At 54.5% G+C, this 69,830-nt stretch overlaps 1 protein-coding gene across 1 annotated transcript; it reads left to right on the top strand.

Moving 5' to 3' along the window:
* Positions 1-20,533: 20,533 nt before the first annotated feature.
* LOC309684062 (electroneutral sodium bicarbonate exchanger 1-like) lies at positions 20,534-32,121 on the top strand (the record flags this gene model as incomplete). Its single annotated transcript, XM_082500023.1, has 13 exons — positions 20,534-20,669; positions 20,861-21,014; positions 23,984-24,003; positions 24,493-24,667; positions 24,802-24,935; positions 25,820-26,018; positions 27,175-27,318; positions 28,021-28,134; positions 28,488-28,649; positions 29,246-29,497; positions 30,313-30,381; positions 31,665-31,838; positions 31,939-32,121. Coding segments are annotated over 13 exons (1,916 nt in total), but the record flags the coding sequence as incomplete, so codon positions are not given.
* Positions 32,122-69,830: the final 37,709 nt, after the last annotated feature.

The following is a 69,830-nucleotide window of genomic DNA, read 5'->3' as shown; positions in this document are numbered from 1 at the left end:
CTGAGAAAGAGTGGGTTCCCAGGTAGGGAACGGAACTGAGTGTGGAAGCATACGCTGTGGGGCTCTGAGCTGCTGCGTGGTGCCAGGTCTATCCAACGTCAGGCAGTACATTCCCAGGAGACGTCACTGCTAACAACTCTTCCGAGGAAGTGGGGCCGTTTCTGTAGTCGTAGCCTGCCTGGAGAAACAGCCCCACGGAGCTAATAGTCTGCTGAGCAGCAAGGGAGCAGAGTCGCTGACTCTCAACCAAGGACTGAAATACAGCAACTCACTCTATTGCCTTCCCCCTTCGCCCGCTGCCTCCCACAGTTTAGAAGAAACCAACCAGGGAGCTCCAAGTGAGGGGACCCCTCCCCCACTCCCCCAAATCTGCCCAACATCCACAAAGCTCCCCAAAGACACGAGACTCCTCCCACACACCTCCACTCCCCACACCGACAACCCTCCCCCTCCCCCAACGCTCCAAAAAGCAGCAGTCCTTAGGGCAGACTCCTTAAGCTGACTCCACAGCTACAGCTCCCCGTCGGCTCCGGGGGAGACAAGGGGGCCCCGGGGGTCTCCGTGAGCTTTAAGGGGGTCCCAGGGCTGCCCACGGGCTCCCAGCAATGCCCGTGCCCACCACCCACCCCCGCTTCAGGGGGCCCAGCGCTGACACCCCCCGACCCATCTCGGGGGTACCTGGGGGGGCTCGGCCGTGGGCTGGAGGCGGGCGAAGGGGGCACGGCCGGGCTGACCTGCCGGGGGGGGCCGAGAGCGGAGCCCAGAGCGGAGCCAAGCGCCCGGCCAGGCCGGCCCCGGGCACCCTGCGCTGCGGCCGGGGCTGCCGCCACCTGCGGGGAGCGAGCGGGGGGTGAGGGGGGGGCAGCGGGGGCCTGAATCGGCCCTGTTTCCCCCGGGGACCCCCCACTCGGCTCTGCCCCCCCCCCCAAAAAGGCCCAGACCGCCCCCCGCGCCCCCCAGCCCGGTCCCGCCACCCCACAAATCCCCCGAACTGGCCCTGGACACCGCCGCCGCCGCCGCCGCCGCCCCGCCCGCGCACGGTCCCGCTTGCGCTTCCGGTCCCCTCGGCCCCGGTCCTCCCGTCTCCCCCGGTACCGACCATCGCAGCTCCCGACCGCCGCCGCACACCGGAAATGCTCCCCCTCTCCTCCGCCCACCCGCGCATGCGCCGAAGGGAAACCCGGGCCACGCCCCCCAGCGCTTCTCTCCGCCCCGGGCAGTGCGAGGCCGAAACCAGCCCAGCCCTCTCCCAAATGCGCCGGGACCCCCGAAACCAGCCCAGCCTTCCCCAAAATGAGCCGGACAGCCGTCTGCAGAGCTCCGCCAGTCCCCCCGACGGACATCACGGGGATGGGGGGAAAGAAAACAACCAGAAAGGTACTGAAAATAACGTGGAGACGGTGCTTAGAGATCCTTCCGAGAGGCAAAACCCGGCCTTTGTTCTCATTTTTGAACACGGGGTTTCGCAGTGCTTCGCGGTCAGTGGTTATCCACGGGCATCAGCTATCCCGGGAAGCGAACGTTCCCATCCCGTGTGGCAAAAATCCACTCGCATGAATAATTTAGACAGAACCAGCCCACAAAAGGACAAGAGGCACCTTTGGTCACCCTTTGCTTGAAGCTTTGTGAAAACTGTATAGTCAGATTGGCCCTGTCCTGCAGTTTCTTTCCCAGAGTTTTGCCCCAAACCCACGCTTCTAGCCCCGCTCCCCAAGCCCTCCCTCAGGGCCCACCACCTTTCCCCAGCCCAGCCTGTCCTTAAAGCTTTTCTTTCCACACACAGCCCTTTCCACTCACCTCCCTCCGGGGCCTCCTCTCTCACAGGCACCTCACAGCCCTGCAAACCTCCCTCTCACGAAAAGCCATTTCCCCCCTCGCTTCCCCCCTCACGCAACACCTATTCCCCTCACACACTCGCTCCCACCCCCCCCCCCACCATCCTCTCTTCCTCTCTCCTCCCCCTCCCCCATCTTTCGCCCCCCCTTCCCCTCTCCTCCCATTCAAAATGGCCCTTCCCTCCCCCTCTCGCCTTTTCCTGCCTCAGCCCCCGCCCCCCGCTCAGGTGACACCGCACACAGCCGCCATGAGGCGCGGCGGGGAGGGCCGGGGCTGTGAGAGGCGATGGCGGGGAGGGAATTTTCCTCTTTTTTCCTCTTCTTTTCATCTCCTCAGGCTTCGGGCAGCCCCGCGTGGGCGGCTGGAGATCCCCCCCTCCCCTTCCAGGAGTGGCCCCGGCCCTGGGGCGGCCCCCGCCTCCCTCCTCCCCACAGGCTCTCCTCAGGGGGAGCCCCCAAATCTGTCCCCTGGGTGGCCCCACAGCCTCCTGTGTGTCCGGGAATGGGGTTTCCCTCAGGGAGAGCCCCCAAATCCATCCCCAGGGTGGTCCCACAGCTGCCTGTGTGGCCAGGAACAGCGTTTCCCCTATGGATGGAGCCCTCTCCTTCCCCCAACCCCACTCCTGGGCAGCCTTTTCCTCCCTCCCACCTTCTCCCCACAGCTCTTCCAGGGCTGGGAAAACACTCCTGCCCTTTCTCTTCCTGCGGGTTTTGAGAAGAAGAGCCCCCCATCTCCCCAGCCCACACGTGGGGTCTGGGCAGCTCCACGCCTTGTGTGTGAACTGGGAATTGGGATATTTCAGTTTTCTTCTGCGATCAGGCCTGGTTGTGAAAGGGCCAGTTGTAGTGGTTAGGCTTTGGTGGGTGTGAGAAACGCGCTCACTGTATTGAATTTTAGTCCGGGGCAAATTCGGTGGAGCAAAGAATATTTATTGCAGCGCTGGGAGTTACACAGGGGATTTCTCCTCCTGTGTCTCATTTTTCCCTTTACAACCGCTTGTTTTTATTTCATATTCCTTATAATTATTCATGTTTCTTCTTGGAACATAGTTTGCATAGTCAATGAGTTTTTGGAACGCGACCCACCCCCAAATACATAATCGATGAGTTCTGGGAATGCAACATGCCCCCAAATACATAGTCAATGAGTTCTGGGAATGCAACATGCCCCCTTCCCAGGCGGCATGCTTCCTCTGGGGTCTTCCTGATAGTCCATGGAGGGAGGGCCAAAGTCTTTATCACCATGTCCTTCTTGTGGCTTCTTCACTCCTTACACTTCTGTGGTTGTCTTAGCTAGAGACACCACCCTTTGTTTTGCAATGGTTCGGTGCCTCCAACTGTTGGTTTCGTCTGATACCCTATCTAACACTATCCCCTTTCCCAAGCGCATAGCAAGCACATAACTATCTTTAGCTGAAGCCATAGCGAGCACACATCTATCAAACGCATAGCAAGCATATACCCATCTTTAGCTGAAGCCATAGCGAACACACATCCATTTTAGCTGAAGCAAAATTCTTTTGCTAAATTACTTATTACAGTGGGTGAGTAAGAGCAAATCTTATTGAACTTTTCCTTTTTTCAGATTTTGTGTAGGGGGCTCGTTGTCCTCACGCCCTCGAGTTCTGCTCCAGGTCAAGCGAAGCCCCATGGAACTGGCCCTAAGGGCGGCAGCGGCCATGGACCAGCGCCCATGCGGCATCAAGAAAGTGGTTTATTTCAAGGTGAATCTCCCTGTTTTTCTTGAGAAGCAGGGGGCTGGTTTGTAGCGAGGCTTAAAACCCCGCATTGTGCCTAAACATGGGGCTGATTTCAACCTCAGGGGCTGCGACTATGTCCAGCTCTGACTCACAGCCCTGGCAGCACCGTCAGCGTGCCGGGCTCGGCGTTCTCTTTTATTTTGAAGGGTTTCTTACGGATCGGCAGCAGCTGGGGATATTTAGCAGCTGTGTATTGGTGGTGGAATCCGTGTGGTGAAAAGATCTTTGGGGTAAAGAGGTGACTAGTTGTATTTTTTTTTTGCACCTTGAGAATGTTTCTTGTTGCCTTGTACCTGTAAAAAGACGTTCAAATCGTTAAGGCTGAAGAAGATGGTAACAATCATAACCCCTCTGTTTCACAGGAATTTCACTTCTGTCCTATTTTCATAAAATTACCTCCTAGACAGGAATATGTTTTGTGGATGGTTTGTTTTTTTTTCTTTTATGAGAGTCCTTTCAGCCTGCTCTCCAGGTGGAAATGGGCAATGCAAAGGCATTACAATGATAGATTTGCTAAATATGTTGCCAAGGTCTCTATTACTGGCTTTCCCGGAAGCGGGGAAAAGATGTCCTGTTCAATTCTATTTTGCATTTGAAAGTCTCTGTGAAATGGATTAAGCAGAGAGGGCTTCTTTTTGTGGGTCTGCCCTTGGAAGGAGAGCGCCTTTAGGAAAAGGCTTTTCTGGAGGGGACAGAGAACTTAATTGCTGATGGCTATAAAAGCGCGCGCTCTTTGGGTGGCCTGAAAACAAAACACATGAAAATCCATGACTGAAACATGAGACTTTCTCCTCATGATTGGGGCTGGTGTTTTTACTGATTCGCCAATTAGTAACGGCTCGTTCCTTACGCGTGGTCCTTACTTGTAGTTGGGACCCTTGAATTGTTTCCCAAAGCCTAATCCAGCGGGAAGTGCTGGGGTTGTCAGGTTGCTGCAGATCAAATACCAGGTCAAATCGCTGCAGATCAAATAAAAGAGAGCGGTTTGTAGTTGTCTCATTCCCTCTGTCTTTTCCCAAGAAAGAGGGGTGGAAAAATGGTAAAATTTGTTACGTTGAAGGTCGGTGATAATCCAAAACTGCAGAGCGAGCTGGGTGCCCATGGAAGGGGAACCACACTCTCAAGTGGAAATACTTGGGGTCTTGTTGCCTGTGGGAGGGAAAGGGACGTCAAGAGTCAACCTAAAGGAACTTCTCACCTTCACAGATCGGGCTCTGGAGGTGACGGTTAATTGAGGGGAGTTGTGGAAGCGTGCTTTACTGAGCAACATGCTGCTGCTGGCCCGAGACTAAATGTCTCCAAAGTTTGGGGTTGGTTTAAGTGCTTTTTGGTTATTAGCTGGATGTCACTCTTAGAAGCACCTCTTGTCCTGTCTGGAGGGGTTTGCTGCTGCCTCCTGCATTGGGCCAAGGGGACCGGCAGCCCTCAGGGCAGGGTATTTCTCAAGTGCAGAGGTTAAACCCGGTGCGTGCTGCTTAAAAACTGCTCTGGGTGTTAGTGCAGCAGTCACGGTGAGAAATGTGTTGGCTTAGGGGAGCCTGAGATTTGCATTCCTCTTACCTGCGTGGGATTTTGGGGAGCCTGGGTGGTACAATCCCCTTCCTGCTCCCAGATTCCTGTCGCTGGCCCGTCAGCGGGGTGTTAGCAGAGCTGATGCCCGCAGCGGCTGAGTGTCGGCATGATCCCGGCATTGCCGGAGCTCTGGAGCCAAGGAATGGGAGCGTGGCCCATTTCCATCACAGCTTGTGAGGGAAATAGTGCGGTTTGATATAGCCGGGGTGCGTAAATGGGGATTCCTCTTCGCATGTGTGTTACTGGGAGTGTTTCTTAATGCCTTCGAAGCTTTATGAGATTGGTTAATGAGCGTTGCTTTGCCGTGCAAGTGCAAAGTGTTATTTTCATGGAGAAACCAGCTCAGATGTTCCGTTTATTTTTCTTTTTTTAAAGGCAGAATGCCTATTTTAAAGCTTTCCTTGCAGGCAGAATAACATCTGTTTTTGAGGATTGTTTCTTTCCCTGCAGGGTGGAAAAATCTACAGCCTCACTAAGGCCGCAGAGGAAGAAAACTTGTCAGTTTCCTAGAGCAAACTGCAGTTTGGAGAGGGGGGTGGTTTGCCAGAGTGCCTTTTAGCCCCTCGTCGGGCACATTTCTTTTCCCTGGGGGCTGAGGTTTAACATTGGAGGACAAACCTTATGAGGAACGACTGAGGGATCTGGGGTTGTTTAGCCTGGAGAAGAGGAGGCTGAGGGGAGACCTTATCACCCTCTACAACTACCTGAAAGGAGGTTTTAGAGAGATGGGAGCCGACCTCTTCTCCCTGGCGACAAGTGATAGGACAAGAGGAAATGGGTTCAAGTTATGTCAGGGCCGGTTTAGATTAGATGTTAGGAAGCATTTTTTCACTGAAAGGGTTATTAAACATTGGAATAAGCTGCCCAGAGAGGTGGTGGATTCACCATCCCTGGAGGTGTTTAAGAAAAGGGTAGATGAGCTGCTTAGGGACATGGTTTAGGAGTGGTGGTGTTTTTATCAGGGTAGGTTAATGGTTGGACTTGATGATCTTAAAGGTCCCTTCCAACCTCACTGATTCTATGGCCTTTTCATTTGCCTAGCTTTTGGTTGTATGAATTAATGCGTGTTTCAATGAGAACCAGAAGACCTAATTTCTGAGTCGCCATCTTAAAAATTGTGCAGGGACGGAAGTGGGACAGGGAGGTGACCGGAGTGAAACGCTGAAGGCTGTTAAGGCTGGAATAAGGAATGGCGGGGCTTGTTCTGGTCACCCAATATGACAATAAAAGGCCACAAGTTCCTCGTGGAGGTAAAGAACCGACAATCTGGGAGGGCGTTCAGGGTCTTGCCTGGCCGAAGGGTTTCCAGGGGAATATGGGGGTCACTCTCCATCTCATTCCTGGTGAGCTGCCTGCCTGTTAAGACCATTATTGTATTATAATCATGGAGACAGGGCCTGAGTTTAGGTTTAGGAAACCATTAGCTAATTTTGTGGTTAATTCTTTTTTTTTTAGAGTGACTCTGTGACTCGGTTCTCTCTGCTGAAGATGAGACACGTCCTGCCCTCTGCTTTGGCAATGGCCGCTTTCCTTGGGCGCAGGGACCGCACACCCCTCTGGTCCTTTCTCTGTAAGTAAATCGTGGCTGTGCCGCCTTCCTGCCCGGCCTGGGGAGCTTGTCCTTTACTGAGTGAGAAAGCAAGTTTTTCCCTGGAAGAAATAAAGAGATTTAAAAATCTCTGTCCTTCTGTGTAGCAGTGCCATGCCAATGCAGCCTCGGGAGAGGCACCTTTCCTCCAGCGCTGGAACCATGGCAGGGAAGGGACCTGCTGTCTTGTTCAGATGGATGAATTTCATCGTTCTTTGGCAAGAAACGAATGTGGTGACAATCATTACGTGGTCCAGCCGGCCTTGGTGGTCAGCCCCCTCCTCCCTTTCCCTGTGGGAAGTCTCCAAGGATCTCCCGGGCTATAGGAACAGGCAGGCAGTAAGGATGCTGCGCTGGGAAGCTTTGACTGCCTTTGCTATCTTCCTCCTGCAAATGGAGAGATGAATCCTCAGCACTTTGGAGCTCACCTTCCCCAAACGCTGAGTTCGCTATTTCTTATCCACAAACGATGTGTTATTCTGTGCAGGAAACGGGATTTTTCAGAAATTCCAGCACGGTATGGGAAGAAAACACTCCTGGCATTTTTAATGCAGGTTATTCCTTTTTGGTGTCGCAATTAAAAAGCGACATCTGTAACTTTGAAACAAATATTTATACGTATTTGTCAATGGGTGCAATTCACGTAGTCACTGGAAGGAGAATGGATCTTAACCGCATCTCTTATTTCAGGCTGTATCGTGATAACGCCAGGGATTGATGTCCCGCTGGGGATTTTTCTTCAGTTCCCATCTTTTGCCGCTAATTGAGCAGCAGAGATTTCCCAGCTAGACAGGCAGTGAGCTCTACTGAGTGAATGCAAGCGCGGATCTAATGTTGACGGTGATTAAACTATATTGTTAAAAGACTCGTGCCTTGCAAAGAAAGTCTGGAAAAGTGAAAAAGGATGTGCCTTTCTCCTTTGGGATTGCTTTTGTGGCAGAGGGGATGGAAACAGCCCACCGGGCTTTTGCTCCGCTCCTGGCTTTGGATTGGAAAAAGCCCTGAATGGCTCAATCCCTGCGGGGCCGACTGTAACCCAGGTGAGGGGCAGCTGTGCCAGGAGATCCGGAGGGTCCATCTCCACACCTTCCGTGTCCAGTGAGAGATTTCCCCGAAAGGAGGGACATTCTGGGAGAATGGGGAGCGGTGTTCAATGATGAGGGTGGCGAAGAAGGCTAAAGGATGGTCTCAATGATTTTTACCGTGAGCGGGTTTTTTCATATATCTTTCGGGCAGAATGGACGGGGACTTTGTGTTTTGGCCAATGAAGGTTAACTCTAAAATCCGCATTGGGCCGTGAGTTCCGGCCCAGCGATCAGAATAACCGCAAACCCTGGGGAAAGGGGGCTGAGGAGTGGGTGTGTGGTTGGTTCGGCGCCGGGGCTCTGCCAGCCCTCACTGTTGCCGTTGACCTTCTCCCTGTGGCTCGGCCACTTCTCCCACTGCCCCACAGCACTGCGGAGGGTAATGGAGGGTTATTTTTGGCTGGAGTATACCCCTGTGCTGGCCAGAAATGGCCAGTGCTAGCCCAGGCTGGGCTTGCCACTCAGGCTGACCTCATGATGCCGGTTGCCGGCCTCCTGCCTTCTACACAACATTCCGACGGTGGTCTTGGCCCACCGTCGCAGCTCTTCTGCTGCTGGCTGTGGCTCTTGGAGTGAACTTTGCGAGTTTGCTCAGGCTTTTGAGGAAGGAAGCGGCAATTTTCTTGCCCGATGGGGCGCAAAAGGGCTCACGTGGTGGAACGGTAATGCTGTTGGTGGCGAGAAGGGGCTGTGGGAGTTGTTAGAGGGCAGTTGGTGACGCTGTGCTGGGAAATAACTGCCGTACCTGACACATCCCCTCCTTTGAAGCGGGTGCGTGCTATCGTGCTGTTCCCAGCTCTGCTTTCTCACCTCCTCTGCCTTAACGATTTCAGACACGTCAACATTGGCAGCGACTTTCAGGCAGAGATCCCAGACCTGCAGGAGAGATCCCGTTTGGAAGAGGAGGAGGAGGGAGCGTCGCTAGTGTGGAAGCCCTGGGGAGACATCGCAACAAACCCGGAAACACAGGACAGAGGTTTCTCTTAACGTTTTTCTTGTCAGTTCCCCCCCGAGATACTAAGGGTCGAAAACTGCACATTTTCACAGCAGCTGTTTGTCTGTTGGGACCCTCTCCCTCCTTTCATTGACTGCCTTCATGGCTGGTAGCACCCGAGGGTGCTCAGATCTGATGGGACAGTGAACAGATAACCGGTGGTGCTCTGAGTCGCGTCCTCTGGGAGAGACGGTCAGGGGTGTTTGTAGCTGTCCCACCTCAACTGCAGCGACCTTGGTAGAGGGGAGATCTGTCTCTGGAGCTTCTGGTCCCAAAGCTGCTCTGAAGGGAGAGAGAGCGATAGCGGATAACCTGCCTTTTTTTCAGTGCCTTTTCTGGGTCTCCAGTCTGTCTGCTCTGTTTGCCCTCGGCCTTGTATCGTATCTTTTCCTCTTTCTTGATGGGAACTGACTTTCTGTTGGTTTTTGTTGCATTTCTAGTGACAAATCTGCTCAATTTCGCCTGCTCCAATATGGTGCCGGGGGGAAGAGGCAACCTGGAGCACGCCTTGCACTGCCTGCATGAAGCTCTGGTAAGAAGCAGCTATTTTCGAATTCCTACCGGACTAGGACAGCCTTTGTTACTGGGGTGAGCTGGGAGTCGCTCCTGAGTTTTCTGTTCCACAGGCTCCAGTCCCTTTGCTAAAGGGGCAGAGTTCTTGCGTGCTGCCTGTTGGCCGCCCTCTGCATTAAGGTCTTGTGGGATGACAGACCCTGTGTATCAATGAGAGCTTGTTGTGTCTCTTGTCAATTCTGTGCCAATTTGGAGAATAGAAGTCCTCCTACTCCTGCAGGCAGCTCTGCCTGCAGCAGGGACGAGCCCAGAAGGACTCCAGCAGCAAGCAATGGCTGTTGGGGTGCCACAGCTTGGTCCCCGGAGATCTGCGCGGGTTCTGGTTTCTTAAAACACATCAGTGTGGATTGAGGAAATATTCCCATCAACTCCCGTGGGCGGAGGTGACCCCGACGCGCTGTTTCTGAGCATCGACTGAGCACCGTCTTCCCACAGTGGGCTGAAGAGTTGAGGTCCCTCCTGAGGGGGAATCTAAGTCTTGTTCTCTGAACTCCCGCAGGAGGGTCTGGAGATGCTGCAGTCTGGGGCACCCCAGCGACCTGAATCCCATCCCCTGGCTGATTATCACTACGCAGGTAAAGCGGAAGCAGAGCTTGTTGCTTCTCTGGGAATGCGAGCGGGTACTGCCGTTCCCTTTGTTCTGATTGAAAGAAGTGATTTTTAGAAACATGCGAGCAGCGGTTCGTGTTCTTCGGGGCAGGGAAAATAGTCGTTTTAATCTGTTCCGGGGGCCTTTTGGCGCGGGGAGTGCCTTGTCCCTGTGTTCCAGCCCACTGCTGTCCTGTGCAGTGATGCCCCACGCTGCCGTACGCTCCTCCTTTTGCACGCCGGCTTCACGGCAGCTCTGCTGGCAGCCATAACTGCTCGTGCTAACGAACTCCCTGCGGCATTGGCTAATCACTTTCCAAAGGAGGAGAGATGTGGATGTGTGATGAATAACTTGTGCGGATTTCAGGTAGGCTGCGAGTGGTCTAATCATTTGCACGTGGCTGTTTCTTCCCAGGCTCAGACACTTGGACGCCCCTGGAGGAGCAGTTGTTTAAAGAGGCTTTTTATGTGCATAAGAAGAATTTCCACCTGATACAGAAGAAGGTAAAGCAGTTAGTCCGAGGCGGGTCACGGGTTGGTTGCGTGGAGGGGAGTTTTAACCCAGAAAAGTCTTTTGATCGGCGTGTCAGAATCCTGTCCTTGGGATGCAGCTTCATGCTAAAAAGACACTGGTACGAAACATAATTTTCCCTAATGTGTAATTACCAAACAATATTTAATCTCTCTGGTACAAAATATGGGAAATATTAAAAGAATAATGACACGTTCCGCTGACCATCGGCGTGTAATGTACAGTTCTGCTCTCCCAAGGCTTCTTTATGGCCCTTTCAGAAGAAGGGGGCTCGTTTTCAGCCTGATCTCACCTGTGGGAACTGCAGACGCAGGGGGGGACAGACAAAGAGCACTGGATAGATCCGTCCTGGGTCTGTGCCTTCGGTGTTTTGCTGCGCTATTTCCCTCATCGATCGCTTCTGGTTTTCTCCCGACAGATTCAGACGAAGACCGTGGCCCAGTGTGTGGAATATTACTATACCTGGAAAAAACACGTCAGGTTTGGCGCCACCCGACCTGGACGGATAGCCAAAAGGCTCCAGGGAGGCACGGATGAGGTGGAGGAGGCTGAAGAGAAGGTAGGAAAACCGCTGGGGGTGGGTGCGAGATGCCGCTCCTCCATGATCGCCTTCTCCCGGGCTCTGGGAAACGATACCCTTCGCATTAAACTTGCTGCTGATGATGATTTTCGGGGATGTTTTGTAATGTCCCAGTGCTCTGGAAGAGGAACTGCCGGGGACCCGCCTCTGCGCGGGTGTTGCCAAAACGTTCCTTGCCAGGAAGCAGAAATGTGGCTCACAGAAATATATATTATTTAGGGTTTTTTTTGGTGGCAGCCACTGGGTAAGCATGTCACTTCAGTTCTCAGAAATTCTACTGTTCTGCTGAGGACAGTGGAAATAATACGGTTTTTCTTTCACCATCTGTCTTTGCACCCCATCCTCCCTTTCGAATTTCGGCATTGTTTTGGCTGTTTTAACGTTCAGAGGAGCTCAGCGGGGCAGGCTGGGGCTGATAGAACGCGTTCCACCCAGCACACAAATAAACCCCTCAGTGTCTGGGCCGTTTGGGGATGTTTCCAGCCAGTTTTTCGCTTTAGCTGTCCCCCTTGCTGAGGAGATGGAGAAATGAGCACAGGCTGTCTGCTTTACAGGCTGGTTGCAGCCCGAAGAAGAGGCGCCGGCTCGGGCCGAAGGAGAATGCCAAAAGAAAGCCGAAGAGCAGCGAAAAGATGCCCCGTGGCACAGGCAGTCCCTCCCGCCATCCCGGGGACGCTCCGCGTGGGGCTGGGGGCGCAGGCGATGCAGCTGGGTTTCCCTGCGGGCAGTGTGGAAGGTGAGCTGCTCGCTTTTTCTTCTTGAAACTCACTGCTTTGGGCTCAAACAGATGGAAACTCTCCGAGATGGCCGGGGGGGAGCAGAACTAAGGGCAGCTGGAGGATTCCCCCTGTCCCGCTGCCACCTGCTGCTTTTGTTGGACTTTTAGCCGAAACTGCTGTGTTTTCCTGTGCCTTTGAAGGCCTCACGGTCTCTTCCCTGAGGTGTTGGGGCACCTGTCCCATGCCGCACGCTGCCACGTGTTGTCACCACCATTTGTTTAACAGCTGCTTTTCCTCTGTGCCCGTTGGAGCAACGAACCTGTTGGGATTGTTCCTGCTCAGTTCCATCCTCCTCCCGTCTCCCTGCACTCGGGGCTCCTCCGTCTCCCGCTGACTGCAGCCACAACGGTTTCTCTCTCTCTCTTTGAAGGCCCTTTCCTCCCATTACAGGCTCAGGGCGGTTCATCTCCTTGGGCGAGAAACCCAGCGTTTCTCCTTTGTTTGGCTGAGAAAAAGGTTCCACTGAAGTTTCTTCTTGCGGTTTGCGGCCCGAGGGCTCCCGCGCTGCAGTCGCTCGTGCCAAGCGACATCGCTCGTGCCACGCAGAGCCACTCGAGTTTCAGTCCGACCCGATTTTAATCCATCGTGATGTTAATTCTCCTATTTTAATCCCCAATGATCTGCCGTGTTTAACCACCTAGGTCCCACCCAGCCGGGGGTACCGGCAGAGACTGTATGGCACCACGCAGCAAAACGCACAAGAAACTCACAAAATTAGAAGTAATGAAACGTCGTCTAACGAATTTTTTTTTCTTAGAAAAGGAGTTAAAAATCCCCGTTTGTTTTTTCCCTTCCAGGGTGTTTGGGACAGTCAACGGGAGGAACGCGCATGTGAAATACCATCGCCCACGGGAGGATCAGAAGGCCCTGGAGATGTCTTCAAAGGGCAGCGAAGCTGGCAGAAGCCCAGAGGGTGACCTCCTCCCTTTGGCAACTGGGCAACTGCCGGTTCAGCCCAGCAACCAGGTCCCTTTCCTCCACTAAGAAAACCCCACCCACCATCTCTCGCCTTCGGCAGCGCCTGAGCTCTGCGGAGGGTCCACCACCACGAGGTCACCCCCGCTCCAGAAAGACCCAGAAGATAAGAACAGCAGAGAATAAGGTATTGTATTTAATAGTGTTTCCCCCTTAGGTGATAGTGACGTGTAGATTTTCGGTCTTAGTTAGGCATCTTTTAGCTCTTAGTTTTAGGCTTTAGTGTTGTTCTGATAGGAGTAAGGTTTGTTGTTCTTCTGAGAGGAGTAAGTTGTTTTTTTTTTTATGTGTTCTCCTCAATTTATTAAAATGAGCTGTTGAACGTTCAAGTCCTGGGGCTGCTCTTGCTGGGTTTGAGCCAGAAATAATCGAAGCCGTCAAAACCCGTTCTGTGTGCGGTTGGTGGTGCGAAGCAAAGGAGAACCTGGGCCTGCGCCACACAGTGCTGTTCCCGGGTTGGTTTTCCCACTGGAGAGCGCAGCGGCACTGCCATGACAAAGCCGGCAGCAGGATTGGGGCGGGTGAAGGCATTGGATGTCTGCGAGGCCTCTTGGTTATTTGCCAGAGTCGGCGTTGGCCTTTCGTGCTGTGCTGTAGCACCCATCGGTGTTTGTTTGCACAAATAACGCAGCGTTTGGCAGTGACAATGGTGGTTGGGTTAGTTCAGGGAATGACATCTAAAGAAGGGGGCTGGTCTCTGCTGGCGGTGTACTGGGAGGGAGAAAAGGTTTACTTTTCGTTGCCAGGCCACCTGATTTTCATGGCTTTGTTTTTTTTTTGTTTTTTTTTTTTTGTTTTGTTTTGGTTTGGTTTGGTTTTTTTTTTGTGTGGCTGAATATTCCCGCCCGGTTGAAGCAAATCTGTATTTTGGTTCTGTTTTGTCTTTAAAGTATTGATCTTCAGGTCTGGGCCATGGTAAACTTCTTTCCCCGAAGCGCCCGCTTTGCAGAGCGGGTACGAACATTCTCCTTTTGTTTCCCATCACTTGTATTTATAAAAAAACTACCCTAGAAGTCAGAAGAGGCATTGGCGTGTTCACACCTCTTCCCTAAGCCTGCTCCTCACTGCCAGTGCTGCCAAAGCGATGCCAAAAAGGCGGGAGCTTGGGAAAAATACCCGGCACTGTATCTAACTGTGGCGTCCAAAACCCCACGGGTCGATTTAAACCTCCGCTGACCCAGGGAAGGGCTCCGCGTGCCAGTTCCTGTTCCAAGTCTTGTTGCTGTTTCACATTGATTCTAAAAAATCAGAATGGCGGATACAAGAACAGAATTTGGACCAGATTCTCCGGCACAAGGACAGTGCACCAATGCTCAGGGCGCTTTCCCCGGCAGCGAAGGCCTGGTCTGGCAGGAGGGCGGTGGCGGGGATGGCGAGGTACTGCCTGCTCAGCTGCCCCATGGCCGGGAAGCGATGCTCGTTCTTCTTCCACCAGCGCAGCAGCTGGTGCTGCGCTTGCAGAGGGGCTCCAGGATGTAGTTTTCCAGTTGCTGGTGGATCTCGGGCATGCTCTCCATCGGGTCCTACCCCAGAAGGATGTCGTAGCTGCTCTGAGACGGGGCGCTGGCGCATGGGTCCTTGCGAGCAGGCAGCTGGCTGCCGGCATCTGCGCCTGTGGCTTTGGAATCCGAGTTTGGCACCCCAGACTGGGTGGCAGATGGGGACTGGTGGTTGCAAACCCGCAATAGCGTGGTTCTCACTGGCTGGTGCAGCTCGCTTCTCAGGCTGGGGCTGAGAAACTGCATCTCCTTTAAGTGCAGGTCCAAAACAGATAACTGCTGGGCTTTCGAGCACTTTCTCGAATGCAGTTCCCTTCAGTTTGGAAGACGGCAGAACATGGAGAATGGCATTACATGCGATCTACTCCTTGGTGTATTGATTGGACAGGGAATCAGTCAAAAGAGAAAATAAGAAAAATTAATTTGCCTTCTACTTGGATGGCAGAAATCTACGAGAGGCAATAGAAGGGGGGTGGCGCTGTGAGGGCCATGGAAAGGGGAGTGAAGGGCATCTGCAAGGTTGGAGGGGGTAAGGAGGGGGGTAGGTGTCTAAAATGGGGTGCTGGGGGTGTGCAAGGAGGGGGGGCAGCAGGCCCCTGAAGGTGGGTGTAAGGCATCTGCAAGGCGGAGGGGTGGGGGCGCAAAGGGGGAGGTGAGGGGTACCCAAGGTGGGTGTGGGAGGGAGGCACCTGGGCGATGCCTGTTGGGGGTCTCCCCACCAGACCCCCCCCTCCTTGTCCGCTCCTCCGCATCTCGATGTGACCCCCTGGTGATGCTGCGGCCCTTCAGAGCAGGGGGACAAAGGCCACTGTCCCCGCAGAGCCCCATGCCACCCGGTCACCTCAGCTATTGTCCCACCGGGCGCTCGCGCGGATGTGCCCGGTGTCGGGGTGCAGGCAGGAGGTGGCTGGGTGGTCCCCCCATCTTTCTGCATCTCCTTGGCCTGGGGGAGGGCCTGTCCGCCCCCCTGCTGCACCCATGGGACCCGGCTGCAGGAGGTGCTCTCGGGTGCAAACGAGAGGTGGGCAATTAATTAATCTGCCCTGAAATTACAGCTCACGGGAAAGACTGAGAGGAATTTGCGTCTCCGCCAGCAAGGGATGACGGTCACGTCCTGGTGATGCTCAGCTGTGACCTGCGTGTGTGTCCCCCCTCACAGCCCCACTTTGGGGCTCTGGAGATGTGTCCTCTCCCAGGTCCAGTCCCCGTCACAGCCCAAATCCTGGCTCAGGAGCCAGAGGGGTCCCTGCAGGGGACGGTGCTGATCCCCACGATAGCAAAGGAGGGAGCCACAGGACCGGTGGCTTCGTCTGGGTAGGATGGAGATGGAGAGGGGCGAGGAGGGGGGTCTCCTGCTCCGCCACCAAAGCAGCTCCCCCAGTTTGGCCCCTCATCCCCTTATAACACTGGGATCAGTGTTATTAATTACATTTTGTGCGAGATTAATTACATCAATCCTCCCTCCGGCTGCTAGTGGCCAGTCCAGCTTGCGTGTGACGGGATGAGAGGGCCGAGGTGGGAGGTTTGCCTGCTTGTGTGATGCTTTTGGCCTCCCCCGGCACCGGGAGGACTCAAAGCCGGACCTGAACCTCTGCTTTGTGCTTTTCCTCATCCTCAATTACACCGAAGCTTCCCCAGGGAAAGATTTTTCTTTCTAACCGGAGGAGTTGCACTGAGACAGGTAAACTGAGGCAGGACAGTCAAAAGTCCCTCTCCCTCCTGCTGGGACAAAAAAAACCCTGCAGCAAAATAATAATTTGGAGAAGTTTTCTTGAGAGGGAACAACACCCTCTGCTCCGAAACTCAAAAGTGAGCTCGCCATCCCCTTTCCCAGCCCAGTTTCGATGATTTGATGTTTTCCAAGCGCCTGGCAGCGGCGGCAAAGGACAAAGAGGGAAGGCGAAGCGTCTGTGAGTGCTGGTACCCATCCTGGGATGGGATAATTTGCTTTCTGGAGGCATCTCTCCGTCCTGCTCTGTCCCATCCCAAGCCCACACATCTACAGATCCCATAGACTTATTAAATTCTTAAATCCTCCAGCGATTTCCTCAATGAAATAACCTTTCTGAGTCCATTTGAGTGGCTTAATCGGGGAAAAAGAGGGTTTTGAGTGGCACCGTTTCCTTCGGTGGCATCTCTGTGCGAGGTTTGCCACGATTTCGGGGATGCTGCAACAACTGGGGAAGGGCGATGGGATGCTCGGAGCATCTTGCCACGGACCCACTTGGCTTCTTTCCTCCTGTCTTTGTGCCTGAAGCTTTAATACTAAATAATAAAAAAGCAGCAGAGATCTGAGCTTGGATCCCGATGGGATTTTAACGGATTAGCCCTCGGTGTCACCCTCCTTCGCTGTGTTATTTTACATCCCATGTAACCTTTCAGGGCGAGCCGGGGCCGTTAACCTTTGTGCTGAGCAGCGCCGGGGAGGAAGTTCATGACAACAAATGAATCTGTAGGCTGGAAATGAGGGATTAGCTCCGCTCGGAACATAAAGTAGGGCTGGAGATAGCTGGCGGAAGCGAGGAGAGTAAAACATGGGGCTTCTCTGGCCATTTCCGTACGGCGTAGGACTTGGTCTGGCTAACGAGGGTTTATGGAAGCCGAGAAGGGACGGAGGCCGTGCCAAAGGGAGACCTCCCTGAAACACCCTGATTTGATGCAGGAAATGTTGATGAAAATCAGGGCTGCCCCATAACGGGCATTTCCCCAACGGTTTGTGCCTCACATGGTCTTTTGGCAGTTTGGGCTTTCAAGTACACTCAAACACTGTGTGACACCTTTTGCCCTGCCGAGATGCAGCGTTTCCACCCCTTTTCTCTATTCTGGATAGTTTTTCCTCAAAACAGAGCAGGTTTCTCCCCATCCGCTAAGTTTTCCAAGCAGGATCAGTATTGGGGTGTATGGCTTTAAATAACTGCCGGGGTCACCCTGAACATTCCGATCCCAGCAACAGTCGCTGTTTATGTGCTGGAGATGGTGCAGACTGGGAGTCACTGGTCTGCAGTCGGAGGGTTTGGTCCTCTGATTGATCTGGAGGCTCAGTTATCCCCCAAAACCGGTGACCGACTTGAGGATGAAGCAGGAGGAGGGTCCCAAAATGACACTTCTGGAAGAGTTACAGGTGGGAGGGGTGTGCCGAGGGGCTGCGCATCCCCCAAAAAGGGGGGGAGACTTCCCAAAATCCCACTGGCATGTCGCCAGAGCAGGGAAGGATGCGGGGGGGACGATGCTTTGTGCCCTGCCGGGGGCAGGTTTAGCATCGTGGGTGGGAGCACGGAGCCAAAATGGTTTCTGAGAGAGAAGCAGACATTCCCCATGTCGCTCGGGGGGATTTGGGGAGCTGTGATGCCCAAATCGCTCCGTTTATTCCCACTCTGACACCCCTGTAACACACTCAAGCTCGCCGTTGTATTTAAATTGCGATTTTATTTCAATTGTGATTGTATCTAAGTTGCGATTTAATTTAAATAGCGATTTAATTCAAATTGGGGTTTTATTTCGGTGGCGATTTTACTTAAATTGTGATTTAATTCAAATTGGTGTTTTACTTAAGTAACGATTTTACTAAAATTGCCATTTAAAGCGATTTGATTAAGCCCCTTTTGTCCCATGCCTTTTCTGAGGTTGGGGTTTGGGGTTTTGAGGTTTTTTTTCCGGTAAATCTGGAGGGGAGTAGACGCATTGCTAAGAAGGGACAGAGGGTGGTGGAGATCGTCGTGGGAGAGAGGACGAGAAAGCCACAGGCGCGTCATAATCCGGCTGCCGGGTGACGTGGGCGAGTGCCGGGAGCTGGTGGGGAGGTCGCAGCAAGTCAGCTTTGAAATTAGTACTCGGGGGCCAGAAAAAACTCATTTCCAGATGGGAACGTTTGTTCCTTTTGCTCATTAAATTAACTGGTGAGCGGGGGAGGTGTGAGCTTCCCGAGCGTTGCTGCTGCGCAGCGGCAGGTGATGCCATTCAGTCAAAGCAGGGATTTGGGGGATAAAAAGCAGATTTCCGGTATGTTGCTCTTCTCTAAAGCGAAGTGTTTCCTGGAGGCCCTTTCAAAGTTGCAGTTGCGACTCGAGTGTGAGATGTGGTTGGGTTTTTATTTCTTTGAGCGTGGTAATCCCGGTGATGCCCTTCCCCAGCCCAGGGACAAGGGGAGAAGAGAACGCCTGTAGTTCTCCTTTGGCTTTTAAGGCACAGATGCTCTTTGTGCAGCGCTGGCAGTGGTATTTCAGCCAAGGAGGGCATTAGCTGTTAGCCTTTGGCTTTTCTTTTGAGGAGAAAAACGCAGTCTTGCTTGCAGCAAGAGAAGCCCGAGCCTGGTTGGGCTGAAGTCGAAGCTTCACCCTTGCAGGTTCTTGAGGGCCTTTGGAGGTTGGTGGTGGCCATGTCCTGTGGCCAAGTGCCATCTAGTGAGTTCTGCAGGTATCACGTTTGGAGAATGAAACTGGCTGTGATCAAAAGTGTGGAGTTGGGTTCCCCCACCCCACCCCACTCCACCCCCAGTTTGGAAATCCCTTTTTTAATTTTATTGTTTCGAAAGGAACCACAAGAACAAAGCAGGAGGTTTGGTTTTGGTTTGAAACACTCAACTCTCTCCCCTTTTAGTAAATCCTTCCAGACTCACAGTATATACAATACAGGTGACATTACAGGTGGTTTTATTTGGGTATGGGAATAAAAACCTCCAAGTCCGTGTTTTTAGGGCTGTGCCTGGAGGAGGAGACACACGGAGGTGTGATGCTCTTGGGCTCGCGTGGCGCAGGGATGGGTGATGACTGGGAGGACGTAAGGGAGCTCTCCTCACCTGGCCCCAACTTATATCTTCTTCTCCTCACTAAACAGAGACAAGACGAGGAGGCGGTGATTGACCAGGGAAGAACAAGCACCATTGTCAATATTCACTATGAGAAGGAGGAGCTGGAAGGTGAGTCGGGAGAGGTGCCACCAGTCCCACGCGTTTTCCCGTCGCGCAAAGTCCCTGCTGCGTCCCGTGCTCAGCATACGCATCACCTGCAGCGAAACGTGGCGTGCTTCTAAATAAACAAGCACATTTATTTTCACATTGTTTTAATATTATGGCTTTTAGACAGAGGGGAAAAAGCCCCCGTGGCATCTGCGGTGTGAGCGTTGGCCACAGAGCTTGGTAGTTCCCAGCTTGTTTTCTCAGAGGCTGCTCTTGGCTTGGAGAGGTCAGGAGAATAAGTTGATGGCTGCAGACACAGGGCTGTGATTTTCTTTTTTTTTTGTTCCAGACTTCATTATCACAGGACTGATTGGATATCCTCTTGTTGCCTTGTGCCATACAAAGATTTTAAAAATAATTACCTTCTGTCGCTGCTTAATGAGCAGGCCTGAGTGTTGTCCAGCCGAAGCTGGAATTTTAGACAAGGGTTGATACTTTCAGGGCACTTTTAGGTGACCTGGAGCCATCGCTTGTTGTTGCTCTGTTGTTGCAAAGTTAGAGTAAAACAGGCTTGGAAAAAGGGAGGGGTCTCTGACATTCGGGGATGCAGTGAAACTAAAACGAAGAGAAGTTGGTGTTTCCTCCTGGGATGGATGTGCTGGTTTAATCGTGGCAGCGGCGTCAACCGTCTCCGCAATATCGAGAGTGATGCGAACACTGCTTTTTTCGCAGGCCACCGCACCCTGTCCGTGGGCGTGCGGATGCCTCTGGTGAGGCAAAGCCACCGGTGCCACCGGCACCACCGACCCCACCGCCAGAAGCATCAGAAGAAGGAAAGGGAGAAGGACTGTGCCCCGACGGAGCAGGGCTACCACTGTAAGTCCCGCCGCAGCGTTCACGAGCCTTCTCGGGGCTGCGTGGGTGCCGGGGTCCTCTGCAAGCCGGTCTGTGTGGCTGATTTGTGTGGTTTGCTGTTCTTCTGAGGGAAAGTGGCGTTATTTGGGAGGCAGTTGAAGGCATAATGGATTGAGGCTGGTCTTCCTTAGAGGGATCCTGCCATTAAAAATGGAAACGTGGGGAAGGAAAGTGGCCCGTCCTTATGCAGAGGTGGAACAGATGCTTCTCCTTCTCCGTGGCTCTGTGCAAGCCCGGCCAGACCCGGGGGAGAGGGGCTAGCCCAATATTTAGGGCTGAACTGGTGCTGATCGATGGCCACTTTGTGTGTGAGCGTGATGGGTCGAATGCAGGTGTGGTAACGGGATTTATCTTCTGCCCCCAGACACCCCATCCCAGCGGGTGCAGTTCATCCTCAGCACCGAGGAGGACGAGCAGCACGTTCCCCACCACTTGTTCACTGAGCTGGATGAGATCTTCCTGAAGGAGGGTGAAGATGCCGAGTGGAAGGAAACGGCAAGGTAAATCCCTGCTGCCGGCTGCGGTGGCAGCTGTGGGCTCTGCCTTCCGCTCTCCGGGACGCGAAGCTTTTGCAGCTGCAGGTGCCGATGCGCGGAGCCTTCTCCTCTTGCCGCCCCGTAGCTGCACCAAAGGGGTTGCAGAGCTGAGGCTATTTTCTTGCAACGGGGCTGATCGTGCCCGATGTCCGCAGGTGGCTGAAGTTTGAGGAGGACGTGGAAGATGGTGGTGAGCGCTGGAGCAAGCCCTACGTGGCCACGCTGTCCTTGCACAGCCTCTTTGAGCTGCGGAGCTGCATCATGAACGGGACAGTGCTGCTGGATGTTTGTGCCAACAGCATCGAAGAGATCGCAGGTACTGAGCGCACTGCGTCCCGCCGGGAACGGCCGAGCTCAATTTGCCGCGGTGCCCTTCACTCCCATATCAAGCCCTGCCCCAATGGCACGTCCTTTTCCAGAACCTCCGCTGTGTTTTTAAGTGGTGGGTTGCTTTTTGGATGTAGACTGGGTGTACAACAGTCACATCAGCTTTTTCTCCCAGTATGGGAGCCTTTTGAAAGCAATTTGTGGGGTCAGAGAGGCGATTAGAGAATATTCTCCGGCCAGAAAGGAGTGTCAGGGCTTGGCAGGCTGCTCTCAGGAACACGGAGTCTGCGTAAGAGCTGAACCTCCTTAAATAAACTACTTACTACAAGCTGTTTCCTCCCGTTCTTTGTTTTGGTTTTTTTTCCTATTGCCTTAACATCCAGGATTTAAGAGCTTTAAAGGCAGAGTTTATCTGGCAGGTGACCAAGCAGCATATTTCTGTGGGGAAGATAATTGAAGTTAATTGAAAAAGCGGCTTTGGAGAAATTATCTTTGACTGGCAGGTCTCCATTCAGCCCTTGCAAGAGCTGGAGAAATCGGAGCCGTTATTAGCACGTTTCTCCCCGGGCTTGCCAAATTGCAGTCGATGGGCAAAGGAAACTCTGGGAAAGTCTGTGCTAGAGATTGCTTATAATTTGTTGAAATGTGTCGAGTCTAGAGAGTCTGTCTAGAAACGCCAGATCGGGCAAAAAAATGGCATTATCTAGGATGGGGAATAATTATCTGAGCGGAGTGATGAATAAGCACTTTGATGATGGCTTTTAGCAAAAGAGAATTCTTCCTTTCGCTGCAAAGGCTGAACTGCATTAAAACGTCTTGCTAAGCAAGGCTGAGCCCACGTTAGGGTATCCTGCGTGGCGCAGCCTTCGCCGGGGGCTTGAGGGGTCGGGGCTTGGGGACTTTCTGCTCTGACGGCTTCGTTTCCCGTTGCCATCTCCAGATATGATCCTGGGCCAGCAAGAGCAGTCCGCAGAGTTTGATGAGTGCACGCGGGCGAAAGTTCGAGAAGTGCTTTTGAAGAAGCATCACCATCAGAACGAGAAGAAAAGAAACAACCTTCTCCCCATCGTCTGCTCATTTGCTGACATGAGCAAGAAGCAGTTAGACGTGCATCCCCTTGGCAAGCCAGGTGAGGGTTCCTGCAGGGTTTGGTACCCAGTGAGGGTTTCTGCCAGGCTTTGGCACCAGGTGAAGGTTTCTGCAGGGCTTTGGCCCCATTAGACTTCTCCCGGCAAAGGAGAAGTGTCCCGATTGCTCCTTGCCTGTCTTTCTCAGTGTCTTTCTTTCTCCTCCCAACCCAAACACTCACTCCTCATCCATCTCCCACCACTGCAGAAGCTAAAAATGGGGTGAACCATGACAGCCATCCGATGGATCTAAGCAAGGTGAGACACTCGTAGCTTTCTTACGCTTTTAGGCCAGATTTGCTCTTGCAAACTTGGCTGCAGAGTGTTCTGCAGAGTGCTGTGGGCTTTGCTTTTGGGGTAATGGCTGAAAATCCCTTGTCGTGCCCAGGCGGAGCTGCGCTTCATGAAGAAAATTCCCACCGGGGCTGAAGCGTGCAGCGTGCTCGTAGGAGAGCTGGATTTCCTTCGCCAGCCCATCGTGGCATTTGTCCGCCTGAGCCCAGCTGTCCTCCTCTCGGGCATGATGGAAGTTCCCATCCCAACGAGGTCTGAATGAGAAGCGCAAAGTTTTTATTTAAAAAAAAAACACCACAACAAAACACCAAATTCATGCATCAGTTGGGCGTCCCAGGGGAACACAGCCAGTGGGAGCAAGCACGTTTCTCCCACCCACATCTCCCTGCTTTCATTCCTCCCTTCCCTGCTGGAGCTTTTAAACCCATTGGCCAATTTTAATGAAAGTTGGTCCAAACCTCAAATTTGTGTTTGGTTTTGATGCGTTTCAAATTCATCACCGGAGTCGGTGAGCCTACACGTCCCCCCTGGAGCCACGCTCTGGGCTGGGAGCTCCCAGGGATTTCCTTGGGTGCCCTTTGAGTGAGGCCATGTTCTTCTCTCTCATTTTGGTTTTCTTGCCTAGGTTCCTGTTTGTTTTGCTTGGACCAGGAGGAAAAGCCCATCAGTACCATGAGATCGGCAGGTCCATGGCTACTATCATGACGGATGAGGTGTGACGAGATAAGAGATATCTCTGGGTCATTTTTTTGGGGCTTCACCTCTCCCTGTCTCTGTAGTAGTGAGGAAGAGGGTTTGTTGTCTCTCTTAGCTGCCTGCAGGAGGCTAAAATCCCACCTGGGCTGCAGCCCGCGCCTCATCCTTCTCCCCAGGGTCCCCAGCATGCTGTCCCCAGTGGTGGCATTGCCAGGGCCAGTGAAACTTCTCCGCTTGAAGCAGAAGGCTGTGGTGTGCCATGGGGGACGGGAGCCTGGTGGAGATGGTTACAAATACTGTGATGCACAGATTTTTGCTTTGGGGGGAATATTTCCTGGCACTTCCAACAGGCGATTTGGGGGAAATGACCTTGCATTTAGCCAAGAGCTTATTACACTGGTTAGGACATCCGAGATGGGTCATGCTCTCACCAGGTTGTCTCCTACGGCAGGTTTTCCACGACGTTGCCTATAAAGCCAAGAACCGGGCTGACCTGGTGGCTGGCATCGATGAGTTTCTGGATCAGGTCATGGTTTTGCCGCCAGGAGAGTGGGATCCCTCCATCCGAATTGAGCCCCCGAAAAACGTCCCTTCGCAGGTGGGTGCTGCGGCAGAAGGAGGCACGAGGGGGATGGGCAGGAGGGCAGCACAGCTGGGGGTGCTGCTCAGGGGCCCAAATTCACAGGTCACGTACCCAGCCCAAAAAGCAAAACAAGCCAGTGGCTGCAAAGACATATCTTTATCTTATTTGCATTTTAACAGGAAAAAAGGAAGGTGCCAGAAGCTCTCGATGACAACGCTTCTCACAGCAAGCTGGAGAAACACAGCGGTCCTGAACTGGAGCGGACAGGAAGGTGTGAACTGAAATAGTTTGGTGGGGTCTTTTTCTGTTTGCCCCTAAAATCTGAGTGTGCACCTCCCTTCTAGCAGAGTTTTGGGGTTAACTGGGTCAGTGAAGGGGCTCCAGGTTCCCAGCTTGGTCCCCTGGGCTGGGTGGGTGGGACATTTGGGCAGCTGGGCTGAGCCGCAGCATGGTTGCACACAGGTTTTCTTGCTTTGGGGTGGAAGCAGATGTGTAAGTACCTCCAGGTAGAGCTCTGCTGCTTCTCAAAGTGAGGGACTGTTGCAATAAGAGGGGACGGGCTCTCAGGTTTGGTCTCCTTTTCTTTTTGTTGGAGGGGTTTTTTGTATGCCTCAGTTTCTACTGGGGCTAAAATGGGAGAAGGAGACTTCTTTTTAGCAACGGAAGTTACTCTGTGCTTGTGATTGTCCTTCCTCAGCCAAGAAAACTCAACGCTGTCTTCCACGAAAATGTTGTTTTGTTTTTTTTTTCCTTCCTCCAGGCTCTTTGGCGGTTTGATCCGGGATGTGAAGCGAAAAGCCCCCTGGTTCTGGAGTGACTTTCGGGATGGTCTGAGCCTGCAGTGTCTGGCGTCCTTCCTGTTCCTCTACTGTGCCTGCATGTCCCCCATCATCACCTTCGGGGGACTGCTGGGGGAGGCGACCAACGGCCACATAGTGAGCACCTCTCTCTGTTGGGTGGCACGGGGGAGGACAACACTCATGCAAAAGTCCTTGCTGCAGTGAATTTGCACTTGTTTTTTTCCCCCTAATGATTTAATTACTCGCTGCTGCCTCTCTTCCCCGGACAGAGTGCCATGGAGTCGCTGCTGGGCGCATCCATGACCGGCGTGGTGTATTCCCTCTTTGCTGGCCAACCTCTCACCATCCTCGGCAGCACCGGCCCCGTCCTCGTGTTCGAGAAGATCCTCTACAAATTCTGCAAGTAAGGCTGGCTTCTGCGGCCAGGTGCTGCGAGCGCCTTTGGAAGAAGGCAGGGATGGAGAAAGGATGTTTTTCTTAGTGGTAGTTGGTAGATTTAAGTTGTCTTCTGTGTCACAGACATCACGCGCTGCTGCTTTAGTATGTGACGGTGCAGGAGCCCTCAGTCTCTGAAGGATGGATGGGTGGTTCGGGTTTTTTAGGGTTAAAGTGAAAGAGCAGGAGGAGGAGAAACCACAAGGATGTGGATGCCCGAGATGGGCTGCACAGGGAAGATGAGACAAATGACTCTGGTTTGGGAATGAGGGAAGATTTGCTTTCCTCTCAGTACAAACTCGGGCACTTTTTTGTATGATTTTTGCTGGAAGTGGAAATATATTTTACCCACATATCCAAAGAGTTTTCTGGTCAAATGTTTTGATGATTTTTGAGAAAGCAGGAGCTTTTCACGCGAAATGGATATTTTCCATGACAGTCTTTTTGTTGTGGCAACTGTGATGGGAGATTAACCCCCTTATTGCAATTAAATTTATTATGAAGCCCCAACTTGCTGGCAGCAGGTAACTGGGTGCAAACCCAGCCGGTTTCGCTGTTAGGGCATTGGGGTGATGTGGGAGAACACCACCTTCCACAACAGGGACCTGACCTCAATTAGCCTCCGAGGCATTAACACAAGGTCATTGTTAAATAAGGATTAATTAGCTTCTCCTCCTGCGGGCCCACACCCTGTGCCGCAGTCCCAAGGCTGTCTGTCGTAGGACCGGAAACTGCATTTACCATCCGCAGCCTTGACACGCTCCTGAATTGCTGCCGACTTTCCCCGAAGGAAGGCACGGCTCGGAGTCTCTTGCTGCCCTCTCCACCCTGCGTTTTCTTTTGCTTTCCCAGGGACTACGCGCTCTCTTATCTCTCTCTCCGGGCATGCATCGGGCTGTGGACCGCCTTCTTCTGCATAGTGCTGGTGGCCACTGATGCTAGCTCTTTGGTGTGCTACATCACCCGCTTCACCGAAGAAGCCTTCGCCTCCCTCATCTGCATCATCTTCATCTATGAGGCTCTGGAGAAGCTGAGTCACCTGCGAGAGACCTACCCTGTGCACACGCACAGCAAGCTGGACTTCCTCACCATCTCCTAGTGGGTTTCTTCCTCCTAAAGTGCCGCTGCCCCTTGGCAGGAGCTCAGGGCTGCACCTCCATCGCCTTCCCCTCACCCCTGTCTTGGCTTCTCTCCTCCCAGCTGTAAGTGTGAGGCACCGACCCATCCCAGCAACGGAACCCTGCAGTTCTGGGAGAGCAACAAGATCAATGTGTCTGGCATCACCTGGGAGAACCTCACGGTGACTGTAAGTGCCCCGAGTCACTGCTTCCTCGTGCTGCGGCCGCGGGGTCCAGGGGCACTGGCCTGGTGCAAAGCTCAGAGCCCTTCAGGTGATGGTGGGCTTCAACTTGTGCCAGTGCTGCTCTGAAAAGTCATTACTTCAGTGTGTTTAACCTCCTTGGGCCTGGGAAGGAGAGTTCACCTCATCCCTGACATGGTGGGCAATAACTGTTATCCTCAGGACAGCGGTTCTGTCTGGGAGCAAGGTTCAGTGGGTGCTTTGGTTATTGGAGAAGTTGGAGGACTTAAGTTCATGCTTGAAGGCTGTAATTAGCTTCCTTCATTGGTTCCTAGTAACTCCAGGCCTTGCTTTCTTACTCAGCGCTGTCTGAAGGTAGGTGCATAAACTTGCATGTCTGAGCAGCCCCTTGGGCCATTGTTGCTGGAAGCAGAGCTCAGGCACAGGGTGGGATGCTCTTATGGACATCTTCACCCCCCTTGGCCGTGTCCTGTGAGCCCGACCCTGGGAAGGGACAATTTGTCTCTTCTCCTTTCCTGTCACTGTTGTCTTAGCCCTCCTTCCCCGTTCCCTCTTTCACTCTCCCCAAGAGTTCCCAGTGTTTCCTTCCCCTCTGGTGTCTTCTTCAGCCACGGTTACCTGCTGTTCAAGCAGAGGATGTGCCATAGGTCTGTGGTACAGTGTCCCATCACATCTCCTCTCTCCGCTGTCTGTGTAGTTCCATGTGTCACTTATTCAGCTGCTGTTGATCGTTAAATATAAATCTCCGCTAGCTGCAGCAGTCCCGAGGTCACAGATCTTGGAGCAAGATCCTCCAAACCCCCTAGTTATCCGAGGTTTCCTTGACGCATGTGCACTACCTTTGTGTCCTGATGCTCTGTTTCCCCAGGAATGTCGGTATTTGCATGGAGAGTTTCGTGGACCTGCCTGTGGACACGATGGCCCCTACACGCCCGATGTCCTCTTCTGGTGCTGCATCCTCTTCTTCTCCACCTTTGTCCTGTCGGGCTTATTGAAGAAGTTTAAAACCAGCCGCTACTTCCCGACCAGAGTAGGTAGAAGACGGTGGCCAGCAGCAGTCTCCACACTCATTTCCCAAAATGGCTTTCCCGGAGCACTAAGCAGTGTTTGCCACCGCTTGGTCAAACTGGGAAATATTGGACCTTGAAGGCCAAACTTGGATGTCTCTCACTCATTTCCAGGAGTGCAAAACGATCGTAGCGTTTCCCACCTGCCTCGTGACCTGCCCCGGAGTGGTTTTTTCCCCAGGCAGTGGGAAATCGGTCTTCCAAAGTTGGTTGTTTGTTGTATTTTCATTTGTGGTTTTTTTCACCTTGTGTGCCCAAGGGGAAAGTTGATTCAAATGAGGAACTGCCATAGAAAAAGACACAAAAGACACTGTTTCTTCCTTTTGAGGAGCAAATGATGCCTCAGTGCCTTATTCCCATTGTAGCTGTGAGTGCAGCTGTAGTGGCAGACGTCTGTTTCATTATTTTTTAATATTTATTGGCTTTTTTTTTAAGTTTGAATTTAAACCACCCTTTTCCACCTAATTAAACTTTTTTTATTGCCTGACACCAGATCTTGCAGGTACAAACACAGCAACACTATCCAAACGAGGGATTTGGCTGCATCTTCTCAGAGTGGTGGGAATTTGTTAACCAGCCTTAATGCTGTTGATGTCTTTAACTTTTCCATCTCACGGTATGGCCCCGTTTGTGCTGTCCCTTTCAGCTCTGCTTTCTTGCCCCAGGTACGGTCCACAGTCAGTGACTTTGGTGTCTTCCTCACCATCGTCATCATGGTCCTCATTGACTTCCTGGTTGGGATCCCATCGCCGAAGCTCCACGTCCCCCACATGTTCAAGGTAATGGGGTGTTTTGGTGTGGAGCCGCTTTCGGCCCTTGGGGATGCCACAGGGTGATGCTGGGACAGGACAGGGCTGAGTCTGGGGATGCTGGTGGTGTTACCATCTCCTCTTCCACCTCCGAATGCATCGTTTCCTTCTGGAAAGAAGACGCCAGCCCCAAAACTTGATACCTACAGAAGTATCTATAGGTGCTTGCGACGAGGACGCTGGCACTGCTGAACCCCGTAGGAGAGGGTGACACGAAGGCAGGGCCAGGAGATGAGGCAGCACAGCGATGGAGAGGAAAATCAAAGCCAGTGAAGTGGCTGGGCTGGGAGTTGATCCTGATGTGTGTTTTGGCTTTGTTGCAGCCTACCAGAGACGACCGCGGGTGGTTGGTCAACCCCATAGGGCCCAACCCTTGGTGGACGGTGTTGGCCGCGCCCATCCCAGCTCTGCTCTGCACCATCTTGATATTCATGGACCAGCAGATCACGTCTGTCATTGTCAACAGGAAGGAGCACAAGCTGAAGGTAAGGGGCTGCAAGAGCTGACCCCATCCCCACCCCACTCTGGGCTGCAGGTGTGGGGAGAAGCTCCTATGCCAAGTGCTTTGTGAAGGCGTTGGTTTGGGACAATGTCAGGCTGTGTGGCAGGATGCTCTGCTGGATTAGTGATGTCACAGGGAGCAAACGAGGGCAGTTCAGATGAGCAATCTTTTGGAGGAGCAAATTACTTTTCGAGCACTATAGAAGCGTGTTTTTGTTTCAGAATGCCAGCAGGAGCTGGGGGAACGAACTGTTTTGACGCACTGCCAGGGATAACTCAGGGTCACATCTTGCTTACAAGCAGTAGAAATTTCTTTATGAATGAAAATAGTCTGTTTGTTTGTGTGTTTGTTTGAGAAGTAGCTATTGCACAAACCTCCCAAATCCACTTGGTCTGAACTCCTGCCAGATTTTCATGCAAGGTGCTTGCGCAAAGACCGGATCCATCCTTATTTTTGCCAATTCTTCTCTTAAATTTTCAAGAGGGTGACTTGCGCCCAAGTAGGGTTTGAGTCTGAGTCGCGACGTTGTCCTCGCTCTTGTGCTGTGGGATGCTCTGTTCCTTGTTTTGCTGCCCACAGAAAGGATGCGGGTACCACCTGGACCTTTTCATGGTGTCCGTGATGCTCGGGGTGTGCTCCGTGATGGGGCTGCCCTGGTTTGTGGCTGCGACTGTCCTGTCCATCACCCACGTCAATAGCCTCAAAGTGGAGTCTGGCTGCTCAGCTCCAGGAGAACAACCCAAGTTTCTGGGGATACGAGAACAGAGAGTCACCGGCTTGATGATCTTTGTGCTCATGGGCTGCTCTGTCTTCTTCACTTCGGTGTTAAAGGTAAGAGGAAAATGCAAAACGCCCAACAAGCATGAGCTTTTTGGAGGTTTGACAAAAACCATCCCCTCCCTCCAGGCCTGAGTAGGTGTGGAGCAGAGGAGGAGGCGATCCCAAACCTTGAGGCTTGGCCCACGGTGGGAACCAGCCTCAGTTACCCTTTCCACCAGTTTGGTGTCCTCGAGGCAAGCGAGCAGGACAACTGCTTTCATTCCCAGGTGTCTCTCAGGCCCACCTGTGTTTATGGGTTACGACAAAGCGGATTCAGACCAGTACACTGCTCTCTTTCAAGCAGGCAGCACCTTATGGGATGCAATTGGCTCCCCCAAATGCCTCCCAACAGCCGTTCCCAGTAGCTAAACACACCAAAATCATCCCCGTGGGCTTCCTTGTGTGCTCCTCCCACAAAGTCACCTCAGCTCTAGGCTAAAAGGAGGCACTTCGCTTTTGCGTGTTGCCACAAAAATGTGTAGAAATGTTCTTCTGCCGTCACAGAACGTGGCGTACAGTTTCATGGGTGAAATGACCTATTTTCCTCCAACCTTTCAGGAAAACAGGAGTATTCTAATGAAACGTAACTAAAAATTTATTAGATTATTCTAATGAAACGTAACTAAATGCTCTGCCTAAAGCAGAGCATACACTCACTCACTCGCACGCACAAAACCTCTACGGGTTGAGAGCTGAAACATCTCTAACCCTGTGGAAACTGGAAAGCTTTAGGCAATTTTAGGCAGTGCCTCTAGAAGAGAGCAGTAATACTGAAAAACCAATTAAAAAAATAAATTATTGCATTTTTTTTTTTTTTAATTTCCCAGTTTATACCCATGCCTGTGCTTTATGGTGTCTTTCTCTACATGGGTGTGTCGTCGCTCAGAGGGATTCAGGTACGGACTCTTACAGCGTGCAGCTCCCTGCTGTGTCATCTCCAGAGAAGCAGGAAAAAAGCAGTGGTGTGGGAGAAAACCTCCCCAAAAGCAGGCAGTGAAAGTATTTTGTATAAGGAAAAGATTGGTGGGGGCACAGGAGGTACGTAGGGTGGGAGGACCAGGCAAGTTCAGCGCGCTCTGCGTCACGGTTTGGGACAGGGCAGTGTTTGGTGTGGTGAAAATGGGGGAATTCAGTGCAAAGTGAAGGCGATTTCTACTGCCGGTGGGAATCCTCACTGGGGGGTTGAGTGGGCTGAGAAATGCCAAATAACAAACAGAAGAATAGAATATATTAAACATATATTTTTATAGAAGAACAGGGAGGGGGAGGGGGAGATGGTATGAGGAGAAGGACCTGGGGGTGCGGACTGATGAGAAGCTCACCGTGAGCCGGCAATGCGCGATCGCAGCCCGGAAGGCCGACCGCATCCTGGGCTGCATCAGCAGTGTGGCCGGCAGGGTGAGGGGGGGATTGTGCCCTCTGCTGTGCTCTGCTCTGGGGAGACCCCCTGCAGTGCTGCCTCCAACTCTGGGACCACAGCACAGGAGAGCCATGGACCTGGTGGAGCGGGGCCAGAGGAGGCCCTGGAGCTGCTGGGAGGGCTGGAGCCTCTCTGCTGGGAGGACAGGCTGGGAGAGGTGGGGGTGTTCAGCCCGGAGAAGAGAAGGCTCCGGGGAGCCCTCAGAGCCCCTTCCAGTGCCTAAAGGGGCTCCAGGAGAGTTGGGGAGGGACTCTGGATGAGGGAGGGGAGCAATGGGACGAGGGGGGATGGTTTGACACTGACAGAGGGCAGATTGAGATGAGATATCAGGGAGAAATTTTTCCCTGTGAGGGTGGTGAGGCACCAGCGCAGGTTGCCCTGAGAATCTGTGGCTGCCCCATCCCTGGAGGTGTTCAAGGCCAGGTTGGACAGGGCTTGGAGCAACCTGGGCTGGTGGGAGGTGTCCCTGCCCAGGGCAGGGGGTGGGACTGGATGATCTTCGAGGTCCCTTCCAACCGAAACCCTTCTGTGATTCTATAATAGAAGGACGTGGAATAATTGCAATTTGGTGGGCAGCTCTCATGGGCACACTGGTTTATAGATGGAGCAAAGGGAAAACGGGTGCTGCTCCCGGGAGGAACAAAGTGGGATCCAGGATTTCTCACTGCACGCGAGATCCTGAAAACTCATTCCACGTGCCAACAGGGCCGGAAACTTTCCGCAGCCCCAAGGGGTAACTTTTCCGCTTTTATTTTGCAGTTCTTCGACCGCTTGAAGCTCTTTTGGATGCCGGCAAAACACCAGCCGGATTTCATCTACCTGCGGCACGTTCCTTTGCGGAAAGTGCATTTCTTCACCATGATCCAGCTCATCTGCCTCGTCCTGCTCTGGGCCATCAAGGTGTCCCGTGCTGCCATCATCTTTCCCATGATGGTAAGAGCCGGTGCCGCTCAGCAGTGGGACATTTGCAGCGTCGGAGTGAGATGTAACATCATCTCAGACCTCACCCCCTCTTCCTTCTTATTTTGTGAAGGTTTTGGCTCTCGTGTTTGTCCGGAAAGTGATGGACTTCTGCTTCTCAAAGCGGGAGCTCAGCTTTTTGGATGACCTTATGCCAGAAAGCAGGAAGAAGTTGGCCGATGCCAAAAATGAAGCCAAAGAAGAAGAGGTGATGCTTGCTGAGTGCTCGGGGGTGGGTGTCTCCCTCGGGCTCTGAGATTGCCTCTTTCCGTCACAGCTTCTCTTGAAATGTTGGGGGAAGATCCGAACTCAATAGAAATAGATCCTGACAGCCTGGATCCCGCATCATAACTTTTTAAATTAGCAGTGAGCTTAACACTTGAATAGCGGTACAATTTTTAAAGGTGCCATTTATAATAAACATTATAATTATGATGGAAAGATTTGCTCATAAGGGTGGTTTTAACCCCCTCCCAAAATGTTTGGAGTGAAAGGTCCTTCCCCGGCTGCGCTAACAGAAGGTCAGAAGGAGAGGGCAGCACGTGGGCTTTGCTGGGTGTTCAGTTTATCTCCACTTCGATCATAGACAGAGAACTTTGATTTGTCCCTTTTTATGTCAGGACTCCCAGGAGATGATGGAAGCTGCTGCTGCAAACTCCGTTTGGCTGCAGCTGGGCAAGACCAGCAGCGCGGATATCCCAAAGCCAAGCAGCGACAGGTAAAGCCCCACCAAGCAGCAGGACCCCCGGCAAGATTAGCCTGAAGGGGGTTGGCAGAATTTTCTCCACGTTTATCTTTGCTGAGCATCCCAGCGCCATGCACTCAGCTTGGCGGGAAGAGCAAATTTATGGGCAGGGCGGGCGGCAGAGCGCTGGCACAGGCTGCCCAGAGAGGTGGGGGAGTCTCCCACTCGGGAGCCATTCCAAACCCGCCTGGAGGTGTCCTGTGCCACTGCTGTAGGTGCCCCTGCTCTGGCGGGGGTGGGACTGGGTGAGCTCCAGAGGGCCCTTCCAGCCCTGACCAGTCTGGGATTCTGTGCAGAGCCTTTGCACAGAGCTGTAGCTCTGCGGCTCTCCGGCTCGCCTTCCAAACCTCCTCATCCCGCCCAACCCGCTGTGCTTATGCGCAGCTTTGGTTCTCCTCCCCCCCCGTTCCTCTTGCTGGTGCTGATGCGCTGGGTGGCATCAGTTCCCGCAGTCACAGATTGCTGTCTCAAATATTTATTGCAGGACTGATCCTTCGGAGATTAATATCTCGGAAGAGATATCAAAAACACCCGTGTGGAAGGCTCTCACTATGAGCATGGAAACAGTCTGAATCTGGGGAGAAAAGAGGTAAAGGATCGCGTGGGAACGTGGCCGTGCTCCTTTGCAAGCTGTGGCACATGCCTACGGCTTTTCTTTTTTTGCCGGCAATGTCGAGCAAGCGGCGAGGGCTGCGGCACACGAACCAGCTCCTCTCTGCCGGCACGGTCCCACGAGCGGGGCAGCAGCCCCACTGATGACGCTCTCCCTCCTTTTCTCTCTCCTCCATCCCCCCAACTCCAGTTTTCATGTTTAGGAATCTTGACTTTGAAGGAGAGGCGTGAGAACGTGACTCGGGGATGTGCCCATGCAGACATGGGCAGAAACCGCTTTTATTTTGTTTTCCAGTTGGCGGATTCCCCTTTAAGCCACGGCGATGGTTTCAGCTGTCCTTGGTGTGCTTCAGGCATTCCCTCTCTCCAGAGCAGCAAACTGAGGTGCACATGACAGTCAGTGGGAGTTCGGTGGTGTTCCGCCTCCGTGTGTTCGTGTGTGGGTTGTTGCCGCTTTGTAGCAGTAGAGGGACTGCTGCCGCTTCATCGTTCGGTGCTATTTTTTTAATATCTCACTCCTTTTCTATTTATCTTTCTTTTGTTCCCCAAAAATAAACTCTGAATGTTTCTGTTGTATGTGACGCTTTCGCCACTTTCTTCTTCATCGTGACCAGGTTCTCAGGTCTGGTTTGGGGTCCTGCCTTCAGTTCGCCCTTCTGTCTCTCCCTGGCAGGAGAGGGATGCCCTCCGTGGCGGGGCAGCGCGGAGCGCCCGAGCGGTTGGGCCGAGGCGAAGGAAAAGCATTTGCTCCCTGCGCTCCAGTTTTACACTGGAGTGTTTTTGGAATTTTTGTTTGTTGGTTTGTTTGTTTGTTTTTATGATAATTATTTTTCTTGTTTCGGCTCTGCCGTCAGCCTGGAAGCTGCAAAAGGCAGAAATGGCGCCTTCTCCTCCCCCGGCTGTTAAATTAATATAAGGCAGCGCTTCAGATCAAACCCCTCCAATCCGCCGGGTGGTGGCGGGAGCGGCCAGGCGAGACCTGGGGCTCTGTGTCCCCGGGCTGCCCCTCCGCTGTCCCTCCGCTTTCCTTCCTTTTCCCTCCCTGGCTCTCTCGCTGTGGTGTTTTTTCCTCCTCCCCTCTCCTCACAAAGCCTCTCGCAGGGTGGGATGAGCCCGGAGGCAAGTGGGAAGGTGCCTTTTCCTCCTCCTTTTTCCTGCCCCTTTGCAGGAAGAAGCTGTTGAGCAGAGATGGTTCTTGTGCTCTCTTCCCATCTCGGTGGGGTCGTTGGGCTGCGGCGTGGGGCCGCGGAGCCCGGGAGGAGAGGACAACCCCGAAGAAAAGGTCCCCTTGCTGCCCTCCACCAGCAGCGGTGGGATGGGTGCAGGGACCCTCCTGCCATCGGCTTATCCCGTCCCCTGTGGGAGCCTTTTTCTGCAGCAAACCGACCCAAAATGACAACGGCACGTTGGTGCTTCTTGCTAAATGGGGAGGGGGGAGAAAAACAAATCATCTATCAGTTTGCTCTGTAAGGATGGAAGCGGCGCATCCCCAAACAGGGCCAAAATCAGGCGGCTTTTACAGGATGGGGTTTTGCAAAGCGGCTGGTGCCAGTGCCCCACGGTGACGGTCGGAGGGGGAAGAAACTGGTTGAGCCCTTAAAAAGAGGAAAAGAAAAAGGCTCGGAGGAAGGGAAAGGTGCAGCACCGGGGTTTCCTTGCTGCTGTTCCTCCGGGATGCCCGTGCGCGTCCCCTCCACGCTGCCCTCCGGGCAGGACCATGCTCGCTGCTCCGGCTCTGCCTCCCCGGAGGGGAAAGGTCCCAGAGCAGGAGAGTCCCCGTCTCTCCCCCCTTCCCAAAAGAAACTTTAACTTAATCGTTACGCTGGTGACCCACAGTGGCTGTGGGGCTGTGGTACTAGCCCTATTGCTGCCCTGCCCTTAAAATGGAATTATACACTTCTAAAATGGAATTATACACTTCTAATATAGGATAATTTGGGGTTTTTTTTTCCATTTTGTTTTCCTCCCTGGAAAAGGAGGGAGTGGGGCTGAGCTTCACTCCCTCCTGGCCGGGACCGGGGCCAGAGCCTGGGATTGTTTTCGGCACGTGCCGGGCATCACTCCGGCAGAGACAGAAAGGAAGAAAATCACCCTGGAGGGAAAACGCGACCGGTTTTGGGGCAGAGCGGGCTGAGTCCGGCTCTGCATCTCCCCCCTCCCCAGGGGCCACAAAACCTTGGCGGCTGCCTCCAAAAGTCCTTACTTAAAAAACAAAGCAGATTTCCCCGGCGTGGCCCTCTTCTGCATTCGAAGCTCGGGGGTTTTTGCTGCTTACAAGGTGAGACTTTTTATTTATTTATATATTTATGTATTTATTTTGAATTAAATGAAAGCTGAGGCCTTGGTTAACAACGTGACTCTGAGCCACCTAAAAGGCGGCTGTAACCCCCCGGGCTGACTGTGGGACACAGTGCTGCGCCTGTCCCCGCTTCGTGCTCCGTGATCCCACGGCCGGCTCTGTATTTTGGGAGGATTTAATATTTCCCTGTGCAGAGGAGAATTTTACGGGGAGGAGGCGGGAGGAGGAATCCCTCTCAAAGCTGCTGCTGGAGTCGCTTTAGGAATCAAAAAAGATATCCCTGCAGTGACCCGCAATGCTTTAGTTGGCAGCAAAGCCCCTTCCCAGCGAGGCGGGACGGGGGCTGCTGTGCGCTTCGGTGCCTTCAAACAGCTCCTCACACCCCCCGGGGGCCCCTCGAAAGAAGTTTCCTAAAATGATGCGCTTAATAGAGATCCTTAAGCAGGGGGTGGGGGGTGTAATGTAAAAAGGTAATATAAAAGGGTGGGGTTATTATTTTACCCCCCCCCAGTGCACTACATGTAGAAATGCAGCAATTCTTTTTCTTGCGCAGATGCTGAAATATATTTATTTTATTGTAAGAGATGATCTAGTTTGGAAACGCTCCGTGTTGTAAATAAAACGGGGGGGGGGGGAATCCCCCAAGCAAATCTGTGTTAGTTATAACTTTGAATCTTTGTGTGGTTTTGTGTTTGGTTTTAGTTTTTTTGTTTCATTGGGTTTTTTTAATTTATTTTGGGTTCATTCTGTGGAACACAAATGACACAAATCCCTGTCGCCGTCGCGTGGGTCCCGTCGGTGGAGCGTCACTGTGGACTGAGGGGTTCCCCCCGCCGGAGCCGGGACTGTCGGCCCTTTTTCTCTTGTTGCCCATTGAACGTAATGGGAAAAAGAATGGAATAAACCTCTCGTTTGTCTCACTGCGCTGCTGCCGTGTCTTTGGGAGGGCGGGGAGGAGGCAGAGGGGGGTGTGGAGCTTTTTTGGGGGGGGCTGGAGGGGATGGGGGAGTGGGCAGCACTGATTTTTGGGGGAAAGCCCATTTGCGTGGGGGTGGGGAACCAGCTGACTGGGGAAAGGGCTGAAATTAGTGGGTTTGGGGGTTTGAAAAATTGAATGACTTAACTGTGTTTTGTTTTTTAAATTTTGTTGTTTTTTTTTTTTTAATTTGGGTTATTAAATTTGGGGGGTTTAAATTTTGTGGGTTTCTTTAATTTGGGTTTTTATATTTTTTTTTTTAATTGTGGTTGTTTTTCTGTGCAAGTAATTGCGATGAGCTCTGTGTTGCAGGAGGGAGGGGACAGCAGTGTCACACGTGTCCCCTCTGCCAGACCGTGGGGTGCTCAGGGAGCTCAGAAAGGGACTGGGGGGAGGGAGGGGTCGGCGCACAACAGAAATTGAGCATTTCTTCCTCCCTACATTCTTGGGGGTATATTTTTGCCCATCTGCAATACAGTTAATTAGCATTACATTAAATCCAAAGAGATTCTAGTTATCTTTCATATAGTATTTTTTTTATTCATTTCTTTCAAACCCCCCTCTGTCACAGGTCTGTGGGGTCAGGCAGGCGCATCCCCAGTGCCCTTTTACCTAAAATTTGAGGAATTGAGTGAAAAAAGAGGGCACCTGAGCCAAGCCAGGGGTCAGAGCCTGGAAATCCCGGGGGACCAGCGGCGTGCGGGATCCCTGTGGGATGCTCGGAGGCGTTGGAGACGTCAGAAACCTGCTGCCGGATTTAGGGAAGGTTTTATTACGATTCAGGGAAAGCTGCAGGATCCGTGGTGCTGTGGGAGCAGTTACAGAGAAAACAGCCAGAGAAATCGAGGTTTGAAGGGGCGGTCGAGCCGCGGGGGCACTTACCTTCTGCAAAGACAGCCGTTCCCCTAAAAGCAAGATCCTCTTTTCCTCCTTCGAGCTGGTTGTGGCTAAACTCTTCTCCTCACCGGTGCCTTTAAGCTGGTTAGCAGGATGCTAAAAGCTGACGGGTAGGTCACTGCTACTCCTGGTTTTAGTCGGATGGGTCATTATGAATCATTACAGCATTTTTTAAGTGGGGCTGTTGCAAAAAATACAGTTGTTGCACTATTTCCCACCTTACGCCTTCAGCGAGGGGCTGATTTGGTGGGTGGGGGTGGGGGGGTGGGGGAGGGTGGGGGGTGGGGGGTGGTGGTGGTGGTGGTGGTTCTCTTTTCTATTTTTTTCCACTCTTTGGACCAAAGGAGTGACCTGTGGGTTTCCTCCTTTCAGGTGAGATGGCCCCGTGGTGCCACAGCCCATCTCGCAGGGAGGAATGATTTCTCTGCCCACGGGGCCGCCCTTTCCAACACCTTTGGTTTGAGTTGAAAAAGTTAAGAAACAAAGAAGAGGAAAAATGTAAAAGAAGCCTTTGGGTACCCAAGCACCGGCTGCTGCTTTTCGCCGAGTGAAACTCGGGTGGGAGCTCATCAGCTGGACAGACACCATCATAGACTCACGGAACCGTTTGGGCTGGAAGGGACCTTGAAGATCATGGAGTTCCACCCCCCCACCATGGGCAGGGACAGCTCCCACTAGACCCAAGCCTGGTTTCATCCCCCAAGGTCAGATCTGAAACTGGGGCCGTTCCCCACCAAGTGTCAAGGACCGGTGCAGGAAGTGCAATTCCCGGGGCTCTGGTGGATTAAAGGAGCTGCTTCGGACCCTCAAGATACCCTAAAAAAAACAGAACAGGGGCAGAATCCACCCAGTGTGAAGGAGTTACAGCAAGTTCTAGGAACTTTAAGCTGTTGGCGTAAACACACCCCTGGCTTTTCCATCATTGCTCGCCCCTTGATGATTTGCTCAGGAAGGGAAAATCCTGGGAATGGACTGACCAACATACCAATGCCTTGGAATTGCTAATAAAAGAGCTGAGGTTATTCCAACAACTTGGTCCTATACATCCAACTGACCCTGTCCATGTAGAATGGGGGTTCAGTGAACGTGGTTCTCACTGCACTTTGGCAGAAGGGACCCACACATCTCCACTCCCCACACCGACAACCCTCCCCCTCCCCCAACGCTACAAAAAGCAGCAGTCCTTAGGGCAGACTCCTTAAGCTGACTCCACAGCTACGGCTCCCCGTGGGCTCTGGGGGAGATAAGGGGGCCCCGGGGGTCTCCGTGGGCTTTAAAGGGGTCCCAGGGCTGCCCACGGGCAGAGAGAGGGGTAGGAGAAGAAAAAAGGAGAAGAAGAGAAGAGGTGGGTCGAGGGGGGAGGGGAGAATGGTGGGGGGAATGGTTGGGGGTGTGGGAGTGAGCGTGTGAGGGGGGAGTGAGGGGAATGGATGTTTGTGAGGGGGGAATAGATTTTCGTGAGCGGGAGAGGTGAAGGAGCGGAGGTTTGCAGGGCTGTGAGGTTGTCTGTGAGAGAGGAGGCCCCGGAGGGAGCTGAGTGGAAAGGGCTGTGTGTGGAAAGAAAAGCTTTAAGGACAGGCTGGGCTGGGGAAAGGTGGTGGGCCCCGAGGGAGGGCTTGGGGAGCGGGGCTAGAAGCGTGGGTTTGGGGCAAAACTCTGGGAAAGAAACTGCAGGACAGGGCCAATCTGAGTATACAGTTTTAGCGAAGCTTCAAGGAAAAGGTGACCAAAGGTGCCTCTTGTCCTTTTGTGGGCGGGTTTTGTCTAAGTTATTCATGCGAGTGGACTTTTGCCACACGGGATGGGAACGTTCGCTTCCCGGGATAGCTGATGCCCCTGGATAACCACTGCCCGCGAAGCACTGCGAAACCCCGTGTTCAAAAATGAGGATAAAGGCCGGGTTTTGCCTCTTGGAAGGATCTCTAAGCACCGTCTCCACGTTATTTTCAGTACCTTTCTGGTTGTTTTCTTTCCCCCCATCCCCGTGATGTCCGTCGGGAGGGCTGGCGGAGCTCTGCAGGCAGATGTGGGGCTCATTTTGGTGAGGGCTGAGCTGATTTCAGGGAGTCCCGGCTCATTTTGCGGAGGATTGGGCTAGTTTAGGGGGGTCCCGGCGCATTTGGGGGAGGGCTGCGCTGTTTTCGGCCTCGCAGTGCCCGGGGCGGAAAGAAGCGGTGGTGCGGGGCTGAGGGGGCCTCGTTCTCCTCGGCGCGGCCCCGCCCCTCTCGCCCGCCGTTGCCGCGGCGACGTTGGGGGGCGTGGCCCGGATCTGCCCCATGGCGCATGCGCGGTCGGGCGGACGCGAAGGAGAACGTTTCCGGTGTGCGGCGGTGGTCGGGAGCTGCGGAGTTTGGTACCGGGAGAGACGGGGGGACCGGGGCCGAGGGGGGCGGGAGCGGGGTGGGGGTGGGGGTGGGGCGGCGGCGGCGGCAGGAGCGGTGTGGAGGTCTCCGGGGCCAGTTCGGGGGGTTGTGGGGTGGCGGGACCGGGCTGTGGGGCTCGGGGGGCGGTCTGGGCCTGTTTGGGGGGGGCAGAGCCGAGTGGGGGGTCCCCGGGGAGGACAGGGCCGATTCAGGCCCCTCCCGTCCCCCGCTGCCGCCCCCTCACCCCCCGCTCGCTCCCCGCAGGTGGCGGCAGCCCCGGCCGCAGCGCAGGGTGCCCGGGGCCGGCCTGTCCGGGCGCTTGGCTCCGCTCTGGGCTCCGCTCTCAGCCCCCCCCGGCAGGTCAGCCCGGCCGTGCCCCCTTCGCCCGCCTCCAGCCCACGGCCGAGTCCCCCCAGGTACCCCCGAGATGGGTCGGGGGGTGTCAGCGCTGGGCCCCCTGAAGCGGGTGGTGGGCATGGGCATTGCTGGGAGCCCGTGGGCAGCCCTGGGACCCCCTCAAAGCCCACGGAGACCCCCCGGGGCCCCCTTATCTCCCCCGGAGCCGACGGGGAGCCGTAGCTGTGGAGTCAGCTTAAGGAGTCTGCCCTAAGGACTGCTGCTTTTTGGAGCGTTGGGGGAGGGGGAGGGTTGTCGGTGTGGGGAGTGGAGGTGTGTGGGAGGAGTCCCGTGTCTTTGGGGAGCTTTGGGGGTGTTGGGCAGATTTGGGGGAGTGGGGGAGGGGTCCCCTCCTTTGGAGCTCCCTGGTTCTTTTCTTCCAAACTGTGGGAGGCAGCGGGCGAAGGGGGAAGGCAATAGAGTGGGTTGCTGTACTTCAGTCCTTGGTTGAGAGTCAGCGACTCTGCTCCCTTGCTGCTCAGCAGACTATTGGCTCCGTGGGGCTGTTTCTCCAGGCAGGCTACGACTACAGAAATGGCCCCACTTCCTCGGAAGAGTTGTCAGCGGTGATGTCTCCTGGGAACATACTGCCTGACGTTGGATAGACCTGGCACCACGCAGCAGCTCAGAGCTCCACAGTGTATGCTTCCACGCTCAGTTCCGTTCCCTGCCTGGGAACCCGCTCTTTCTCGGTCCCTGCTGGCAGCTCCTGTGGAGGCTCCTGGCCGAGGACCAGCCCCAGTTTCCCCACTGCCCCACCAGCAGCCATGGGAGAGCGGGGGTGTCCTGAGTGTGTGAGCACCACTGGCTCTGTTGCTGCACTGGGCCAGGGCTCCAGGAAGTGGTAGAGGGAGCTCTGGGAAGAGGAGCTGCTCCTCAACAGGCTGCTGCAGTCCTCCGAGTTGGCCAGCGAGCACAGGCTGCAGGGGCTCTTGCGGTAGCCCTTGGGGGGCCCAGGATCCCGGGGGGTTGCCTGGACCAGAAGGAGCTGTCCCCACTGATAGGACCTATAGGCGGCAGAGGAAGGCAGGGGGACGTGGGGGCTTGGGGGGGGGGGGCAGGGGGTAGAGAGAGGCATCACTGCTCAGATGGTATATGGTTGGCAGGGAGCCCAGTGGGTCCTGTGGGGCCCGGTGCTCCCTCCTCGGTTGCCCTGCAGAGGAGGAGAGAGAAGAGACCCGCTGCACCCCGTCTCCTCCGTCGGGGCCCGCGGGCAGCACCCCCTCCTCAGCAGGCGGGCAGGGCTGCCCAGTGCAGGCAGGGCACGGGCTGAGGGTCTGGGGCAGGATCTGGGGGTCTCCCCCACACTCCCTGCTTCTCCTGTGTTGACTTGAGGTCCCATCCTTCATCTGCTAGCCGAGAAGCTGCTGAGGGAGGGGACGGAGTGAGCGGCCGGCAGCCCCCGGCACAGCCCCGGCTCAGGGCTGCCGTGGGGTGTGGGCTGTTTGCATGGTGCTCGGTGCCAGGGCCACTCACTGCTCTGCTCCTCTGGGCGGGCTCTCGCGTCCGTTGTCCCTTGCTTTGGCTTCTTCCAGTCCCTCTTCAGGACCCTGGAAGCTGGGCGAGACGGGAGCAGCTCCCAGCCCCGCGCCGCAGCCCCCCACCCCACCCCACGCTGCGGCACAGTGCGGTGCAGCAGTCGCCTACCTGGAGCCGCTTGGTCCGTAGCACAGAAGAGACCGCGCTGAGCCCCATCAAAAGCATCACGAGCGGAGCCAGGTGAGCTGTGGGGGGACATTGGAGTCCCTCCTGGCACCAGCTGCGGTGCAGCCGCGCAACCCTGGGGTGCCCCCCATGGGAAATGTTAAAGAAATAAAATGTTGGTCTCTATCCCTGGTGCTGTGGTTCCTCCTCCCATCCCGTGGCTGGGGCTGTGCCCCCCTCAGTGCCCGACCCAGTGGGACAGGCTGGCACTGCTGGCACCCACCAACCTGGGGGGGTGGTGGTGTCGGGGGAGCTGGGTGGGCTGGAGAAAGGGAGGAAGCACCTCTTGAAACCAGCTCAGCCCTCTCCAGCCACAAAACCCTCCCCGGAGGCACCAGAGGGGACCCCCAGATCCTTGAAAAACTGCCCCAGACTCCCTCTGGCCTGCAAGATTCCCCCCCCAGGACCACATAAGGGCCGCCCAGGATCCCTAACGGACACCTTAGTGGCGTCCCAAATCTGGGTTCTTTACCTGCTGGGCAAGCCAGTAACACACTGTGTGGGAGCAGCCAGCCAAGCCGGTTTCAGAGCACCAGAGGTGAGAGGCAGGGAGCTGCCATCCCACTCAGCTCCATCTCCGCCGTGCCTTGGCTGTGCAGAGAGAACTTGGGGGGAGCTGCAAAACAGCTCAGCCCGGGCTTATCTCAAGATGGCACAGAACAACCAAAACCAAATGGCCCTTAACAATCAAAATGCCCCGAGTCCCATCCCACCACTCTTCCCGTGATGTTGAGCGCCGGACATCACAAATTGGCAACAGAGACTTTGCTATGGCACCACCAGAGGGAAATATCCCAGACAGTGTAATCCACTCAGGCATAATCCTGCACCCTCACCGAGTCAGGAAATATAAACCACAGGGTCTGGGGAGACAAATGGGGAATCCTCCAAGGATACAGCTGGCCCCTCGGAGATCCGTCCCCCCCATCCAGGACGCTGGAGGGGAGCATTTACAGCCGAGGACGGCCTTTCCTTTAACCTCTAGAAAAGCCGGCTTTTGCTAAAAAACAAACGTCCCCCTCCTGCCCCTGCCCCCTCTGAAATGAAATAAATAAAGAATTAAAATCCTTGCAAAACTTAAAAATAGCCGCTAGTTTCGTTATCGTTACATTGATTGTAAAAACTGATGAGCTGCTGTGCTGTGTGCCGCAGCCCAACCTCCCCCCCCCCAACGCTGGGCGAGCTCCTCTGGCCATGCCTGGGATGAAAAACCGGTGGCTTTTAGGAAATATCAAATAAAAAATTAAAAGAAAAAAAAGAATAATAAAACCTCTCTTTCTCTCTGCCTGTGTTAGTCTAACAAAACGGATGGCGTCGGGAGGCGAGGGAGGAGGAATGGGGAGGCTGTGGGTTGGAGAGAGCCCTCCCCGTACCCTTCGGTGGTGCATCCTCGCAGCGCCGCAGGGAATGGGGGAGGGGGGGTGGTTTTGGGAGGGGTCTTTGGTTTGCACAGGGTAGCAGTGGTGGGGGCTCAGCCCCATCCTTACAGTGCTGGGGCGCACGGGGCTACCAGGCGCAGAGTCCCTCCCCCAGTGAGGTGCTTTGGTGCGTTGAGGTGTTAGATGGGGTGGCACCAGCCCCTGCCCACCCCGGGAGGGGGGACACCACCTCTCCGGTGGCACTGGATGGGTGGGAGGGAGGGAGGGAGGGAGCAGAGCTCTGGGAGCCATGGAGAAAGGCGTGGGGGTGTCCCTCGTCGTGGCAGCCCCCAGCAGCCCTACCCCGCCACACGGCCACCCCAAGGGACACCCAAGCCCCATCTTGGTCCTCTCCCCGTTGGGTGACGCCCTTCCACCCACCCCGGAGGTGCGCTCCTCTCCTGCGGGGGGGACGCCCAGCACTCGCCTGGCTAGAGAAGCACCGGGGGGGGGTGGTTAGGGGGCATCTGAGCTTCCCCATTACACGGGCCTAATTACTGTGCCGTTAGTAACCATTAGTAACCACTTTGGCTCTGCTAACCAACTGCGGCGAGGCCCCCACCCCGCTTTAGCACAGGCTTCCTGATGCCAACACCTCCCCGAGCCACTGGGTAAAGCTGCGCCTGGCAAAAAACCACCACCCCAAAAAAACCCCACACCACATCCCCCACTCCCCACCCACCCCTTCTCCCCCCATCACAGCCATGGGGCAAACTCCCACCACCACCACCCCCAATCTCAGCTCGGCCGTGACCCCCCCGAGACACTGGAAAGAGAGCAACGGAGAGCGAGCTCAGGCTCCTGTGAGCTGGAGAGATTTCTCTTTGGTTTTTGATGTTGTCGGTGGGTGGGATTTGGTTGGTTGTTTTTCACAGAACACTTTGCAGTAGAAGACAAAAACGTGGTGTCGCAGCCCCCGGGGCCGGCGCTGGCACCGCCACCTCCCCCCCCCTCCCCCCTCACCCGGCTCCTGTCCCTCCTCCTGCCCGGCGGCTGTTCCCACTTTCCATCCTTGGTTTGTTTGTTTTTTTTTTTTTTCCTTTCTACCTTTCTTTTTTAATATGTGGGGTTTTCTTCTTTCTCCCTTTTGTTTTTTGCTTCCCCCTCCTTTTTTCTCTTTTTCCCCTTTTTGCTTTTTCCCTTTTTTTTTGCTTCCCCCCCCCTTTTTTCTCTGTTTCCACCTTTTCCCCCGTTTTCACTTTTCTCCTTTTTTCACTTTTTTCCCCTTTTTTTCTCTTTTTCCCCTTTTTTCTTTTCCCACAATTCCGGCCCCCCCCCCCCTTTTTTTTTTTTTCCTCTCTTTAAACAAGCTCTCTCCCGAAGGAGCGGCCCCTGGCTCTCCGCTGGCAGAAGGAGCCTACGGAAGAGCTCTGGCACTGACACGGGCAGGAACACCCACTCACACATCGCAACACAGCAGTTAGTTTGGCAACACCCCCACCCCCTGTCACAAGTGAGACCTGCACAGACAAAAGGCTCCTGAGTGAGGGCACTGGGGCAGCCCCACCTTAGAAGCAGCAGAGGAGCAGAGCCGTCCGGAGCCATCAAGAGCACAGGAAGGGCTATTCAGGGCCTCATTGTCTGCGCCGAGTGACCGTCTGCTGAGAACCGCTCTGGCGGCTCAGAGCTCAGCCCCAGCAGCAGTCTGGAGCCAACGGGGAAAAGTACACTGGGAGGAAGACTGGCAGCCTTCCTCCACAACGCCCCGGAGAGAATGACCAGAGTGCTGCCTATTCCCATCGTTTTGTCCAACTCGGTTCTTTTTTTATTAGAAAATTAATAAAAATACCCCTCCAACTCTCAGGTTTCCAAGGCACACAAAATCTCTAAAAGGGAGACACAAGCGTGAGGTGCTGAGGTACCCAAACCTGCCCACGTTAGTCCAACGAAAGGGATAGCGTCGGGAGGCGAGGGAGGAGGAAGGGGGAGGCTGTGGGATGGAGAGAGCCCTCCCCGTACCCCTCGGCTGTGCATCCTTGCAGCGCCGCGGGGAATGGGGGGCTGTGTGTTTGGGGGGGTCTTTGGTTTGCTCCCCTGACCTGCTGGGGGTGGGGGAGGGGGGGGGGATGTCTGGCGGCGGGGTTACAGTCATCGGGCGGTGCTGGGCGGCACGGCGGGAGCCTCCCTTGCTGTGCTGCGAGGCCGGGGCTCCCGGAGCGTGTTTCTGCTCCTGCTGCTTCACCTGCTGGAGCATTTCCCTCATCTTGCGCTGTGCAGTTATGGAAGATGCACCCAGGTGGGATGCGGGTGGCTTTGCCTGCACAGAGGAGTCCATTCACACCCTGGGCGCTGCTCTGCACGGCCTCTAGAACACACATTTTTAGCTCAATCGAGCCAATCTTCAATTTCAGCACTTGCACAGCCGGGGGGAAGCTACCGAAACACCTTCAGTGCCTCTTGGGGGCACAGGGACCACCCAAAAGAAGAGTGGCAGGGTGCTCGGGTGGTGCTGGGCTCAGCAAGCCCCACGCCTTTCCTCGGTGGATGAAAGCGGCCGGGGAAGATCAGGTAAAGCCATGGCCAAACCGTACCTGCCTGGCAAAGAAATGCCCAATGATTTTAACGATGACCTCCTCATTCTCGTCTGGGGTTTGGTCTCGTGGCACAATGACTGCCGCGCTGGTTAAGTTTTGCAGTTCGTTTACCTGGAGCGAACCACAAGAGGGTGACGCCCTTCCACCCACCCCGGAGGTGCGCTCCTCTCCTGCGGGGGGGACGCCCAGCGCTCCCCTGGCTAGAGAAGCACCGGGGGGGGGGGTGGTTAGGGGGCATCTGAGCTTCCGCATTACACGGGCGTAATTAGTGTGCCATTAACCACCATTAATAACCACTTTGGCTTTGCTAACCAACTGCCCCCACCCCGCTTTAGTGCGGGCTTCGTGATGCACACGCCTCCCTGTGTGGGAGCAGCCAGCCAAGCCGGTTTCAGAGCACCAGAGGTGAGAGGCAGGGAGCTGCCATCCCACTCAGCTCCATCCCCGCCGTGCCTTGGCTGTGCAGAGAGAACGTGGGGGGAGCTGCAAAACAGCTCAGCCCGGGCTTATCTCAAGATGGCACAGAACAACCAAAACCAAATGGCCCTTAACAAACAAAATGCCCCGAGTCCCATCCCACCACTCTTCCCGTGACGTTGAGCGCCGGACATCACAAATTGGCAACAGAGACTTCTCTATGGCACCACCAGAGGGAAATATCCCAGACAGTGTAATCCACTCGGGCATAATCCTGCACAATCACCGAGTCAGGAAATATAAACCGCAGGGTCTGGGGAGACAAATGGGGAATCCTCCAAGGATACAGCTGGCCCCTCGGAGATCCGTCCCCCCCATCCAGGACGCTGTACAGGGTAACTTCCCCGGGATGGAGCGACCTCACCTGAGAGAGAGAGGGTAAGTGACTAAGAAACATCCGTACGGTATAGGGCATGCGATTGAGTTTGTGACTGGTGCACTCTTCTAAGGCATTAATATCTAGCGCCCTTGTGGTTTGTGTTGCTACTTGTCGGGGGCATTTGTAGCTCGCAATAGTGGATCCCGCTAATTTCTTTTAAACCGCAATAGTGTAATCGCCATCGCACACACAGAACTTGCAATAGTGACGTATTGGACCTGTGAGCGAAGTCCAAATAAATTGTTAATTTGAACCTCTCAGTGAAGCCCTTTTCCCCTTTTTTCACACACACAGAGCAGAGGTATTTCTAAGTTTATGCCATTAACGCGCAGAAATGGGCTGCTTGTCCCAAAACAGGAGCGCTCACACCTTAGTTCCAAAAATCTCCACTTTTATTCATTGATTATTACATATTCGAACAATTAATACATATTCCCTGTCATTCCCTCTAATGACTGGTCGAGATTTCTTTGCTTCCCATGTAAAGGAGTGCGCAGACTCTGTCTTTTTTTTCCTTCTTTTGAGTAGGTGGTACCGTTTGGGGAGGTGGTCAATGAGTGGGTGGTCACCATCTCCCCCTGCCGGAACTCCCTTTTACCTGCTTTTCCTCTCATCTTGGCACTTCCGAGTGGCTTTCGGGGTTTGCTGACCAGGCCTACAGTTCATGGCTCTCTCGACAGGAACCCCCTGCTTCTCAACAGTGCTCCATCGCCTGCTGGGTAGTTCCTTAACTGAACCATAGATAAATCGTGTCCAGTAACTATTTCTCTATGTGAAGATGAGGTCAAGAAATGGCGTTGGGGCAGTAGAGAGGACTTGAGCAGCAGCAGGTTTCCTTTGTTGCTTCAATGACATTTAATTTTCCTAGTTGATGTCCGTTTTACTACAACAATTCCCCCCTTTGAGACTTATCCAAGTCTTTCTGTACTTGGATGAGCCTCATTTTCTATCCCGTATCACTAATACATAAGATTGAGATAATTGCTTGATAACGAGACTCTTAAGACATTCGAACAAAACTCACTATGATGACAAAAACCTTTGCAGCCATCCGGTCAGGGCAAACTCCAATGTCATTCCCTGGACTAATCCAACTGCCATTTTCACTGCCGAAAGCCGCGTTATTTGTGCAATCAAACACCGATGGGCGCTACAGCGCAGCACGAAAGGCCAACACCGACTCTGGCAGATAACCCAGAGGCCTCACGACCATCCAATGCCTTTACCGGCCCCAATCCTGCTGCCGGCTCTGTCACGGCGGTGCCGTGGCGCTCTCCGGTGGGAAAACCGACCAAGGAACAGCACAACACGGCACGGGCCCGGGTTCTCCTTCACTTTGCACCATCAACCGTGTGGAACGGGTTTTGACGGCTTCAGTTATTTACAGCACAAACCCAGCAAGAGCAGCCCCAGGACTGGAACGTTCAACAACCCAATGTAATAAATTAAGGAGAACAACACATAACCCCCCCCACTTACTCCTATAACAAGATAAACATCCTGACTCGTACCAGAACAACAAACCTCACTCCTATCAGAAGAACACTAAAGCCTAAAACTAAGACCTAAAGGATGGCTAGCTAAGACCTAAAACCTACACGGGACTATTACCTAAGGGGGAAACACTATTAAATATAACTCTTTCTCTGCCATTCTCATCTTGTGGGTCTTTCGTGAGTGGGGGCGACCTCGTGGTGGTGGACCCTCCGCAGAGCTCAGGTGCTGCCGGAGGCGAGAGATGGTGGGTGGGTTTTCCCAGAGCAGGAAAGGGACCTGGTTGCCGGGCTGAACCGGCAGTTGCCCAGTTGCCAACTAGAGGCGGTCACCCTCTGGGCTTCTGCCGGCTTCGCCGCCCTTTAAAGACTCCTCTGGGGCCTTCCGATCCTCCTGCAGGCGATGGTATTTCACGTGCGCATTCCTCCCGTTGACTGTCCCAAACACCCTGGAAGGGAGAAAACAAACAGGGATTTTTTAATTCCTTTTTTTTTTTTTAAAAAAAAAAAAAAAAATCATTAGATGACATTTCATTATTTCTACTTTTGTGAGCTTCTGGTCTGTTTTGCTGCGTGGTGCCATACAGCTTGTGCCAGTACCCCCAGGTGGGTGGGACCTCAGTGGTTAAACACGGCAGATCATTAGGGATTAAAATAAGAGAAGTAACGGCGAGACGGCTTAAAATCGGGTCAGACTGAAACTCAAGTGGCTCTGCGTGGCACAAGCGACCGTAGCGCGGGAGCCCTCGGGCCGCAAACCGCAAGAAGGAACTTCAGTGGAACCTTTTTCTCAGCCAAAAAAAAACGAGAAACGCTGGGATTCTCGCCCGAGGAGATGAACCGCCCCAGGCCTGTAATGGGAGGAAAGGGCCTTCAAAGGGAGAGAGAGAGAGAGAGAGACCCTTGTGGCTGCAGTCAGCGGGAGACGGAGGAGCTCCGAGTGCGGAGGAGATGGGAGGAGGATGGAAATGCCGAGTCTCCATCGGTTTGAGCCCAGATCAGCAGGTTTCGAGAAGAAAAAACGAGCGGCTCACCTTCCACACCACACTGCCCGCAGGGAAACCCAGCCACATCGCCTGCGCCTCCAGCCCCGCACGGAGCGTCCCCGGGATGGCGGGAGGGACTGCCTGTGCCACGGGGTGTCTTTTCGCTGCTCTTCTGCTTCTTGGTGGACCCGAGCCGGCGCCTCTTCTTCGGGCTGCAACCAGCCTGTAAAGAAGACAACCTGTGCTCATTTCTCCATCTCCTCAGCAAGGGGGACAGCTAAAGTGAAAAACTGGCTGGAAACATCCCCAGACGGCCCAGACACTGAGGGGTTTATTTGTGTGCTGGGTGGAACGCGTTCTATCTGCCCCAGCCTGCCCCAGTGAGCTCCTCCGAACACTAAAACAGCCCAAAAAATGCTGAAACTCGACGGGGAGGATGGGGTGCAAAGACAGATGGTGAAAGAAAAACCGTATTATTTCTACCGTCCTCAGCGGAACAGCACTTTCCTCCACAAAAGTCTGTAAAATGGGTTTAAAACGTAGAATTACTGAGCACTGAAGGGACATGGTTACCCGGTGTCTACCACCAAAAAAAACCCTAAATAATATGTGTTTCTGTGAGCCAAAGTCCCATTTCCTGTCAAGGAAGGTTTTGGCAACACCCGCGCAGAGGTGGGTCACCAACAGTTCCTTTGACGGAGTACTGGGACGTTACAGAACATCCCCAAAAATCAGCAGCAGCAAGTTTAATGCAAAGGGGATCGTTTCCCAGAGCCCGGGACAATGCGTCCATGGAGGAGCAGCATCTCGCACCCACCCCAGCAGTTTTCCTACCTTCTCTTCAGCCTCCTCCACCTCATCCGTGCCTCGCTGCAGCCTTTTGGCTGTCCATCCTGGTCGGGTGGCGCCAAACCTGACGTGTTTTTTCCAGGTGTAGTAATATTCCACGCACTGGGCCACGGTCTTCGTCTGAATCTGTCGGGAGAAAACCAGAAGCGATCGATGAGGGAAATACCGCAGGAAAACGCTGAAGGCACAGACCCAGGATGGATCTATCCAGCGCTGTTTGTCCTCCCCTGTGTCTGCGGTTCCCACAGCACAACGCACGGGTGAGATCAGGCCGAAAACGAGCCCCCTTCTTCTGAAAGGGCCGTAAAGAAGCCTTGGGAGGGCAGAACTGTACGTTTCATGCCGATGGTCAGCGGAACGTGTCAGTTTTCTTCTAGTATTTCCTGTATTTTGTACTGGAGAGATTAAATATTCGGTTGATATTCGTGCAAATTCGGTAGACATTAGAGCCAATTATGTCTTGTACTGGTATCTTTTTAGCATGAAGCAGCATCCCAAGGACAGGATTCCAACGCACCATTCAAAAGACGACTTTTCTGGGTTAAAACTCCCCTCCACGCTACCAACACGTGACCCGCCTCGGTCTAACGGCTTTACCTTCTTCTGGATCAGGTGGAAATTCTTCTTATGCACATAAAAAGCCTCTTTAAACAACTGCTCCTCCAGGGGCGTCCAAGTGTCTGAGCCTGGGAAGAAACAGCCACGTGCAAACGATTAGACCCCTTGCAACCTCACGGAAACGCGCACGATGTATTTGTCACGCGTCCACATGTCTCCTCCTTCGGAAAGCAATTAGCCAACACCGCAGGCAGTTTGTTAGCACGAGCAGTTATGGCTGCCAGCAGAGCAAGCCCTGCACGCAGTAAAGCCGGGGCGCGAGGGAAAGGAGGAGCGTTGGGCGGCGTGGGGTGTCACCGCAAGGGACAGCAGCAGGCTAGAACACAGGGACGAGGCATTCCCCGTGCCAAAAGGCCCCCAGAACAGATTAAAAAGACTACTTCCCTGCCCCAAAGAACACGAACCGCTGCTCGCACGTTTCTAAAAATCACTTCTTTCAATCAGAACAAAGGGAACGGCAGTACCCGCTCGCATTCCCGGAGAAGCAACAAGCTCTGCTTCCAGTTTACCTGCGTAATGATAATCAGCCAGGGGATGGGATTCAGGTCGCTGGGGTGCCCCAGACTGCAACATCTCCAGACCCTCCTGCAGGAGTTCAGAGAACAAGACTTAGATTCCCCCTCAGCAGGGGCCAAAAGATCAACTCTTCAGCCCACTGTGGGAAGATGGTACTCAGTCGATGCTCAGCAACAGCATGTCGGGGTCACCTCCGCCCACGGCAGTTGATGAGAATATTTCCTAGTCCAGTAGGAATTCGAAAAGAGCTGCTTCTTACCAGAGCTTCATGCAGGCGGTGCAAGGCATGCTCCAGGTTGGCTCTTCCCCCTGGCATGACATTGGAGCAGGCGAAGTTGAGCAGATTTGTCACTAGAAATGCAACAAAAACCAACAGAAAGTCAGTTTTCGTCAAGAAAGGAGAAAAAGTGCGATACAAGGCAGAGGGCAAACAGAGCAGACAGACTGGAGACCCAGAAAAGGCACCGAAAAAGAGGCAGGTTATCCGGTATCGCTCTCTCTCCCTTCAGAGCAGCTTTGGGACCGGTAGCTCCAGAGACAGATCTCCCCTCTCCCGAGGTCGCTGCAGCTGACGTGGGACAGCTACAAACGCCCCTGACCGTCTCTCCCAGAGGACGCGACTCAGAGCACCACCGGTTGTTATCTGTTCACTGTCCCACCAGATCTGAGCCACCCTCGGGTGCTACCAGCCACGAATGCTGTCAAGGAAAAGAGGGAGAGGGTCCCAACGGACAAACAGCTGCTGTGAAAACGTGCAGTTTTCGACCCTTAGTATCTCGGGGGGGACCTGGGAAGAAAAGCGTTAAGAGAAACCTCTGTCCTGTGTTTCCGGGTTCGTTGCGATGTCTCCCCAGGGCTTCCACACTAGCGACGCTCCCTCCTCCTCCTCCTCCAACCGGGATCTGTCCTGGAGGTCTGGGATCTCGGCCTGAAATTCACTGCCGACGTTGACGTGTCTGAAATTGTTAAGGCAGAGGAGGTGAGGAAGGAGAGCTGGGAACAGCACGCTAGCACGCACCCGCTTCGAAGGAGGGGACGTGTCAGGTACGGCAGTTATTTCCCAGCACAGCATCACCAACTGCCCTCTAACAACTCCCACAGCCCCTTCTCGCCACCAACAGCATTACCGTTCCACCACGTGAGCCCTTTTGCGCCCCATCAGGCAAGAAAATTGCCGCTTCCTTCCTCAAACGCTGAGCAAACTGGCGAGGTTCACTCTGAGACCGACAGCCAGCAGCAGAAGAGCTGCGACGGTGGGCCAAGACCACCGTTGGAATGTTGTGTAGAACGCGGGAGGCCGGCAACCGGCATCATGAGGTCAGCCTGAGTGGCAAGCCCAGCCTGGGCTAGCACTGGCCATTTCTGGCAAGCACGGGGGTATACTCCAGCCAAAATAACCCCTCTGTTACCCTCTGCAGCGCTGCGGGGCAGTGGGAGAACTGGCCAAGCCATGGGGAGCAGGTCAACAGCAACAGCAAGGACTGGCAGAGCCCCGGTGCCGAACCAACCATGCACCCGCTCCTCAGCCCCTTTTCCCCAGGGTTTGCGGTTATTCTGACCGCTGGGCCGGAACTCACGGCCCAACGCTGATTTTAGGGTTATCCTTCTTCGGCTAAACCCAAAGTCCCCATCCATTCTGCCCAAAAGATGTATAGAAAAAACAGCACAAGTTAAAATCATTGAGATCATCCTTTAGCCTTCCTCACCGCCCTCATCATCACACACCGCTCCCCATTCTCCCAGAATTTCCCTCCTTTCGGGGAAACTGCTCACTGGACACGGAAGCTGTGGAGATGGACCCTCTGGATCTCCTGGCACAGCTGCCCCTCACCCTGCTCAGAGTTGGCCCCACAGGGATCAAACCGTTCAGGGCTTTTTCCAAGCCAAAGCCAGGAGCGGAGCAAAACCCCCGTGGGTTGTTTCCATCCCCTCTGCCACAACAGCAATCCCAAAGGAGAAAGGCACCTCCTTTTTCACTTTTCCAGACTTTCATTAAAAGGAGGAACCTCTGAACAACGTAATTTAATTCCCGTCAACGTTGGATCCGCGCTCACATTCCTGCGTAGAGCTCACTGCCTGTCTAGCTGGGAAATCTCTGCCGCTCATTTAGTGGCAAAAGGTGGAAACTGGAGAAAAATCTCCAGCGCGACATCAATCCCCGGCATTATCACGATACAGCCTAAAATCAGAAATGCGGTTAAGATCCCTTCTCCTGTGAGCGGCTATGTGAATTGTACCCGTTGACAGATGCATACAAATATTCATTTCAAAGTTACAGACATCACGTTTTAACCGCTACACCAAAAAAGAATGACCTGCATTAAAAACTCCAGGAGCGTTTTCTTTCCATAACACGCTGGAATTTCTGAAAAATCCATTTCCTGCACGGAAAAACATGTTGTTTGTGGATAACAAATGGCAAACTCAGCGTTTGGGGAAGGTGAGCTCCCAAGTGCTGCGGATCTATCTCTCCATCTGGAAGACAGCAAAGGCAGTCAAAGCTCCCCAGCACAGCATCCTTACTGCCTCCCCTTTCCTACAGCCCAGGAGATCCTCGGAGCCTTCCCACAGGGAAAGGGAGGAGCGGACTGATCACCAAGGCTGGCTGGACCAGGTCACCATTGTCACCACATTCGTTTGTTGCCAAAGAACGATGAAATTCGTCCACCTAACGATATAGCAGGTCCCTTCCCTGCCATGGTTCCAGCGCTGGAGGAAAGGTGCCTCTCCCGAGGCCGCATTGGGACGGCACTGCTGCACAGAAGGACAGAGATTTTTAAATCTCTTTATTTCTTCCAGGGAAAAACTTGCTTTCTCACTCAGTAAAGGACAAGCTCCCCAGGCCGGGCAGGAAGGCGGCACAGCCACAATTTACTTACCGAGAAACGTGCAGAGGGCTGTGTGGTCAGCAGCTCACCAGGAATGAGATGGAGAGTGACCCCCATATTCCCCTGGAAACCCTTCGATGAGGCAAATCCCTGAACGCCCTCCCAGATTGTCGGTTCTTTACCTCCACGAGGAACTCGTGGCCTTTTATTGTCATAGTGTGTGACCAGAACAAGCCCCGCCATTCCTTATTCCAGCCTTAACAGCCTTCAGCGTTTCACTCCGGTCACCTCCCTGTCCCACTTCCGTCCCTGCACAATTTTTAAGATGGCGACTGAGAAATTAGGTCTTGTGGTTCCCATTGAAACACCCATTAATTCATACAACCAAAAGCTAGGCAAATGAAAAGGCCGTGTTAAACCTCAGCCCCCAGGGAAAAGAAATGTGCCCGACGAGGTGCTAAAAGGCGCTCTGGCAAAACACCCCCCTCTCCAAACTGCAGTTTGCTCCAGGAAACTGACAAGTTTTCTTCCTCTGTGGCCTTAGCGAGGCTGTAGATTTTCCCACCCTGCAGGGAAAGAAACAATCCTCAAAAGCAGATGTTATTCTGCCTGCAAGGAAAGCTTTAAAATATTTTTCTTTTTTTAAAGGCAGAATGCCTAAACGGAACATCCGAGCTGGTTTCTCCATGAAAATAACACTTTGCACTTGCACAGCAAAGCAACGCTCATTAACCAATCTCGTAAATCTTCGCAGGCATTAAGAAACACTCCACGTAACACACATGCGTGCACCCTGTAAGCACATGTGCAAAGAGGAATCCCCGTTTACGCACCCCGGCTATATCAAACCGCACTATTTCCCTCACAAGCTGTGATGCAAATGGGCCACGCTCCCATTCCTTGGCTCCAGAGCTCCGGCGATGCCGGGATCATGCCAACCCTCAGCCGCTGCGGGCATCAGCTCTGCTAACACCCCGCTGACGGGTCAGTGACAGGAATCTGGGAGCAGGAAGGGGATTGTACCACCCAGGCTCCCCAAAATCCCCCGCACTTAAGAGGAATGCAAATCTCAGGCTCCCCTAAGCCAACACATTTCTCACCGTGACCGCCGCACTAACACCCAGAGCAGTTTTTAAGCAGCACGCACCAGGTTTAACCTCCACGCCTGAGAAAGTCCCTGTCCTGAGGGCTGCCGGTCCCCTTGGCCCAATGCAGGAGGCAGCAGCAAACCCCTCCAGACAGGGCAAGAGGTGCTTCTAAGAGTGACATCCAGCTAATAACCAAAAAGCACTTAAACCAATCCCAAACTTTGGAGACATTTAGTCTCGGGCCAGCAGCAGCATGTTGCTCAGTAAGGCACACTTCCACGACTTCCCTCAATTAACCATCACCTCCAGAGCGCGACCTCTGAAGGTGAGAAGTTCCTTTAGGTTGACTCTTGACGTCCCTTTCCCTCCCACAGGCAACGAGACCCCAAGTATTTCCACTTGAGAGTGCAGTTCCCCTTCCACGGGCACCCAGCTCGCTCTGCAGTTTTGGATTATCACCGACCTCTGCGCCAGCTCCACCAAGAAGCCAGGTGAGAGGCTCCGAATCACGTTACTAAAGATCCCAAGGCTTGACCTTGTTCCATTTATTTCTAAACCTTTGGCCCTGGATTAATGAGTTCATTGTTTTCAGGGCGTTCCAGATGTAAGCGCTGAGTACTGTTATTGGTGAATCCAGAACTGTCAACAGTGATAAAAAACAGAGCGCAGGAAGACAGTAAGGCCTCCGAGTCCCAAACTCAAATAACAGATGGCTAAAAGGGAAGGAGGAGCACACAGACATACTCGAATCCTGCTGAAAATAGTCAGCCATGGCCAACAGGAGCCGAGGAGGCAGTGGCTGTGGCCACCTGGCTCGGGGGAGCCGCGCAGCTCAGCACGTATTTCGAGAGCTTTTCAGAACAAGTAATAAAAGCTTGACAGCAGCAGGGAGTGCGGGAGTCGCGGCAGCAGTTGCATCAATAAGCAATCTGTGCAACAGTTCCTAAAACAGGGGCTGCCCACAATCAGAAGTTGACTCTGTTACAAACATCACACAGGGGAAAAAAACCAACCAAGCTATTGTAGGGCTCAGTATTACCCATTTCTCTGCAGCTGGACAGAAATACACACTTCTGCGGCTTTTCCCACACTGGAAAATTCAAAGCACCCAAACAGGGCGCGCTTTTATAGCCATCAGCAATTAAGTTCTCTGTCCCCTCCAGAAAAGCCTTTTCCTAAAGGCGCTCTCCTCCCAAGGGCAGACCCACAAAAAGAAGCCCTCTCTGCTTAATCCATTTCACAGAGAATTTCAAATGCAAACAAGAATTAAACAGGACGTCTTTTCCCCGCTTCAGGAAAAGCCACTAATATAGACCTCGGCAACATATTTAGCAAATCTATCATTGTAATGCCTTTGCATTGCCCATTTCCACCTGGAGAGCAGGCTGAAAGGACTCTTATAAAAAAACCCAAACCAACCACAAAACATATTCCTGTCTAGGGGGTAATTTTATGAAACGATTTGAACACCTTAATGATTTGAACATCTTTTTACAGGTACAAGGCAACAAGAAACATTCTCGAGGTGAAAAAAAACAAACCACCTATTCACCTCTTTACCCCAAAGATCTTTTCACCACACAGATTCCACCACCAATACACAGCTGCTAAATATCCCCGGCTGCTGCCGATCCGTAAGAAACCCTTCAAAATACAAGAGAATGCCAAGCCTGGCGCGCTGACGGTGCTGCCAGGGCTGTGAGTCGGAGCCCCTGAGGACGGAGTCGCAGCCCCTGAGGTTGAAATCAGCCCCACACTTAGGCACAACCCGGGGTTTTAAGCCTCGCTACAAACCAGCCCCCCGCTTTTCAAGAAAAACAGGGAGATTCACCTCAAAATAAACCACGTTCTCGACGCCGAAGGGGCGCTGGTCCATGGCCGCCGCCGCCCTTAGGGCCAGTTCCATGGGGCTTCGCTTGACCTGGAGCAGAACTCGCGGGCGTGAGGACAACGAGCCCCCTACACAAAATCTGAAAAAAAGGAAAAGTTCAATAAGATTTGCTGTTACTCACCCACCAAAGCCTAACCACTACAACTGGCCCTTTCACAACCATGCCTGATCGCAGAAGAAAACTGAAATATCCCAATTCCCGCTTCAAACACAAGGCGTGGAGCTGCCCAGACCCCACGTGTGGGCTGGGCAGACAGGGGGCTCTTCTTCTCAAATCCCGCAGGAAGAGAAAGGGCAGGAGTGCTTTCCCAGCCCTGGAAGAGCTGTGGGGAGAAGGTGGGAGGGAGGAAAAGGCTGCCCAGGAGTGGGGTAGGGGGAAGGAGAGGGCTCCATCCATGGGGGAAACGCCCTTCCTGGCCACACAGGCGGCTGTGGGACCACCCTGGGGATGGATTTGGGGGCTCTCCCTGAGGGAAACACTGCTCCCAGCCATGCAGGAGGCTGTGGGACCACCCTGGGGATAGGTTTGGGGATGAGGGGGGATCTATCCCTGAGGGAATCACTGCTCCCAGCCATGCAGGAGGCTGTAGGGCAATGACAGAGATGGATTTGGGGGCTCTCCCTGAAGGAAACCCCATTCCCGGACACACAGGAGGCTGTGGGGCCGCCCAGGGGACAGATTTGGGGGCTCCCCCTGAGGAGAGCCTGTGGGGAGGAGGGAGGCGGGGGCCGCCCCAGGGCCGGGGCCACTCCTGGAAGGGGAGGGGGGGATCTCCAGCCGCCCACGCGGGGCTGCCCGAAGCCTGAGGAGATGAAAAGAAGAGGAAAAAAAATTCCCTCACCGCCATCGCCTCTCACAGCCCCGGCCCTCTCCGCCGCGCCTCATGGCGGCTGTGTGCGGTGTCACCTGAGCGGGGGGCGGGGGCTGAGGCAGGAAAAGGCGAGAGGGGAAGGGAAGGGCCATTTTGAATGGGAGGAGAGGAGAAGGGGGGGCGAAAGATGGGGGGAGGGGGAGGGGAGGAGAGGAGAGAGGATGGTGGGGGGGGTGGGAGCGAGTGTGTGAGGGGAATAGGTGTTGCGTGAGGGGGGAGCGAGGGGGGAAATGGGTTTTCGGGAGAGGGAGGTTTGCAGGGCTGTGAGGTGCCTGTGAGAGAGGAGGCCCCGGAGGGAGGTGAGTGGAAAGGGCTGTGTGTGGAAAGAAAAGCTTTAAGGACAGGCTGGGCTGGGGAAAGGTGGTGGACCCCGAGGGAGGGCTTGGGGAGCGGGGCTAGAAGCGTGGGTTTGGGGCAAAACTCTGGGAAAGAAACTGCAGGACAGGGCCAATCTGAGTATACAGTTTTAGCGAAGCTTCAAGCAAAGGGTGACCAAAGGTGCCTCTTGTCCTTTTGTGGGCTGGTTTTGTCTGAGTTATTCATGCGAGTGGATTTTTGCCACACGGGATGGGAACGTTCGCTTCCCGGGATAGCTGATGCCCCTGGATAACCACTGCCCGCGAAGCACTGCGAAACCCCGTGTTCAAAAATGAGGATAAAGCCCGGGTTTTGCCTCTCAGAAGGATCTCTAAGCACTGTCTCCACGTTATTTTCAGTACCTTTCTGGTTGTTTTCTTTCCCCCCATCCCCGTGATGTCCGTCGGGGGGGCTGGCGGAGCTCTGCAGGCGGATGGTCGGCTCATTTTGGGGAAGGCTGGGCTGGTTTCGGGGGGTCCCGGCGCATTTGGGGAAGCGTTGGGCTGGTTTCGGCCTCGCACTGCCCGGGGCGGAGAGAAGCGGTGGTGCGGTGATGAGGGCGGGGGCGGTGCTGGGGGGCGTGGCCCGGGTTTGCCCTTCGGCGCATGCGCGGTTGGGCGGACGCGAAGGGGAGCACTTCCGGTGTGCGTCGGCGGTCGGGAGCTGGGGTGGTCGGTACGGGGCGAGACGGTACCCGGTCGGACCGGGGCCGAGGGGAGCGGGAGCGGGCGCGGGAGCGGGCGGGGCGGGGCGGGGCGGCGGCGGCGGCGGCGGCGGAGGCAGCGGCAGCGGCAGCGGCAGCGGCAGCGGCAGCGGCAGCGGCAGCGGCAGGAGCGGAGGTGTCCAGGGCCAGTTCGGGGGATTTGTGGGGTGGCGGGACCGGGCTGGGGGGCTCGGGGGGTGGGCTGGGCCTGTTTGGGGGGGGCAGAGCTGACTGGGGGGTCCCCGGAGGGAACAGGGCCGATTCAGGCCCCCCGTCCCCCGCTGCCCCCCCTCACCCCCCGCTCGCTCCCCGCAGGTGGCGGCAGCCCCGGCCGCAGCGCAGGGTGCCCGGGGCCGGCCTGGCCGGGCGCTTGGCTCCGCTCTGGGCTCCGCTCTCAGCTCCCCCCGGCCGGTCAGCCCGGCCGTGCCCCCTTCGCCCGCCTCCAGCCCACGGCCGAGTCCCCCCAGGTACCCCCGAGATGGGGTGGGGGGTGTCAGCGCTGGGCCCCCTGAAGCGGGGGTGGGTGGTGGGCACGGGCATTGCTGGGAGCCCGTGGGCAGCCCTGGGACCCCCTTAAAGCCCACGGAGAGCCCCGGGGCCCCGTTATCTCCCCCAGAGCCGACGGGGAGCCGTAGCTGTGGAGTCAGCTTAAGGAGTCTGCCCTAAGGACTGCTGCTTTTTGGAGCTTTGGGGGGGAGGCAGGGTTGTCGGTGTGGGGAGTGGAGATGTGTGGGAGGAGTCCCGTGTCTTTGGGGAGGTTTGGGGGTGTTGGGCAGATTTGGGGGAGTGGGGGAGGGGTCCCCTCACTTGGAGCTCCCTGTTGACTGTGGGAGGCAGCGGGCGAAGGGGGAAGGCAATAGAGTGGGTTGCTGTACTTCAGTCCTTGGTTGAGAGTCAGCGACTCTGCTCCCTTGCTGCTCAGCAGACTATTGGCTCCGTGGGGCTCTTTCTCCAGGCAGGCTACGACTACAGAAACGGCCCCACTTCCTCGGAAGAGTTGTTAGCGGTGACGTCTCCTGGGAACGTACTGCCTGACGTTGGATAGACCTGGCACCACGCAGCAGCTCAGAGCTCCACAGCGTATGCTGCCGCTCTCAGTTCCGTTCCCTGCCTGGGAACCCGCTCTTTCTCGGTCCCTGCTGGCAGCTCCTGTGGAGGCTCCTGGCCGAGGACCAGCCCCAGTTTCCCCACTGCTCCATCAGCAGCCATGGGAGAGCGGGGTTGTCCTGCGTGTGTGAGCACCACTGGCTCTGTTGCTGCACTGGGCCAGGGCTCCAGGAAGTGGTAGAGGGAGCTCTGGGAAGAGGAGCTGCTCCTCAACAGGCTGCTGCAGTCCTCCGAGTTGGCCAGCGAGCACAGGCTGCAGGGGCTCTTGCGGTGGCCCTCGGGGGGCCCAGGAGCCCGGGGGGTGCCTGGACCAGAAGGAGCTGTCCCCACTGATAGGACCTATAGGTGGCAGAGGAGGGCAGGGGGACCTGGGGGCTTTGGGGGGGGGGCAGGGGGTAGAGAGAGGCATCACTGCTTCGATGGTATATGGTTGGCAGGGAGCCCAGTGGGTGCTGCCTCCTCGGTTGTCTTGCAGAGGAGGAGAGAGAAGAGAGCCCGCTATACCCTGTCTCCTCTATCGGGGCCCGTGGGCAGCACCCCCTCCTCAGCAGGCGGGCATGGCTGCCCAGCGCAGGCAGGGCAGGGCACAGGCTGAGGGTCTGGGGCAGGATCTGGGGGTCTCCCCCACACTCCCTGCTTCTCCTGTGTCGACTTGAGCTCCGTTCCTTCATCCGCTAGCCGAGAAGCTGCTGAGGGAGGGGACGGAGTCCTCCTCCCATCCCGCGGCTGGGGCTGTGCCCCCCTCAGTGCCCGACCCAGTGGGACAGGCTGGCACTGCTGGCACCCACCAACCTGTGGGGGGGTGGTGTCGGACGAGGTGGGTGGGCTGGAGAAAGGGAGGAAGCACCTCTTGAAACCAGCTCGGCCCTCTCCAGCCACAAAACCCTCCCCAGAGGCACCAGAGGGGACCCCCAGATCCTTGAAAAACTGCCCCAGATTCCCTCTGGCCTGCAAGAGTTCCCCCCCAGGACCCCGTAAGGGCAGCCCAGGACCCCTTACGGACACCCCAGTGGCGTCCCAAATCTGGGTTCTTTACCTGCTGGGCAAGCCAGTAACACACTGTGTGGGAGCAGCCAGCCAAGCCGGTTTCGGAGCACCAGAGGTGAGAGGCAGGGAGCTGCCGTCCCACTCAGCTCCATCTCCGCCGTGCCTTGGCTGTGCAGAGAGAACTTGGGGGGAGCTGCAAAACAGCTCAGCCCGGGCTTATCTCAAGATGGCACAGAACAACCAAAACCAAATGGCCCTTAACAAACAAAATGCCCCGAGTCCCATCCCACCACTCTTCCCGTGACGTTGAGCGCCGGACATCACAAATTGGCAACAGAGACTTCGCTATGGCACCACCAGAGGGAAATATCCCAGACAGTGTAATCCACTCGGGCATAATCCTGCACCCTCACCGAGTCAGGAAATATAAACCGCAGGGTCTGGGGAGACAAATGGGGAATCCTCCAAGGATACAGCTGGCCCCTAGGAGATCCGCCCCCCCCATCCAGGACGCTGTACAGGGTAACTTCCCCGGGATGGAGCGACCTCACCTGAGAGAGAGAGGGTAAGTGACTAAGAAACATCCGTACGGTATAGGGCATGCGATTGAGTTTGTGACTGGTGCACTCTTCTAAGGCATTAATATCTAGCGCCCTTGTGGTTTGTGTTGGTACTTGTCGGGGGCATTTGTAGCTCGCAATAGTGGATCCCGCTAATTTCTTTTAAACTGCAATAGTGTAATCACCATTGCACACACAGAACTTGCAATAGTGACGTATTGGGCCCGTGACCGAAGTCCAAAGAAATTGTTAATTTGAACCTCTCAGTGAAGCCCTTTTTCCCGTTTCGTCACACTCCCCGAGCCACTGGGTAAAGGAACACCTGGCAAAAAAACACCGACACCTGGCAAAAAAACCACCACCACCCCAAAAAAACCCCACACGACACCCCCCACTCCCACCCACCCCTTCTCCCCTCATCAGAGCCATGGGGCAAACTCCCACCACCACCACCCCCCAATCTCAGCTCGGCCGTGACCCCCCGAAGACACTGGAATGAGAGCAACGGAGAGCAAGCTCAGGCTCGTGTGAGTTTGGTTTTTGATGTTGTCGTTGGGTGGGTTTTGGTTGTTTTTTTCACAGAACACTTTGCAGTGTGGTGTCACAGCCCCCGGGGCCGGCGCTGGCACCGCCACCTCACACCCGGTTCTCGTCCCTCGTCTTGCCCGAGGGCTTTCACCCCTTTCCTTGCTTGGTTTGGTTGTTTGTTTTTTCCTTTCTACCTTTCTTTTTTTTTTATATTTGGGGTTTTTGTTTCCTTTTCCTTTTTTTTTCTCTTCCCCCCCCTTTTTTCCTTTTCCCTTTTTTTCCTTTTCCCCCTTTTTTCTTCCCCCCCTTTTATCTCTTTTTCTCTTTGTTCTTCTTTCCCCTCCTTTTTTTTCTCCCCCCATTTTTTTCTTTTGGTTTTTTTCTTTTTCTCTCTTTAAGCATCTCTCAAGCTTTCTCCGAAGGAACGGCCCCTGGCTCTCAGCCAGCAGAAGGAGACTATGGAAGAGCTCTGGCACCCGTGGGATTGCTTTCCTTCTCCCGCCTCGCACTCAGTAGAGAGCGTGTTTTCCAAGTCTTTTTTTTTTTTTTTATTAAGAAAATAAACAAAAATAATGCTCCAGCTATCAGTTTTGTAAGGCACAAAAAATCTCTAAAAGGAACAGAAGCGCAATGTGCTGAGGTATGAAAGCCTGAGGTAGTTTTTGTGTGTGCATGTGTGTGTGTCATCGGGGGTTGGGGGTTGTGTGTGTGTTACTTTTGAAACTAAAAAAAAATTAATATTTTTGCTAGTGTTGGGGTTTTTTTTCCCCCAGCCCTGGGCTGACAACCTCTTGGAAATCTGTTTTCCCCCCCCTGCCCCTCTTTCCCCCCTTCTCTCCTTGCAACCGGGATCTTTCCGCAAAGCGTTTACGGCCGAGCACAGCCTTTCCTTTAACCTCTAGAAAAGCCGGCTTGTGCTAAAAAACAAACATCCCCCTCCCGCCCCCACCCCCTCTGAAATGAAATAAATAAATAAATAAAATAAAGTCCTTACAAAACTTAAAAATCACCATTTGTTTCATTATCGTTACATTAATTCTAAAAACTGATGAGCCGCTGCGCTGTGCGCCGCAGCCCAACCTCCCCCCCTCAATGCTGGGCGCACCTCTGGCCGTGCCTGGGATGAAAAACCGGTGGCTTTTAGGAAATAAAAAATTAAAAAAAAAAAAAAAGAATAATAAAACCTCTCTCTCTCTCTCTGCCTCTGTTAGTCCAACTAAAGGAATAGCGTTGGGAGGCGAGGGAGGAGGAAGGGGGAGGCTGTGGGATGGAGAGAGCCCTCCCCGTACCCCTCGGCTGTGCATACTCGCAGTGCCGCGGGGAATGGGGGTGGGGGGGTCTGTGTGGGGGTCTTTGGTTTGCACAGGGTGGCCGTGGTGGGGGCTCAGCCCCATCCTTACAGTGCTGGGGAGCACGGGGCTACCAGGCACAGGGTCCCTCCCCCAGTGAGATGCTTTGGTGCGTTGAGGTGTTAGATGGGGTGGCACAGCCCCTGCCTGCCCCGGGAGGGGGGACACCGCCTCTCCGGTGGCACTGGATGGGTGGGAGGGAGGGAGCAGAGCTCTGGGAGCCATGGAGAAAGGCGTGGGGGTGTCCCTCATCGTGGCAGCCCCCAGCAGCCCTACCCCGCCACCCGGCCACCCCAAGGGACACCCAAGCCCCATCTTGGTCCTCTCCCCGTTGGGTGATGCCCTTCCACCCACCCTGGAGGTGCGCTCCTCTCCTGCGGGGGGGACACCCAGCGCTCGCCTGGCTAGAGAAGCACCGGGGGGTGCTTAGGGGGCATCTGAGCTTCCCCATTACACGGGCCTAATTACTGTGCTGTTGAAACCCCCACACCACATCCCCCACTCCCCACCCAGCCCTTCTCCCCCCATCACAGCCATAGGGCAAACTCCCACCACCACCACCCCCCAATCTCAGCTCGGCCGTGACCCCCCCCCCGAGACACTGGAAAGAGAGCAACGGAGAGCGAGCTCAGGCTCGTGTGAGCTGCAGAGATTTCTCTTTGTTTTCTGATGTTGTCGGTGGGTGGGTTTTAGTTGGGTTTTTTTCACAGAACACTTTGCAGTAGAGGACAAAAACGTGGTGTCGCAGCCCCTGGGGCCGCCGCTGGCACCGCCACCTCCCCCCCCCCCCCCCCCCCCCGGCTCCTGTCCCTCCTCCTGCCCGGCGGCTGTTCCCACTTTCCTTCCTTGTTTAGTTTGTTAGGTTTTTTTTCTTTTCTACCTTTCTTTTTTAATATGTGGGGTTTTCTTCTTTCTCCCTTTTGTTTTTCGCTTCCCCCTCCTTTTTTCTCTTTTTCCCCTTTTTTTCTTTTTCCCTTTTTTTTTGCCTTTTCCCCCTTTTTTCTGTTTCTCCTTTTCCCCGTTTTACTTTTTCTCTTTTTTTACTTTTTTCCTCTTTTTCCCCTTTGTTCTTTTTCCCTTTTTGTTTTTTTTTTTCCTTATCTCCCTTTTTTCTCTGTTTCCCCCTTTTCCCCGTTTTCACTTTTCTCATTTTTTCACTTTTTTCCCCTTTTTTTCTCTTTTTTCCCCTTTTATCTTTTCCCACTTCCCCCCCCGCTTTTTTTTTTCCTCTTTTTAAACAAGCTCTCTCCCGAAGGAGCGGCCCCTGGCTCTCCGCTGGCAGAAGGAGCCTACGGAAGAGCTCTGGCACTGACACGGGCAGGAACACCCACTCACACATCGCAACACAGCAGTTAGTTTGGCAACACCCCCACCCCCTGTCACAAGTGAGACCTGCACAGACAAAAGGCTCCTGAGTGAGGGCACTGGGGCAGCCCCACCTTAGAAGCAGCAGAGGAGCAGAGCCGTCCGGAGCCATCAAGAGCACAGGAAGGGCTATTCAGGGCCTCATTGTCTGCGCCGAGTGACCGTCTGCTGAGAACCGCTCTGGCGGCTCAGAGCTCAGCCCCAGCAGCAGTCTGGAGCCAACGGGGAAAAGTACACTGGGAGGAAGACTGGCAGCCTTCCTCCACAACGCCCCGGAGAGAATGACCAGAGTGCTGCCTATTCCCATCGCTTTTCCAACTCGGTTCTTTTTTTATTAGAAAATTAATTAAAAAAAAAGCTCCAACTCTCAGGTTTCCAAGGCACACAAAATCTCTAAAAGGGAGACACAAGCGTGAGGTGCTGAGGTACCCAAACCTGCCCACGTTAGTCCAACGAAAGGGACAGCGTCGGGAGGCGAGGGAGGAGGAAGGGGGAGGCTGTGGGATGGAGAGAGCCCTCCCCGTCCCCCTCGGCTGTGCATCCTCGCAGCGCCGTGGGGAATGGGGGGCTGTGTGTTTGGGGGGGTCTTTGTTTTGCTCCCCTGACCTGCTGGGGGTGGGGGAGGGGGGGGGGGATGTCTGGCGGCGGGGTTACAGTCATCGGGCGGTGCTGGGCGGCACGGCGGGAGCCTCCCTTGCTGTGCTGCGAGGCCGGGGCTCCCGGAGCGTGTTTCTGCTCCTGCTGCTTCACCTGCTGGAGCATTTCCCTCATCTTGCGCTGTGCAGTCTTGGGGATGTAATAAGTAATTTAGCAAAAGAATTTTGCTTCAGCTAAAATGTATGTGTGTTCGCTATGGCTTCAGCTAAAGGTAGTTATGTGCTTGCTATGCGCTTGGGAAAGGGGATAGTGTTAGACAGGGTATCAGACGAAACCAACAGTTGGAGGCACCGAACCATTGCAAAACAAAGGGTGGTGTCTTTAGCTAAGATAACCACAGAAGTGTAAGGAGTGAAGAAGCCACAAGAAGGACATGGTGATAAAGACTTTGGCCCTCCCTCCATGGACTATCAGGAAGACCCCAGAGGAAGCATGCCGCCTGGGAGGGGGGCATGTTGCATTCCCAGAACTCATTGACTATGTATTTGGGGGCATGTTGCATTCCCAGAACTCATTGACTATGTATTTGGGGGCATGTTGCATTCCCAGAACTCATCGATTATGTATTTGGGGGTGGGTCGCGTTCCAAAAACTCATTGACTATGCAAACTATGTTCCAAGAAGAAACATGAATAATTATAAGGAATATGAAATAAAAGCAAGCGGTTGTAAAGGGAAAAATGAGCCACAGGAGGAGAAATCCCCTGTGTAACTCCCAGCGCTGCAATAAATATTCTTTGCTCCACCGAATTTGCCCCGGACTAAAATTCAATACAGTGAGCGTGTTTCTCACACTTTCTTTTTTAATATGTGGGTTTTTTTCTTTTGCCCTTTTTCTTCTTTCTTCCTTTTTTTTTCGCTTCACCCTCCTTTTTTCTCTTTTTCCCCTTTTTCCCTTTTTTTTCACTTTTTTCCCCTTTTTCCTTCTTTCCCTTTTTTTTTGCTTTTCCCCCCTTTTTTGTTTTCCCTTCCCCCCCCGCTTTTTTTCTCTTTTTTCCCCTTTTTTCTTTTCCCACTTTTTTTTTCCTTTCCCTCCCTCTTTTTTTTTTTCCTCTTTTTAAACAAGCTCTCTCCCAAAGGAGCGGCCCCTGGCTCTCCGCTGGCAGAAGGAGCCTACGGAAGAGCTCTGGCACTGACACGGGCAGGAACACCCACTCACACATCGCAACACAGCAGTTAGTTTGGCAACACCCCCACCCCCTGTCACAAGTGAGACCTGCACAGACAAAAGGCTCCTGAGTGAGGGCACTGGGGCAGCCCCACCTTAGAAGCAGCAGAGGAGCAGAGCCGTCCGGAGCCATCAAGAGCACAGGAAGGGCTATTCAGGGCCTCATTGTCTGCGCCGAGTGACCGTCTGCTGAGAACCGCTCTGGCGGCTCAGAGCTCAGCCCCAGCAGCAGTCTGGAGCCAACGGGGAAAAGTACACTGGGAGGAAGACTGGCAGCCTTCCTCCACAACGCCCCGGAGAGAATGACCACAGTGCTGCCTATCCCCATCGCTTTTCCAACTCGGTTCTTTTTTTATTAGAAAATTAATTAAAAAAAGATCTCCAACTCTCAGGTTTCCAAGGCATACAGAATCTCTAAAAGGGAGACACAAGCGTGAGGTGCTGAGGTACCCAAACCTGCCCACGTTAGTCCAACTAAAGGGACAGCGTCGGGAGGCGAGGGAGGAGGAAGGGGGAGGCTGTGGGATGGAGAGAGCCCTCCCCGTCCCCCTCGGCTGTGCATCCTCGCAGTGCCACGGGGAATGGGGGGCTGTGTGTTTGGGGGGGTCTTTGGTTTGCTCCCCTGACCTGCTGGGGGTGGGGGAGGGGGGGGGATGTCCGGTGGCGGGGTTACATTCATCGGGCGGTGCTGGGCGACACGGCGGGAGCCTCCCTTGCTGTGCTGCGAGGCCGGGGCTCCCAGAGCGTGTTTCTGCTCCTGCTGCTTCACCTGCTGGAGCATTTCCCTCATCTTGCGCTGTGCAGTCTTGGGGAGGAGAGGGGAAAAGCAAGAGTTGGGGGTCAGGGCACCGCTTCTCCCACCACCACCCACCCCCGAGCCCCCACCGAGCATCTCGCTGCTCCCAACTTGTCACTCTGGACAAGCTGTAATTAATTTCAGGTTGTTTGGTTTGTTTTTTTTTAACTTGTACTTCACTCCTCAAGAGAGCCTGAATTTTTGGGGGGGTCGCCATCCCACCAAAGTGGACAAGAGACAAGGTTATGGAAGATGCACCCAGGTGGGATGCGGGTGGCTTTGCCCGCACCGAGGAGTCCATTCACACCCCGGGTGCTGCTCTGCACAACATCCAAAACACCCCTTTTTAGCTCAATCAAGCCAATCTTCAATTTCAGCGCTCACACAGCCGGGGGGAGCTACCGAAACACCTTCAGTGCCTCTTGGGGGCACAGGGACCTCCCAAAAGAAGAGCAGCAGGTCGCTCAGGTGGTGCTGGGCTCAGCAAGCCCCACGCCTTTCCTCGGTGGATGGAAGTGGACGGGGAAGATCGGGTAAAGCCACGGCCAAACCGTACCTGACTGGCAAATAAATGCCCAATGATTTTAATGATGACCTCCTCATTCTCGTCTGGGGTTTGGTCTCGTGGCACAAGGACTGGTTAAGTTTTGCAGTTCGTTCACCTGGAGCAAATCACAAGAGGGTTTTGTTGTGGAAGAGCCAAAATCCTCTGCTGCAGCTGTCACCACAGCACCAGGCACCCTGTGTGGGCCCCCCTTCCTTGGGACCAACGAGAACCACCACCAGGACATGGGGGCTGAGGGTCAAGACGTTGCTGAAACCACTGTGCACCTGGGATTTGTCCCCCTGGGGTGGGCAGGGGTGATGGCTGATGCCCAACTCTGCATCCCCGGGGCACCACCACCTACAATCTTGACACCTTTGCCTATCACACGGCCGGCAGTGAAGGAAGGCACCTTGATGTGGGCTTCAAGCTTCACTTCTTCTTTCGCGTTAAAGAAGATTTCCTCTTTCAGCTTCCAAAATATTCACCCTTGGGCCTGGGGAGGAGACGGACAGGGAGGAAAACCATCAGGCAGCGCCCGTTCTGCCTCTCTATCCCCAAAGGAGACGATGTCCCCACGTCCAGCAGCATCAAAACCATTGTACCCAGCAAAGAGCTCCCCCGGCACTGAGGGAGGCCATGCCAGGCTGGCAGCACCGTGGTGACCACAGGGACGCCCGCGACTTGTCCCTTAGTGTCCCCCCCACCCATAGCCCCCACCCAGCGCACCCTGAACTGAGCCTCGGGCGGCCCCGTGATGATGACCATCCGCTCACTGGCCTTGGGACCTTCTGCCGGGGCGATCTGGGGAGGGATGGGGGAGAGGGAGCATGAGCGCGGCCTCCACTTCGACAAGACCTTCCCTCTGTTGCATTTCCCCCCCCAGTGCAGGGCAACCCCCCCATGCAGGAGCATCCCCTCCCACCCGAGCCGGGCTGATAACCGGGGTGCTGCAGGCCTGGCCTTCTACTAATGACAGGCCGGAGAGGTGGGCCCATGCCAACCTCATCAAGTTCAACCAGGCCCAGTGCAATGTCCTGCTCCTGGGTCGGGGCAATCCCCAGCCCAAATCCAGGCTGGGCGGAGAATGGGTGGAGAGCAGCCCTGGGGAGAAGGACCTGGGGGTGCTGATTGATGAGAAGCTCAACATGAGATGGCAACACATGATCACGAGATGTGGGGACTGAGGCAAAAGAAGGGTTAAGTGGGGTAGAACTAATCGGGAGGAATAAGCAGCTGCAGCACTGTTCTGGCAGACGACGAAGTTGTGTGAAGCTCCTCCCGAGATAAGGAGGTGCTGCTCACAGGGAAGAGAGATTCCCTTTTCGGTGGGAACGTGATCTTTTAGAGTACGCGATGGTGTAAACAAGTACAGTAGGAAATTACTGCCTTGGTAGAAAGGTATGTAAAGAGCACGCTTGCTTAATACAGCGGATTCCGGTTTCGATCCTGCATATCGCAGTCCGCGCGTTCCCATCGCCACACGCCCCCTCCCCCGCGGGCCGCCCCCCGGCCCCGGCAGCGCCCCGCTCCGCCCGCCCGCCCCCGCCCTGGGCAGGAGCTCCCCGAGCCCGCGCCGCCCCGCCGGAGCGCAGCGGGACGAGCAGCTGCAGCGCCCGGTGCCGCGGGGCCGGTTCCTGCGCGCCGTCACCCGCGGCGGGAGGAGCCGCACCGCGCCCGCGGGCACCGGCGGGGCTCGGCTCCGCTCGGATGGGGTCGGCTCCGCTCGGATGGGGTCGGATGGGGTCGGCGGGGGTCGGATCTGTTCGGCCCATCCATCCCCCAGTGGTGGGAGGGGAGAAGGGAACCCCCCCTCTTTGCCAGCACCGCCTCCTCCCCACAGTGTCCCCCAGAGAAGGCTCTGAACTCGGGACGATGCCAACGCGGGGGGGGACTGCAGTCT

The sequence above is a fragment of the Vanellus vanellus genome (genome assembly GCF_965231255.1).
Source record: "Vanellus vanellus genome assembly, contig: HAP1_SCAFFOLD_67, whole genome shotgun sequence".
Taxonomy (NCBI): domain Eukaryota; kingdom Metazoa; phylum Chordata; class Aves; order Charadriiformes; family Charadriidae; genus Vanellus; species Vanellus vanellus.
Note: the sequence above shows the minus strand (reverse complement) of the source record. Positions and strands in the feature narration are given on the sequence as shown.